The sequence below is a fragment of the Sus scrofa genome, chromosome 9, assembly GCF_000003025.6.
Source record: "Sus scrofa isolate TJ Tabasco breed Duroc chromosome 9, Sscrofa11.1, whole genome shotgun sequence".
Taxonomy (NCBI): Eukaryota; Metazoa; Chordata; class Mammalia; order Artiodactyla; family Suidae; genus Sus; species Sus scrofa.
The window spans coordinates 5,341,037-5,413,125 of NC_010451.4; the positions used below are offsets into that span (position 1 = coordinate 5,341,037).

The following is a 72,089-nucleotide window of genomic DNA, read 5'->3' on the forward strand; positions in this document are numbered from 1 at the left end:
AGTTTGCCTCTATGTCTTTCTTGGCTATTGTAGATAGTGTTGCTATGAACATGCAGGTACATGTATCTTTTTGAGTCATGGTTTTCTTTTTTTGTATTTTTAGGACTGTACCCATGGCATATGGAAGTTCCCAGCTTACAGGCTGAATTGGAGCTGTAGCTGCCAGCCTATGCCACAGCCACAGCAATGCCAGATCCAAGATACATCTTCAACCTACAGTGTAGCTCATGGCAACACCAGATCCTTAACCCACTAAGCAAGGCCAGGGATCAAACCCACATCCTCATGGATACTAGTTGGGGTTGTGACCACTGAGCCATGACAGAAACTCCCTTGAGTCATGGTTTTCTTCAGATAGATGCCCAGGAGTGAGATTGCTCAATCATATGGTAATTCTGTTTTTAGTTTTTTGAGGAATCTCCATACTGTTTTCCGTAGTGGTTGCACCAATTTACATTCTCACCAACAGTGTAAGAGAGTTCCTTTTTTTTTTCATCCCCTCCAGCATTTATTGTTTATAGACATTTTGATGATGGCCATTCTGGCTGGTGTAAAGTGGTACCTCATTGTAGTTTTGATTTGCATTTCTCTAATAATTAGTGATATTGAACATATTTTCATTTTTTTTGACCATCTGTATGTCTTCTTTGGAGAAATGTCAGTTTAGATCTTCTTCTCATTTTTGATGGGGCTGTTATTTTTTTTTTATATTGAGCTGCAGATGGTGTTTATATAGTTTGGAAATTAATCCCTCATCAGTCACATTATGTGCAAACATTTTTCCCATTCTGTGCATTGTCTTTGCATTTTGTTTATAGTTTCCTCTGCTGTGCAAAAAATTTTAAGTTTAATTAGGTCCCATTTTGTTATTTTCATTTTTATCTTCATTATTCTAGGAGGTGGATCCGAGAAGATATTGCTGCAGTTTATGTAAGAGAGAGTTTGGCCTATGTTTTCCTCTAAGAGTGTTATAGTATCCAGTCTTACACTGAGGTCTTCAGTTTATTTTGGGGTATAGTGTTAGAGTGTTCTAATTTTATTCTTTTGCATGTAGCTTTCCAGTTTCCCAGGAAAACTTATTCAGGAGACTATCTTTCTTCCACTGTGTGTTCTTGCCTCCTTTGTCATACATTAGTTGACCATAGTTGTGTGGGTTTATTTCTGGGCTTTCTATCGTTTTGCATATCAGTGATGCACATAGATCCAAAATACTCAACAAAATACTATCAAACCAAATCCAGAAATACATAAAGAGGATCATACACCATGATCAAGTGGGATTTATCCCAGGCATGCAAGGTTTTTTCAATATCCACAAATCAATCAGGGTGATATACCACATTAACAAACTGAAGAATAAAAATCATATGATAATCTCAATAGATGAAGGAAAAGCTTTTGACAAAATCCAATACTCATTTCTGATAAAAACCCTCCAGACAGTGGGCCTAGAGGGAACCTACCTCAACATAATAAAGACCGTATGTAACAAACTCACAGCGAACATCGTTCTCAATGGTGAAAAGCTGAAAGAATTCCCACTAAGATCAGGGACAAGACAAGGAGGTCCTCTTGCCACTTCTATTAAGCATAATTTTGAAAGTCCTAGCCATGGCAGAAATGGAAAAAAAGAAAACAAATTGGAAAAAAGAAGTAAAACTATCACTGTTTGCAGATAACACGATACTATACATAGAAAACCCTAAATATGCCACCAGAAAACAGCTCACCAATGAATTTGGTAAAGTGGAAGGACACAAATTAAGACACAGAAATATACTGCATTCATATAAAGTAACAATGAAAGATCAGAAAGAAAAATTAGGGGAAAAAAATCCCATTTACCATTTCATCAAAAATAGTAAAATATCCAGGAATAAAACTACCTAAAGAGACATAAGACCTGTACTCTGAAAACTGGAAGACAATGATGAAAGAAATCAAAGATGACACAAACAGATGGAAAGATATACCATGCTCTTGGATTGGAAGAATCAATATTGTCAGAATAAGTATACTATCCAAGACAACTGACAGATTCAATATAATGCCAACCAAATTACCAATGGCATTTTTCACACAACTAGACCAAAAAGCTTTGTTATTTTATATGGAAATACAAAAGACCCCAAACAGGAATCCTAAGAAAGAGAATCACAGCTGGAGGAATCAGGCTCCCTGATTTGAGACTATACTACAAAGTTATAGTAATAAAAAGAGTATGGTACTGGTCCAACTGTGTTCTGAATGGTGGCTCTGTAGCCGATTCTGCCAAATGACGAAAGCAGTAACGATGAGGGGAATGAGGTGACTGATACACGTTTGGGCACATACACAGACACTATTCTCTTCTCTACCAATTATCTATCAGGGCACTCATAGAAAATGTGGCAAATGAATTGGACAGATAATGCCACTGCTGGTACATTCTGTGTGGCTGAGCCTCTGCCTTCTAGAAACCACTCCCCCTACTTAAATTTAAATTGCGCCCTTTGTAACATGTCAAAACTCCAGCAACTGAACCTTAGATTTTGCCAAATACCAAAGACCATACCCTGCAGAGGAAGCTCCATGTCTGAAGCATGTCTCTGTATAGTCTGTTCTACTCAGAAATAAGTATCTGTTATCACAATTGTTCTGAGAAAGCAGAGGGAGTGAAGACAACTGAGAAAGGATAGGATCATAGTGCCTCTTCTTCAGGAACTGACTGGTCTTCAGTGTGCCTGAGAAGTGTTCTAGGAGTAGAACTGGATGTCCAGCTCTCCTTAGACTGTGACATGGACTGCGTCTTCTGCTTTTAGAGGCAGCATGATAACCAAGAAAAACACAGAATTAGAATCAATGGACCTACATCCAAATTCTGCTTCTTTCTTAAGCAAGACCTTTAAAGTTCTAGTCCTTTAATTATTTCATTTCAAAATTGGAATTATAAGTACCCATTTTGAAGAGCTGTGGGTCAAGCTAAATAAAGGTATGAACTTAAAAGAGCTTTTTAAATGTAGAACTTGAGCATAGTGAGTGTTCAGTAAGCATTGCTCTTGCTGTTGTTTTTATTGGTAGAGAAGAAACATGGCTCAATGTGGGGAAGAAAAGCAGCAGAAAAAACAACTAAATCAAGCTGATCCTAGCAGAGAAATCAACTTTTAAAGAGGGGAAAGGAAAGTTCACCTCTAAAAGTGAGGTCATTAAATTCAGGAAGAGCCGCCTCCATCAAACCCCTTTCAATACTGTTTGGAATAGCTTGAGGATGGCCTTGCGGATTTGGTCAGCATATATGATGGGGTGGCACAGGGCACCAGGGAAATGGAAGCTGGACATCCGTGGGTAGACAGATGGTGAATGCTTGTGGAAAAACCTGTGGGCAATTAGAGGAATGTCAGGGAATGTAAAAGACTACAATTGCCCCAGCGTGGGACACCTGTGCTAGAGGCTTTGTTCACTCCCCACGAGGAAGTCTGTTGAGTACAGAGCAGATACAGAGATGCACATGAACCTTGTGATCAGAATGAGAGCGGCTATGCCTCCTTAACTGTTCATCCAAGAGTCAGAACATGCTCCCTGAAGCACATCAGAGTGGAAGCAATACGAATGGAATGGGACACTGACTTTGCAAGTTGAAAGCCTCTTAATGAGAAAGAGAGGTCGATAGAGGCTGATCTACATTCTAAGGACCATCACTCCACCAATCTTTTGAATCATAAAGTCTGATAGAATGGTGAATTATTAGGGGCAACAAATCCACCCAAAGACAAGACTCTGAGTACTGAGGATTCTGTAAAGAGCTGCAGAGGAAGAAGAGCTGGATGATGCATGCAACAAGGGTGATTTTAAGGGCATTGAAGCAGAGGACACTGAGGCATTGTGGAAGGAGACAACCCCAGTCCAATGGATGGACACCACGGGGAGGAAATCGTGTAAGGGCACATGGAGGCGTGGCTCCAGAATCACCACCAATAGGAGTACACTGTGCCTGGAAGGAAGATGGGCATTAACATCCATGTGTGGAAGGCCTCTTGTCCAGGAACACCTGTTAGGAAGCATCTTGCAAACTCTGGTGTAATGTTGCCGAAACAAGACATGATGTGCTGGGAAAGAAACACCCACTTTCCTTGTGTGCGTTTGTACATACATGCTTCTCAGAGGAAACCAAACTTCAAATCTATCTGTGCCTGAGAGGTTGCTAAGCAGGTTCTCCTCGTCTGTAGAGCCAGGCAGAGAGGAAAAAACACAAGAGCCTCACTGATTTGGCTTCTAAATTACTTTTCACACTCATATTACTGCCTCATCTGTTTCACAACAGTTTTGAATCAGTAGGTTTTGCCACCTTGCATTGATGGGGAAACTGAGAGGGGACAGAGATTGAGATAATGCAATCCTGCTTGAGGATCCCTTGAACTCCTCAAGTTCAGCTCACTGAATTTTCATCAGTTACGAAAGTTAGAGGCAGGAACCAGGCAAGATCCCCAAGATTTTTGAAGGAAGATTGGCATTAAATTCTGAACTGCCCAAACAGCCATCCCTCCTCCTGGAATCAGATCCAGAATGCCAGCAGAATGGCCATCTGCTTTTCTCTTTTCTGAGCCTCGACTGTCATCTTTCCGGAAGCTTGGATGCACAGCTCTGACCTTACCTGCTCTAGAGATCAGCACGGCCTGCGCCTCCACACACACCCAGGCCTGGAGGAGTAATGCAAGTGATTCTCACGCTCGGCCTTTATGTTGAGTCCCAAGGAGCCTTATTTCATTCTCGCGGGTTCGTGAAAACTGAGGAGAGCTTTGAGAAAAGTAATTAAAGCACTTTATTGCCATGTAACAGGAGGTTGTCATTCTTAGGAAAATCTTCCTAGTCAGTCCTTAGAATCTCCCTATTGAGATGGAGCCTCTGATCAAGAGACCTGTCCTTGAACACATCTTTTAGAAGGTAAAGGATATTAAACCATTGAGGAAACAAATCCCAAGGAAGCAGAAAATGAATTTGCAATTTTTAGTGAAATTCACAGAACTCTATTTTGTACTAATGGTGGTTATCTTCTATTTCATCTCCCGCTTCATGAGAGTCTTTGTTTAAAGTTACATTCTGTGTGCAGAATTTGGAAGGAAATATTTAATAAAAGGATTGCAGGGACTGAATACTTTATTCATAGTCATTACTGATTTATAATAATAATTATCAAAGTGATGATGAAATAATGTAATCTGGCTGATAGGACCTACAACTGGAAATTTTAAAAGTTGTGTAGGTGAAGTATTATCAAGAAGAAGGAAAAGTTAATCAGAACCACACACTAAGTCAAAAGGATGGTACAAATATTGCTGATTTTCCTACTGAGTCATCTTTTGGCTCATGAGGCCAAATGAATTTTGAAGCATACCTTTCTGCTCTAGTTTCTTTTCTTCCTCAATATTTCACCCAATCCCACCAGCCCAAGTTCTCAATGTTTTCTACCTGATTTGGTGCTTAGAGAGATGAGTAGTAGGTCCTTATAGTGAATCAATTGTTAAACCCCTCTTATTAGTGAAGGAATATCGACAGGACGAACAAACCTTTTCTTACTCATTCTGACATTTTCTCAAACTGAAGAGGTATGCATTTTACAGTGTTTAAAAGTCAGCCTCTACTAGGAGAGGACAATAAAAGAATGAGGTAAAGGAACAAGAAAACTCAGCTGTTGTTTTCAAATTAGCAATAAGAATAATTAACTTGGAATTCCCGTTGTGGCACAGTGGTTAATAAAACCGACTAGCATCCATGAGGATGTGGGTTTGATCCCTGGCCTCACTCAGTAGGGTAAGGATCCAGCATTGCAGAGAGGCGTGGTGTAGGTCGCAGATGCGGCTCAGATCCTGAGTTGCTATGGCTCTGAGGTAGGCCGGTGGCTACAGTTCCTATTGGACCTTAGCCTGGAAACCTCCATAGGCTGTGGGTGCGGCCCTAAAAGACAACAACAACAGAAAAAGAATAATTAACTTTTTTTTAAGTATTACCATGTATCAGATCATACTAAACTCTTCATAAATAAATATATATATAGTATATTATTCTATTTAATCCACAACTAGAATTTTTTTAATCCACTGAGCAAGGCCAGGGATCAAGCCCACATCCTCATGGATACTAGTCAGACTCTTTTCCACTGAGCCGTGATGGGAATGCCCTAGAATATTTTGAATAGTCCAAGCATAGTTATAAAAATACCGGTTTTTACCAAGCTCTCTCCAGATAAGCCCCCCATTCATTGAGGATTATCCATGTGACAGGCACCGTCTTTAATTTTGTACAAACTTTGTTTTGAGTAGTCTTTACGATGGTATTAAATTATTACCCACATTTTACCAGTGAGATAAGTAACATGCCCAGTGTCACAAAACTAGTGATGACCAAGTTCAGATTTAAATATCCATCTGTCCGATTCCAAAATGGTTGTGTTTTCAGTATGAACTCATGAAAACAGTGATCGCAAAAAGCAGAATTGTATTATTTTTATTTATTACTATTCCATTGGTGTAAACATGATGAAGAGCAGTGACTAAGTGGAAAAACATTTCTGGTTAAGTTTAAGCAGCATAACTTGCCAGCTCCATAAATTCGAACAAATCGCTTTAATACACGTAAAGTTTCCTCATCTGTTAAATCAGAATGAAAATTGTAAACAAATTGTATAGGATTATTGTGTGGATTAAATGATATAACTAGGTATGAAATATCCCTTCTAAACTGTATAACTATTAACAATGTTACATTTTTAAATAACATTTAATCCATTCTTTCTTGGCATTTCAGCCTGATCTCCAATTAGTATCTTCCAGGTTTGGGAAAAGATGGTAATGAAAGGAGACATCAGGGAGTTCCCATCATGGCTCAACTAGTATCCATGACGATGGAACTGAATCCAACTAGTATCCATGACGATGGAACTGAATCCAACTAGTACCCATGGGGATGCAGGTTTGATCCCTGGCCTCACTAGCGGGTTAAGGATCCAGTGTTGCATGAGCTGTGGTGTAGGTCTCAGATGTGACTCAGATCTGGCGTTGCTGTGGCTGTGGTGTAGGCTGGCAGATATACCTCTGATTCGACCCCTAGCCTGGGAACTTCCATATATCACAATTGTGGGCCTTAAAAAATAAATAAATACATAAAGGAAGAAAAAAAGAAAAGAAAGAAAGAGAAAGGGGACGACCGAGTTTTAGATGCTTGAAGCAGCATAGTTGTTTCCCAACAGCAGAAAGGGGGCACCCTTAAAGTAACCAAGAGGTGCCACACAAGAGTGAGGGCAGAGATGTTTTTCAGTTATCTACTGCCAGAACGCAAGGCTTTTCAAAACCCAAGGGCTAAAAAATATTATGTTATTTCCAGTGATTCTTTGGGTCAAGAAGTCAGGCAGTGGTCAGTGGGGGTGACTCTGGCCTCAGCTGGGATAATTCATTCTCCTTTACTCTGCCGGAAACTGCGGTGGGTTGAAAAGTCCACAGCCTAGAAGACATGCCTGCAACCTTACACCGGCTATGGGTGGCTTCTGCATGAGTGTCCCCTTACTGCCTAGCAAATTACCATAAATCAGTATAAATTCAGTGGCTTAAAACCGCACAAATGTATTGTCTTACCGTTTTGGAGGTCAAGGTCTAAAATTCAGTGTTTCTGCAGAGTTGTGTTCCTTCTGGAGGCTCTAGGGGAAAACCTGCTGCTTTGCCTTTAGCAGTTTCTGGAAGTCGTCAGCATTCATTACCAAGTCCCCTTCCTTGCAGGTTTTCAACCTCTCCTTCTGTCATCTTATGTCCTCCTCCAACCCTGAGCCTCCTGCCTTCCTCCTTTAAGACCTCTTGTGATTACTTGGGTCCACACGGACAATCCAGGCTAATCTCCCCATCTCAAAACCCTTAACTGAATCAAAAATAGATTAAGTAAATGTACTATATGTGTTTTCCTCATTATTAGACCTCACAGTCAGAACAGGGCCATACCCAGCAAGTATCCACCGTAATGATTACATTAAAATAAATTTGTCAATGAAAACAGCTGCAAATGGATGAATTCATCAGGCCGTAAAATATAGCACATAGTAGTTGCTCAAAAATGATAGTTACCATTATTTCAGAAAATGCCAAAAAGTACTGTGCATTGAGGACTTGTTTTCATGGTTTCTTTTGGTCTTTTTTCGTTCCTTTTTCCCCTTCTTTAATTGAGTGAAAAAAATATTTACGAAGTGCTTATTTCCTTCAATTAATGATTCTTTCTTTAAATGTAGAATGAAACGAATAAGCTGCTCGAGTCAGATGGTCAGATTATATATGTACAGAATTCCCCGGTGTGCAGTCCTGTGTGAGATAACTGAGCAGTTACTTTGTTTCCTTCCCTTCCCCTTCCGAGGGTGTCACCTGAGCTGCAAAGATTTGGTTAATGTCTGCAGAAGAAATTACTTTCAGGAGGTTTTCCTTAAGTGTGTCAATTGCCTGAGGAAATCCGTGCATGTTCTCTGGGGTGGCTTAGGAAGCCCCTCTGGGACCAGGGATTCTGCTCTTGATAAGTGTATCATCTGGGAAAAGCCATTTAAATGGATCTTTGCTCCTGCTGGAAAAGGCTGAAGCTGGAGATTCTCCCCAGCCAAGTGTCTCAGGAAGCACTTCCATTAGCTCAGGAGTTCCTACTTCTCCTCTCTCTGATAGGGTCCAAAGGAACTTCTTCTTCAGTGAGGAGCAGGTGAGGAGATGCAGACGAGGGGAGAAGATGTTGGGGAGAAGCACCAAAGGCAGAGAAGTGGGGATAGTTGGAGCAGAAATTTGAGAGAAAGAAGTATCTCTTTCCTGCCTTTCTAGGTTTGTGAAGTGGTGGGGAAGGTGATGGACATGGGAGTGAGTGGGGAAAAGAAATCCTCCAGCAACTCTCTAGAAGGTTAAAATGCAAGTGAGGGAGTTCCCGTCGTGATGCAGTGGTTGACAAAGCCGACTAGGAACCATGAGATTGCCGTTTTGATCCCCGGCCTTGCTCAGTGGGTTAAGGGTCCAGTGTTGCCGTGAGCTGTGGTGTAGGTCGCAGACACAGCTTGGGTCCTGCATTGCTGTGGCTGTGGCTATGGCCCGTGGCTACAGCTCCAATTGGACCCCTAGCCTGGGAACCTCCATATGCCATGGGTGTGGCCCTAGAAAAGACAAAAAAAAAAAGTGCATGTGAGTATTAGAGTTTTCCTCTGAAACCAGAATAATGAAAATTCTTGGCCTTATTCATGACGGGATGGGGAGATATATCAAGAATAGCAACTGCTAAGGGCCAAGACTTCAGGAAGGGGAATGAAAAATTTCGGAGGACACCAAGTAATTCAGTAGGAGTTCCCACTGTGGTGCAGCAGAAAGGAATCTGACTAGTATCCATGACAATGTGGGTTCAATCCTGGTTTTGCTCGGTGGGCTGGCGATCTGGTGTTGTCGTGAGCTATGGTATAGGTCACAAATGCATCTCAGATCCTGTGTTGCTGTGGCTGTGGTGTAGGTGAGTAGCTGTAGGTTCAATTCGACCCCTAGCCTGGGAATTTCCATATGCCACAGGTGCAGCCCTAAAAAGCAAAAAAAAAAAAAAAAAAAGTCAATAATCAAAATAAATCATATTTTAATGCAATATTTAATCTAGTTTTAATCCATGATTCATTTATTATTTTTAAACAAAAACTAGTGTCATGCCAAACCATATTACAGCCTAAGGCAAAAGAAAAAATGTGAAGTCTTAGGTTTGATGGAAACAAACTTATCAGTAATATATTTTTAAATCTACTTTCTTTACTTATCCTGTTTTCAATTGATAAAATTGCCATACTGGAGATATATGAGAATACTAGGTAAATTTTAATTAGCTGAAATAAGATTATAATTCTATTATCATATACATTATGGTGTGAGATTTAATACAACTGTTTTTCATTTTTTTGACATTTTTCAAGATATGTTAGTATTCTGGAAACTATTAAGTATTAAAAAATACATGAAAATGTGTAGGGGTGCACATTTTTTATTTTGCCTTAAACTCCAGTGTGGCTTGGCACAGTCCTCTTCTTTGTTCAGAATTTTGTTCTATTTGTCATAGATTTTTTGCATTGGTTTTGAGTTTTTAGAATATTTCATAAGAGTGTTATTTATCCAGCTGCTGAATTTTTATTTGTGTGGTTGGTTGGTTGGTTTTTGGCTGTGCCAACAGCATATGGAAATGCCCTGGCAGGGGATGGAACCTGCAGCCCAGCAGGAACCCAGCCACTGCAGTGACAACAGTGGACCCTTAACCCACTGTGCCACAAGACAACTCTCCAGTTGCTGAGTTTCTTTAGCACCTTCCTTATATTTATATCCAAGGCAAATGTCTCATTGCCTCACCCTAGTTCCAGCCCGCTGTTCATAGCATGTGCTAAGCATGATAGAGTACGGAGATGGAGAGCTTTGAGTGAGAAGACTTGTCTTTTACCTGTGTTTAATGAATTAATGTAACCTAGATGAAACTTATCTGTAAGTGCTTGGGATAAATAGATACAAAATGTTGCCTTGGGATAAATAGATACAAAATGTTGCCTTCGGGATGGATTAGCAGTGGCGTAGCCCTGGGAACTCTGTCTCGTCACTTATGATGGAACATGTAATGTGAGAAAAAACATGTAATGTGAGAAAAAACATGTAATGTGAGAAAAAATGATGTATACATTTATGTATAACTGGGTCACCATGCTGTACAGTAGAAAAAAATATATATTTATATAAATTATATATAATAAATATATAATGTATAATATATAATGTAATATATAGTGTATAATATATATAAATATATTTCTATAAATGATATATAATAAATATATAATGATTTATATATTTATATAAATGATAAAAACAAAACGCTACCTCTAACTCTGTAGGGACTACATGATGTATAATAATGAACAATTATCACAGCATCTGAGAGAGAGTAGTTTTGACTCAGTGAAATGTGTCATTGCAGGACTTACTGAAGGGGCAAGCTGCTTCATTCAGGCCACCATGCTGTCCGTTGGTAATTCCACTCCTCCAAGTTTCTTCCTGACTGGAGTGCCAGGGCTGGAAGCTTTTCACATCTGGCTTTCCATCCCATTTTGCTGCCTCTGTGTGATCGCCCTCTTGGGGAACAGCACCATTCTATATGCGGTGATCACAGACTCCAGCCTCCACGAGCCCATGTACTACTTCCTCTCCTTGCTCTCCACCACAGACATAGGCATCACTGCTTCCTCTCTCCCCACCACGCTGGGTGTCCTCTGGTTCAATGCCAGGATCATCAGCCTGGATGCCTGCATTGTGCAGATGTTCTTTCTGCATGGATTCACCCTCATGGAATCCTCTGTGCTTTTGGCCATGGCTTTTGACTGCTTTGTTGCCATCTGCAACCCCCTAAGGTACGCTGTGATTCTCACCAGCTCTAGAATCATCAAAGCTGCCGTGGTGATTTTTGTGCGAATGCTGGTCAACTTGATGCCCTTGCTCCTGCTGCTTAAGAGGCTGTCCTTCTGTGGTTCTAACATGCTTTCTCACTCCTATTGCTACCACCCTGATGTGATTAAGTGTTCTTGCTCAAGTATCAAGGTCAACAGCATCTGTGGCTTAGTTGCTCTCATTCTGACATCAGGTATAGATATTCCGTGTATTTTCCTCTCTTATGTGCTGATCATCAAGTCTATCCTCAGCATAGCCTCCCCAGAGGAGAGGAAAAGGGCTTTTGGCACCTGCATCTCACACCTGGGTGCTGTTGCTATCTTCTACGTCCCCTGGGTCATCTTGGCTTTGGTCCATCGCTTTGGGCATAATGCTCCTCCGTACGTCCACACCCTGATGTCAAATCTCCATTTCTTATTCCCCCCAGTGCTGAACCCCATTATATATAGTGTGAAGACCAAACAAATCCGTAAAGCTTTCCGCAAGTTCTTTCCAAACACTGGGTAGCCAGTATGACCACGCAATGACCTAGAGATAGTCTTGCTTCCTTCCTCTCTTCCCTCAACATTTTATTGAGTAACAGTGGAATTTGTCTGAGTGGTGGTAATACAAGGTTACATAAGGGACCGTCCTTGTCCTTTCAGATAGTTTGTGCGGTCTAGTGGCAGGGACATAAAATTAAAACTGTAATGACAACAGGGAATGAGAAGTGTGATCACAGAATTATATCCAAGAGACTATATGGCACTGAAGAAAATATCGAGATCATACTGGAGATTAAAAAATTGTCAGGGGAGATAACTACTTAAACAAAAAAAGTGATGCAATACATAAAAATATAAGGGCCTTCCAGACCTAGGGCACAGGGCTGTGAAGTGGGTATGTGAGACAGCCTGACACACCAAGGAAATTTATGCAGTTAGTATGGCTGGAGTAAGGGGTGTGTGTGATATTGAAAAGGGTAAGAAAGGCTATAAAATAACCTTTGTGTGGAGTTCCTGCTGTGGCCCAGTGGCTTAAGGATCTGGTGTTGTCTCTGCAGCAGTTCGGGTCACTGATAAGGTGCTGGTTTGATCCCTGACCAAGCACAGTGGATTAAGGATCCAGCATTGCCATAGCTGTGGTGTAGGTCACAGCTGAGGCTCAGATTTGATCCCTGGCCCAGGAACTTGCATATACTGAGGGTGTGGCCAAAAAATAAATGAATAAAAAAGCTTTGTGCTAGGCAAAGTTAAAGTATGAAGCTTAAAAATGGAGAACAATCAACTGGAATTGGGAAGTTTTATTAGATTCCCCTTTAAGGAATGTCCATTGTGGCCTGAAGAAAAGCATTCTCCCTTAATTCTGACTTGAGGCAGTCTTTAAGAAATCTTATAGTCTTCTGTTAGTTTGAATGACCCTGGAATAATCTTCACTCCCTTACTGCCATGTAAGTTTCTCATTTGTCCTGGTTTATAGAGAGGAATTCTGTAGTTCTGAAATATGAGCTATTCATGCTGGACTTGAAATGGATTCTAAGATTTTTAGTACAACTCGAATCCGTAAGTCCTCAAAGATGGGTAATGAAGATCACAAGATCCCACGAGCTCGAAGAAAACAGAAACGGCAGTAAAATGTAGTGACTTCCTATCTCTCCTGACAATACTCAGTTTCCAAATATGCTCTTCTTTACCCCCCATGAAAATCGTCTGACATAAGATATCAGACCTATGAAGAGGGGGCGGGGAATTAGGGCAAGCGTGTGAAATAATGCACTGAAAGAAAGATATTTGTGGTGCCTTACGTTATGCATTGTCGAAAAATTTACATTTTTAAAATGAAATTTAAAAAATTTTAAACGTTTAGGATGATGTGTATGTAGCTCATTGGATTTAAGGGCTTAATGGCATTTCTGAGCTTATTGTAAACAGCATTAATTTTTCCTTTGTGAAATTTCCCCAAAAGAGTAAAATTGAACAATGCGAGATAGGAAATGATGAATTAGTAGAATTGTAATAGTAACTATGCATCTACAGGTGTGCCTCTGATTACCACCTAACAGGTTCTGTTACACGTGGCCTCACTTCCACCCTCCGTAAATGAAGTCTCATCCTTTTACATACTTCCTTTTAAGTCTTTATGTATTTCCTCTCCTTGCCATCTCTTTTCCAACAAATAATAAATCTGGAGATAAAACTAAAACCGAGCTTAGAAGATTTTAGCCGAAAATGCCTATAAGAGGAAATAAAATCTGAAAACAAGTTATTATATAGCTACCTCCACGATTTAGAAAAAGAAAAGTAAATAACTCCCCTCAAAAAGAAAGAAAATTGGATAATTAAAATAATAAATGTAAACATTTATTTTAAACTATCAAACGATAAATAAGATTAAGAATACAAAAGTTTCACTAGAGAGACTAATAAACTTGACTGGCAAGAGTGATCAGTTACAATTCAGGAAAGCATACAAATCAAGATTAGTAATGAAGAAGTTACACCATTACTCATCCCGCACACACTTTTGAAGATGTAAAAGAAAATAATTTTTAAAACTTGGATGCCAATTTTTGAAAATTTAGATAAAATGTACAAATGTCGAAAAAGCACAACTTAGAACACTAATTCGAGAAAAAAGCTCAATGGTCCCATATGTATTAAATCTATTATATTCATATTTATAGACTGATCTAAAGACAGAAAAGTAGGAAGGAAGAAAAAGGAAAAGGAAAAAGAAAAAATAAAGGAGTGAAAATGAGAAAGAGAGGAGAGAGGAAGGCAGGAAAGGAAGGAAGGCAGGCAGAAACGTAACCACTGACGTTAACCTCCAACCTTCAGGCTCCAGCTGTATACAAACTCTTTGAAAGAATGGAAAAATAAGGAGCACTCGCTCCCAAATGGGTTTTACAAAACCAATCTTATTAAATATTGCAAAGAAGGACCCATCCAATGCAATCGCTCACACAAAGGAAAATAACACACATATAAACAGAAAGGAGAAAAGAAATATCAATACTATTATTTACAGAAAACTTGATAGATTCTGTGGAATAGCAAAACCAATAAAAAGACTTTTATATTGATGAATAGATTTAGCAAGATTTCTGATACATTACCCCTCAAAAGCACTTTTCATATTTTCACTAACAAACACTTAGAAGAGTAGATTTAAAGGGTTACCATTGAAAATATACAAAAAACCAAACATGTGCGACTAAATTTCACAAAGGTATAAAACATCTCTACTTTGAAAAGTATAAAACAGCGTTGAAACGAAAGAAATTCTGAGTAGTGAGCCATGTTCATGGATTGGATGATTCGGTTCTTTAAAGTATTGTGAAATTCCCCAAGTTGTTTCAATGCAACCCTCAGAATTTCTGTGTAGATTGATATGTGTGTGTGTATGTGTATTTACTATTTATTCTAAAGTTCATAATGAAATATGTAAAGTTCTAAGTCTCACTCTAGTCAATATCATAACGCTTAGAAAGCTACAATAATTATGGCAATGTGGTTGTTGCCCACAATTTGACAAATGGAGTGTTAAAGCAGAACAGAGTCCGAAACAGACTCGCTACATATTTGGACACTATTTATAACAAATGTGGAACCATATAGCAGTGGAAAAAAAATAGTCTCTTCAGTGAAAATTGCTGGATTGGTTGTATATTCATATACAGAAAATGTGGAGCGCCCTCTATGGCTCAGTGGGATCAGCAGCATCTCTGGAGCACTGGGATGCAGGTTCCATCCCTGGCCTGGCACCATGGGTTAGGGATCCAGCTTCAGCTGCGGTGTGGATGACAACTGTGGCTCAGATCTGATCCCTGGCCTGGGAACTCCATATGCCGCGGGGTGTCCAAAAAAAGAGAGAAAATAAATTCAACTTCCACCTCATACCATAAACAAAAATCTGTTCCAAATAAATTATAGATGCAAACCATAAAATATTAAGTTCCTATAGCTAACACTGGACAATATATTTAAGTTGTTGGAGTATACAACTATTTATTTAACATAACAGATCAGTCACTAAATATAAAGAAAATACAGCTTGCTCTAAATTAAAACAGGAAATTCTGTCCATCAAAAGACACGTTTAAGAAAGTGAATATTAAAAAGAGAATTTGTGGAGTTCCCGTCGTGGCGCAGTGGTTAACGAATCCGACTAGGAACCATGAGGTCGCGGGTTCGGTCCCTGCCCTTGCTCAGTGGGTTAACGATCCGGCGTTGCCATGAGCTGTGGTGTAGGTTGCAGACGCGGCTCGGATCCCGCGTTGCTGTGGCTCTGGCGTAGGCCGGTGGCTACAGCTCCGATTCGACCCCTAGCCTGGGAACCTCCATATGCCGCGGAAGCGGCCCAAGAGATAGCAACAACAACAACAACAAACAACAACAACAAAAGACAAAAGACAAAAAGACAAAAAAAAAAAAAAAGAGAATTTGTGTTGTGTACCCATAAGGAACTATATAAAATTAATAAGAGAAATCAAACAGGCCAATAGAAAAATGGAGAAAAGCTTGGAATGGACACTTCATCAGAAACTAGATACAAAATGCTTTTAAACACATGAAAAAATATTTGACATCATTAGTCAGGAAAATGAAAACTGATACCAAAATCTGATAGACTACCAACCTACAGGAATTGCTATCATTAAATAAAACTGATAATATCAAATATTGGTAAAGATATGAATCAACAGAAACTCTCACATGCTGCTGGTGTGGATGTGAATTGGTACAGACTTTTTAAAGACCTATTTGGTAGAATCTCAAAGTTGACCCAGCATTTTTACTCACAGACTATAACCAACAGACATGCATGTATGTGTGCCTGAGAGACCCAAGAACTTCAGAGTAGCATCATTGTTTATAACCAAAACCTGAACACAGTGGAAGTGTCAAGAAAACACAAATTGATCATTTTGATGTGTTCTTACAGTTGCAAAAATTAAAAAGAATAAAGCAATTCCAACACTCAACATTGATAAATCTCATAATGCTAATGTGAAATGAGTCAGAAACAAAAGCACACAGGCCGTATTATTCAATGTGTATGTTTATATTCCATTATATTGTAGATGAAAATTACGAGCAAAACTAATCTAGGATGTAGGAGGGCAGGAGAGTAGTTAGTTTTGGTGTAGGAGAGGAGCTAGTTAACGGGATGGGGTGGGTATGGGAGAATATCTGGTAAGGCTGAATGTCAGCATTGGCAAAATATGGCCTGTGGGCCAAATCTGACTGCCCTCTCTTTGTAAATGAAGTTTAGTTTGGACCATCCCAAATCAGAATAGTGTATGACTGTATCATGCTACATCAAAATTAAGTAGTAAGACAGACAACTGTATGGCCAGAAAAAGCCTAAAATATTTGCTATCTAGTCTTTATAGAAAAGAAAAGAAAAGAAAACTCGCTGGCCTCTATCTATATCACTGACTGGGTGGCAGTTACATGTCATAAATCGCATGGTAGGTGGTTGGCTGGAGACAGTGGGCTGGTCTGTGCCACATGGGCCTGCCCAGCATGGCGGCTTGTTTCATTAAAGCCACATCTTATGTAACATAAGTACAGAAGGAGTGTCCTGTCATCTTTGCCACAGTCTACAGTTAAAAGCCAGCAGAGGTCCTACTCGCACTCAAGATCAAAGGACTACGCGAGGGCTCCAGAAAGCAGAGGTAATCAGGGGCTATTTTACTAGTTTATAATCTGTCGGTAACAGAAGGATGTGGCTGGAAACCCTCTTGCTCGAAGTTCATGTTGGTTGTTGAAGTATCAGCCCAGACACTTGGGGGAGAGGGGAAGGTTTCCAGGGAGAATTATAGTGCTTGAACTGAACCCTCACACACATTCTGCCATTTCTCATACAAGGACACATAGGAAGAGTAGACAAATACTCATTAAAGAAAAATAGCTAAATGAGGAACACATTACTGGATTTATTGCTATCTAGACAAACACACGACTCCCTCTGCCAACGTGGAACTTCTCTATAAAGGAGACACATAATGTTTGGGTGTGGATTTTCACCTTTCTACTAGTCTAGAATTGCTCGGTGTGTACAGTAGTCTGCATCCATCACTTAGCTGGCCACAATGACAGAGACGGCCAAATCCCCGCCGAGAGTCTAGATCCTTAAACTTTTTTTTCAATGTTTCTCTTTTTGAAAATTTATTTATTTATCTGTATTATTAAAGTACTGTTGATTTGTGATGATTCATCAAGTTCCATTGTACAACAAAGTGACCCAATCACACACATTTCCCTGTGCTGTACAGTAGGGCCCCATTGTCCATCCATTCCAAATATAATAGTTTGTATCCCCCAAATCCCCAACATAGATCCTTAAACTTTTTTAGCACAGAAAACAGCAAGTAAGAGAGCAAGAAAATGAACACACAGTAACTCAGCATTTACCCCTAGTGACCTCAGCCACTAGCGAAATCGGGCCCAATGAATAATAATAGATCAGGAGCTGACCCATTTCCTGGAGAAAGGCAAGAGAGCAGCTAGAGAGAGATGGGCTTGGAAGTGGACGGTATCATCCTCACTCTGCATCAACGTGGTGGTGAAAAAATAGGACTTGGAGGCTAGAGTGCATGGTGTCTCCTCTCTTCGTTGCCTCCGTAATTATTCCAGTGAACACCGGCTTGCTTTCCTGTCTTCCTAGCATACTGATAATCTAGTGACAGAGGCATGCACCTCTCTGTTCTCCAGGGTCTAGACAATGTCTGAACCTTCCATTTAAATGGTTTCTTTTGCTCGGTATTATTGTCCCTGTGGACCACTGGTCCCTTGAGCTAGTAGCTAAAACCCTTCTGAGATGACACAGCACTGCCCTGTATTAATAAACAGAGAGAGGGGCATTTTGGTTTTTGGTTTTTCTCCATTTGCAGCCTCAGTGAGATTCACATTTTACTGATGGCCCCACAGTTCCATTCCACTTTACTATAAAGTCAGTGGCTCCAGAGTTATAACTCACTCTGTCTGCTGGTGGAGACAGAGAAGGCTCCTTTTTCCACGTGAAGCTGGTAAGAAGCTAGAGAAAGCTGTTCGTTGTGCTGATTTGGGGCTTTGTTATCTATTCATAAACATTCACATGAGCTTACATAAAAGTCAGGTAACAAGGTTTTACCCTGTTCTCAAGGATCCATTGAACACACACATATCTGAGCCCTTCTAGTTTATAGTTAAACATTACAGAGGTTTTTATCCGGTTGAAATGAAATCCTGAGAGCTGAAAATGAAAAGAGAACTATAGGAAAGCAGCCTCAAGGGGATGATAAAGTGTGTAGTCACTACAGAGAATTTACTCTCTGGGAGTAAACTTCAGTGTATTAAATGCTTGATTGAAAAATATTAAAGTTATAATAACTAATATTGCTATTATTTTAAGCCTATCTAGAATTGATTTTAACAATGTAAATGTATTACTTTCAGAGTGTTATTTTTAAAATTTTATTTGAGCAAGACTTTATAACATTTATCACATTTCTCTGTGTATTGAGTCAGCTACCTCTTCTAGTACCTGCAATGTCTGCTGAGAACTTTTGTCTTATCCTCAGACCAGCATCCATCATTTCATACACTTGAACAGCAATAAATTTCCCCCAATATTTCATAAAGAAGAAATTACGCACTGGTTTAAAAGGAAGCAAATTCTAACATGTGCTGTGACACGGATGACTCTTAAGGACATTAAGTGAAATAAGCCAGTCACAAACGGATAAATATTGTATGATTCCACTTGAATGCGATGCTTAAAGTAGTCAGGATCACAGAGACAGAAAGCAAAGTGGTGGTTGCCAGGGGCTGGAAAAGGGGAGTTATTGTTTACTGGGTGTAGAGTTGCAGTTTTATAAGATGAAAAGAGTTATGGAGATGGATGGTCGTGATGGTAGCCCAACATTATGAGTGTGTTTAAACCCACTGAACTGTACCCTGAAGAACGGTTACGACAGTGAATTCTATGTTAGATGTACTTGACCACCACTTTAAAGGCTGTAAAAAGCAAAACCAAAAAACAAGTAGCCCTGGGTGAGAGATAATTCCCTCACAGAACTTTCCACCAGCATAGGCACATGCATCTTTGCATTTTTTGCATGTTTAAAAAGTACATTTTTTGATTTACAGTGTTGTGCCAATTTCTGCTCTACAGCGGAGTGACCCAGTCACACATATGTGTACATTCCCTTTCTTGTATTATCTTCCATCCTGGTCGGTCCCAAGAGATTGGATACAGTTCCCTGTGCTCTACAGTAGGAGCTCATTGCTGATCAATTCTAAACTCAGTAATTGCTCTTCATCTTTATCTTCGGCTTTTTGAGGGACAAGTACTATCAGGCCCCAGAGTTAATCACCGACTATTTTCTTATGGCATTTTCTATACCAATTAACCCCTGTTGTTCTACATTTTAATTTCTCACTATGTAACGTATTTTTCACCTCGGTTTATAAATACGTATGCTTCTCCAAGTATTTCCAATCTTGCCAGAATCCTCCATCCACATCACGGTCACCTTTGGGCATAGCTGATTTTTCTCCCTGCCTTCCCTGACAAGTAAAAATAATATACACTGGGCCTCCAATGTGTATTTTTCTATTCGTTCCTTAAGCCATTGTAACAGGTTCTCAGTTTTCATCACTGGACTTCAACCATGGTTTTTGTTTGTTTGTTAGTTTGTTTTTAGGTCGCTAATATGAAATTAATTTGAAATTTTCAATCCGTGGAACACCTGACCATTCAAGCAATTTCACACTGTCATTCATGTAACACCCAGTCATGGCACCAGGCTCTCTTGGTGTTAGTGATTCCTGGAAAGCTTTCTAGTCTCACCTTGCTTTAGTGTATATAGTTCTTTCCAATAACTTCTACAGAATTCCACCCTTACTGGTTTTTCTCTCATAAAACCCAACTCTCTGAAGGTTGTCACCCACACTGTTGGATTAAAATGACACTTTTACAATGATAACTTCCAGATATGTTATCAACAAAAACCTAGAGCTCTTTGCCTAGATTCACACCCACGGGGACACTGCAGGATCATCAATATCTTTAGGTGACTTTCTCTTGGTCATTTTTCACACAGCGTATTCAAAATTAATTACATGGACTTTTTTCTTAACAATTCTGTATGCATTTAATCTTATAATCTAAGGGAGCTTAAAATTCTGTCAATATAGGAAATAACTATCAAAATGTATATAAAGTCACATGGACATATTTCCTTGGATTTAAGAGTGAAGATGTTATTATATACAGACAGTAGAGTTTGATTTACTTGAGTTACGGTGATAGAGTACTTATCCATGACCTTAGACAATTCTCCTAACAGAAAGAAGCTTTACCTAGAAATTTCTGTGCAAGAACGTAACTTATTATTTCTATAGGAAGTGAGTATTACGAGGAGAAATGCTACAGATTCAGGACAACAGGGAGATCTTAGGTAATTCGACATCTGAAGCTCCAATGTTCTTGTTGACTGGCATCCCTGGCCTAGAGTCCGTCCATCCCTGGATCTCCGTTCCCTTCTGCTGTCTCTACACCGCCGCCCTCTCTGGGAACGGCATGATCCTGTTTGTCGTCATTACCCAGCAGAGTCTCCACGAGCCCATGTACTGTTTCCTCTCCATGCTCTCAGCCGCTGACCTGGGCTTGACCGTTTCAACAATGTCAACAACATTGGGTGTCTTCTGGTTCGATGCAACTGAAATAAGCCTGGACGCCTGCATCCTCCAGATGTTTTTTCTTCATGGGTTTACCGTCGCAGAATCGGGGGTGCTGGTGGCTATGGCCTTTGACCGCTGCGTGGCCATCTGTGACCCTCTGAGGTACACCGCCATTCTCACCCATGACAGAATCATCCAGGTGGGCTTCTTAATGACTCTACGCTCTGCGGTAGTAATAGTACCACTGCTTTTGCTCCTTAAGCCCCTCAGCTTTTGTGGAGGAAATGTCCTTTCCCACTCCTACTGCTATCATCCAGATGTGATTAAATTAGCATGTTCAGATACTCGGGCCAACAGCGCCTGTGGATTAGCGGCTCTCCTCCTGACCTCAGGAGTAGATACGCCGTGCATTGTCCTGTCGTATATCTTGATCCTTCGCTCTGTCCTCCGTATCGCCTCTCCTCAAGAACGACACAAGGTCTTTAGCACGTGTGTCTCCCACATCGGAGCAGTTGCTGTTTTCTACATCCCCATGATAAGCTTGTCCTTGGGGCATCGCTTTGGCCAAGCCACACCTAAAGTGGTCCATTCTCTGATGGCCGATGTATACCTGCTTTTGCCCCCTGTGCTCAACCCCATCATCTATAGTGTAAAAACACAGCAGATTCGAAAGGCTGTACTCAGTCTTCTCCTTACAAAATAGACAGATGATTAACTTTGAGAAAGTCATTATACAAGTGTCTTTCACTGTATAAAAGCAATCCTGGTAGGTAACTGCATATCAGATATTTTTTTTCTCATCTTTTCATTTATTCAACAAAGATGTAGTAAGCATTTTTGTGTTTTCAGTCATAAAATATATATACAACATAGCAATGTAACTGAAGGATTTTACAGTCCAATAATGGAAACAGGAAAATAATAATAATGAAATAATGCAAATAATACCCATAGTAACTAATATCTGTTAACTGTTCATTTTATAGTAGGTGTTTCTACTAACTGCTATAAATATATACTATTTTTTCGTAAAAACAGCCCACTAAAAATATTTATTGTATTTTAGAGATGGAGAAAATGAGGCTTAGAGACATTTAGACCATCAAAGGCAAGACATCTAATAATAGAGCAGGGTTGAAATCCGAATCAGGCTTTCTGTATCTTAGATCCTGCCTTCTTCACGAGTGTACTGCATACTCTGCCAAAAGCAACTATCACGGGATCAAAAGTAAGGACTGGGTCTTCCTGTCCATGTAGCATGCCTTTAAAAAGTTGCAGTGGCCTCTTCTAGCATAATTTGGCTTTTATTCTTCATTCGTAATTAATAATACAAACAGTAGAAATAGGCGTGTCATTGCATGTAAGCCATAAATCATTATCTGCTACTGGACAGTCAGTAGACAAAGCTTCAAGGATTGGGGCATTGGCTGGTTCCCTGCTGCCATTTGGAGAACTGGAAACGATCATGAAGCAGAATGTAAGGAGTTTGGAGTAGAAATTATTAACCTTCGTCTGTGCGGAAGTTCCAAAATCCACCAACCTTTCTTCAGAGAAAAATCACATACAAAAGCACTAATTATTGTCCATAAAATGTCGGAGGTTTCACAAAATGTCTGGAAGGGCGCACATGGCTCTCTCAGTGAAAGAACCAAGGTAAAGAATTCATGATTTTCAGCCTATATACAGTCATACATGGCTAAACCTAGAGCATGCGGTTCCTGAAAAGAAGACTCTTGGTAACTATATAAATTTAAGAGGCAAGAAGGACCTTACAACTCAGTTGCATAAGATGGTAGGAAAATTCAGAGGAAAATGGAGATGGAAACCCAATGGAAGTCACACCAGTTTCACTGCAGCTGGAAAAGTGGTCGTAGGTACGGGGAACGGGTCGCGGGTGCTACAGACCATAGGTCTGTGGGCAGTGCTGCCGCCAGCTCACGCCAGCTTGCAAGAAGCCAGAGCGGGCGTCTCTTCTCAACCTGTCAACAACGTCAAAGCGGCAGCCTGAAATCAGCATTCATACCAGGAGAACTGGTAAACATGACCAACGAGGAGCTTTGTCTCTCTTTTTTTTTAAAGAGCTTTAGTTTATCAGCACCTCTGATACAGCTTTTGCGACTGGGGGTGTATCTGTTTGGCCTTGTAAGAAGCAATAGAAATTATAAAATCAGTAAAATGTAATTGCCTGCACTCAAGAAGCTGAAATCTAAGCTGCGACGTGGTGATGTAGACCAAAACTAATGGATGAAGTGTTGGGGTAATTGACAATACAAAATGATACCCCTTCTTTATGGTGCTGTTGGGGGTGAAGATGTTTCCAAGGGCACATGGAGGAGAAGCGTATCTGGGAAGCGACTCCGGGAAAGATGTAAGAAGGGTTGTGTTACTATTGTACTCCTCATGGAGGGATGGTCTTCTGAATTTTAAATTCATAGGTCCCATCTGGACATAGCATCATGTAAGGTAGTTGGGAGCTTTTATAAAGTGCAAGCAAAATCGTGGGTAAGTTTATTTCGCTTGAGTGTATGGTTGGTCTACAAAATGTGTAGGGTGCTACGGATTCATGCTACTTTGTTTAAGTCATTAAAGGGACTAGGCTAGTACACACGTAGTATGTAGAGTGGTCTTGAAATAAATTTATTCAATTAACATTTTAATCATTTTCAGTTGCTCAAGAGGGCACCATTAAAAAGATACTCTGGGAGAGTCTTGAACTATGTACCTTATCCCACTGGGCACAGGCAGAAGTAAAAGAGAGTGACAAGAAAGAGAAACACCTGTGTGAATGGGCAGGCGTGGCCTTGTTTTCACTAGGTTATCCCATACACTATGCATGCCCTGGTTTTTTCATTTGCAATCTGTTGTGGTCTCTGTCTTTTCTCTCTCTTCGATTGACGCATCGGACCAACTTATGAAAAAATTAATCAGACTCTTTCCTTCAGAAGGATGGATCTGGTTGACATCTCTCAGCTTTGAAATAAGATGCTTGCTTATTGACATCATTAGCCAGGTTTCCAAATAGGCCTGTATTCTCACCATTCCTCTGGTGCTCTGCAGCTAACTCCATCCTGAATCATGCTGCTTCCCATTCTGAAATACTCTATCCATTCCTATTCGGTTTTGAATCCACACTGTATTCAAGTTCCACCTCTTTTATGAAACATTCTTCAGCCAAAAGAATAACGTGACTGAGGAAAGAGAGCAAGCTGGGATGGAGAGATTGTGTAAGGCCAACAGACTCACCCTTGAGTGTGTCCCAGGAGAAGGCCCCAAGGGCATGCCACTCGTGCAGGCTATTAGGAATGAACCTCTGGAAATGACCTCAGCATCAAGAAGAAGCTGAGAAGTGGCTGTCCTCTGCTGACTGGGGATGACCATAGGAGACGCTGTCACCGAGCCAGGCTCATTAACATCCATGCATATGGTGAGTCCTTGACATAATAGAGGCCAGAGAGCCTTGGTTAATCACCCAAAACCACAGGGGCTACTGTTATCATACAAAGCAACAAGGTCCAAAGGGCAGAAAGAAAGCTTAGCTATAGGTTCTTATGGAGATGGATAACTGAACACATCGTGGAGCAAATTAGACAAGCAGCCAGCAAGGGTCTGGCTAGGTAACATTTACAACAAACAAACAAAACAAAACAAACAAATAAAAAGAACAAAGAATGAATGAGAAGGAGGCTAGAAGCACCGATGTATTTTGCTGCAAGCTTGACTTTGCATTAAGGAGCGAAAGAAGGAAGAAAGTTTTGGTAGGAAAAAATATCTGAGACTATAATGCAGCTCTAAACAGAGTTAGTTGTGACCATGGAGTATCCTCAAGTCAAAGACACCTGTCAGAGGGGTCTTGTGCCTTCCAGAACTGGACCTGCCTTAGTCTCCCTGCTACACTCAGTCATTGGCTGGAAGCAGCTTGTGGGAAATGTGGCCTCTGCAGGCTGTGATGACGGAGCTAAGAACTCAGCAGCTAGGACTGTCATTCTCCATAGCCTCAAATAAAAAAGGCACATTTTAATAACCAACACGTCTGTCAAATTAAGAGAAAAGTATGTAGGGAGCTACAAGGAGGAGCCAAACCACTGAACCTTGAGACAAAGAGAAGCCAGAGCTGCTCAGGAGACATTGAACAGTCTGCCATGTCCCAGCTGCATGTGCCTCCCTTGAAGTTTCAAACACTCAGGAAATAGAGCAGCAGGATGGATATATGAAAATTTTAGAATGATTTTTTGCAACTTTTCTTCAAACCATAAATCCTTTTGAAACATAATGTTAAAAATTCTCATGAGAAAGCTTCTGATGGGTCCTGCTTGAGTCGGATACCAAAGTCTACATTGCTGATCAGTCAAGTTTATGTGCATAAGCCCAGCGTTTGGGGGCCGCTTTTATGTTTGAGGCTGTTATCAGAAAAGAGGAGATATTTTTGCCACAGGACTGCCCAACACCTCTCTACTACCCACGCTTTATCCAACAGAGTGCAGTAAGAAGATTCGATTAGTTACAAATGTTTTTAAGACAATGGTCATAATACTTGTGATTAGATGATTGACTTAGCAGAAGAATATGTTCAACTTTTGAGTTTCTCTTTTAGCAAAACTGCTCAAGGCGATAGAATCAAGGATTACAAAATCGCCGTTTAGATAAATAGAGCAGTTGCATAGAATTACAAAGTGTAAATATTAACGTCATATTTTTCCTGAAGGCCAGCAGAGATGGATTCAGATATTTTGAAACAAAGATTAAAAAGTAATCAAGATAAAAAACTTGCTCTGTTAGGCACAGAATAATAAAATGTCCCTTCCACATAAATTATGTCTCCATAAAATTTTCATGTTTATTATATTAAATAATTACTTATTCTGACAATTATTGTTGTATGAATTCAATTTAATACTAAATACTTTGCTACTAATAGCAAATAATTCTATACCTCATTAAAACTTTAAAGAAAGTAATAATTCTTAGTCTGGGACAATTTATGAGAATTACAGAAAATATGCCAAACCGCTATAAAATATCTGTAGTAACTTAAATCTGTGTTTCTGTACTCATTACCCTACATTGTGTTGGACAGGCAGGAAAGAAATCTGTTGTTCAAAACTAATTTTCACAAAAGTATACATTTATTTGTTCATTATGTATTCATTCAATGAATATTTATCAACACTTACCACATTTAAAAATAAATAAAACATGCTCTCAAAAGATGTACGCTCATGACATACTTGTAACCATGTCTTCCTAACAAAATAGCTCACATGCCCCTTTAATAATTCAGTTATTAAATCTAAAGCCAAATTTATTTGGTTTCTTTCAGGAACAAATCCTTTTGTTAACAAGGGAAATTATTTCTGATAGTTAAGGATTCAAGATGAAAGTTTTAAAGTTTTTAAAGTTTTTCATCTTTAAAAAAAAATGGACCAATTGAGTTCCCTGGTGGCCCAACAGTTAAAGGATCCAGCCTTGTCACTGCTGTGGCATGGGCTCAGTCCCTGGCCTGGGAGCTTCTGCATGTCACAGTGCAGCCCCAAAGTAATGAATTAATTAATTAAAACTGGACCAGTTGATCTTCTGATCTTGGCAACATGTCTTTCTATTAAAATTCTATTTGATCAAAACCAAAAGTTTTACCTCCCTTTGTGATCCCACCCAACCAGCCAGGCCTGATTTATCAGTGTCACACTTGGCATTTCCCCCAGTTTTTAACATTGAAACCGTTACCATATGACATAAATGAAACTTAATAGGCTCTCTCATTTCTGACTCTACTATCTGTGTCTCTCTTTACGATAGGCACAAATTCTATCAGGTGGTCCTACCTTCAATCTCTCATCATTCTGATTTGTCCTCTATGCTAAGGTCATTCTAACCTCATAATAGAATCACCTCATTGCTTAAAATAACCTTTAATAATGTCTCTTGTGGCGTTCCCATCATGGCTCAGTGGTTAACGAACCCGACGCAGGTTTGATCCCTGGCCTTGCTGGGTGGGTTGGGGATCCGGTGTTGCCTTGAGCTGTGGTGTGGGTCGCAGACGCAGCTTGGATCCCCGGTTGCTGTGGCTGTGGCTGTGGCGTAGGCCACAGCTGCAGCTCCAATTGGACCCCTAGCCTGGGAATTTCCATATGCCTCAGGTGAGGCCCTAAAAAGCAAATAATGATGATGATGATGATGATAGTCCCTTGCTATTCAAACCAAAACCAAAAACAAATAAACACAAACCCAAACCACTAAATCCTAATCCTGTGTACTTTTATCTAAAATGTTTGGAGATTGTCTAGTTCACCATTCTATTCTGCAGATAAAGAAACAAATGCCCTTAACGAGAGTGTCTTTTCATTGAACCACCCAGTGTGAGCAGAGAGGTTTTCTGGTTCTATGATGCAGGATTCTTGGAACTTGACTGTTTTGCTTCTCTCTGTAATGGAGATGCTTCATGTATTTGCCTGCCCTCCTTGATGAGTCTCATTTTGTTCTCTGTTTTTCCACTTTTCTAAAAATGTATAACAAAATTACACATACAAATATGTCTATACAATGAACATGCAAGTGTGCGAGTGTAGATAGCTCTTTGCCGTCCTGATTTCAATCCTCTTGGATAAATACAATCCAATCTGCATTGTAGGAATGTATTTACTCATTTCAACAAACATTTCATATGCATTAAAGGTACTATGTTCCTGGTACTATGCTATTATCTGGAGATACTGTGAAAACATTTGTTATTTCACTTAGTTGTACAAAAAAAAAAAAAAAAAAGAAAAAAAAAAAAAAGACAACTATGTGATAGATGCTTTACAAGAAACACATAGAACAAAAAGCAAGGAGAAATACTGGATCCTCATCTTAAATACGATATCCATGTTCAAAGTAATGATTCAATTTCATTTTTAACCAAACATGTCAACAGAGTTACTATGTCAATATGTTTATTTTTCTTTGGTTCTTTTGTGCTTGTCTCTGCACCTACATTTCCGGATACCAGCTAAGTAGCCAGGGAGCAGAGAGGCAAAGCACAGCAGAATGGCACAGAAATCCCCCTGGGGTGTCCAGTTGGGTAAATGACTCTACCATCCAGGTTTCTTATAAAAGCTCTCCATTCATAGAGGGGATGGGTGACCTTCACACACCCACTGCAAACAAGAGCAAGAGAAGCCTTACCTTTTATCCGAAGGCCAAGTCAAGCAATTGTTTTCAGACTAGAAACAGTACTTGGCTGTGTCGATAATGAAATACATCTGATGACTAAAGCTGCATCATGAGTAACGGAGCTTAAGCAAAAGGAAGACTTTTCTCAGAAGTAAAGATAACAATTCACCTCGCCTTCTGGCATTGCCCCGCCAACGTGTCTACATGTATGCCTTCTAATTTTCCACATTTTGAAAGGTAAGACTCTCCCCACTTACCCCTGATACCTGATCTCCTGGTTATTCTTACTTCCCTCTGTTTTATTGACTCCTATGGCTCTGATACCTGTTCAAAAATCCCAAATCCCATATGGATTTTTCGTTTCATCTGTTTAGTTAATCACGGCAAATTGTAAATATTTCCTCACACATGAAATAACCAAACCTCACTGGCATGTCCTCACTCTTGTATAACTTACATTTTTAATTGGTTTACATTTTCTGCAGCACATTTATTGCCTTTGGTCTCTTCAGCCTGCAGCAGTCTGATTTATTTCTTTTTTATTTTGGACACAGGTGAGGGTGACACAATAAAATGACCATACCCTTAGAGTCAGACAGACCAGGACTCACTCACTGGTTCCATGATGTCTATTGATGGGAAGTTTCAATAGACTCTTCACTCAGAACCCAAGCTAGTCACCTGAAAATTAGGAATGTTAGTCACAGTCTATTAATATTAGGCTGTTAAGGTGCCAACGTCTAGAGATAACTAGCAAAGAATCTGGCCCAATATTAATTTTTCTCTTCTTTAACAGTATTAAAATTACCCCTTCATCTATCTTCTAGCCTTCCACCTACTTCGTATTTCAGGTCCCAGAGTAGTGCCTCCCATCGCCATATTCATAGGATAGTTGCTGCTTTGCCTCCATGTGGGTAGTTTACTTTGTAACAGTCCTTTGTAACAGAAACTCAGAAAACTTGTAGGGCTTTTTTTTCATTGTATGAGCAAATATGGGATATATTTCCATCTGATTTAATTTAGAATAAAATGAGTTCTTTCAGTCTCCAAACACTATTTTTGGAATAGACATTTTTCTTCCAAAAGTTTTGGTTTATTTTTCCAAGGACAGTAGTTGCCTGTATATTGGCTTTTCACTTTCTGCCCTTCTCAAATATAATGTTCTTATTGTTTTCTTTTCATTATTTTTTCCCTGTGCATTATGAGAGAATTTTAAAATGTATTCTCCAAGTTAAATTACTCAATTTAAATTACCAAGTTAAATTACTCCACTTAATTCTGCTTTTGCTTATATCGAGGATTTGCTTGAATTCATCACATTTCTAGTATCTCATTATTTTGGCCTTTTTCTCCAATTTTTTTTTCTTTTATAGTGCTTGACGGTGCTATTACCTGAATTACCTTAAGATATTTTCTTCTTAGTTCTACAGGGGTTTTAGCATCTTTGATGATGATGACTGCTTCTTTATGATATAATAGGGAATGGGCTGTGGTTTACAAAATTATTTCATAGTCACATATGATTATACTTTGCATATTCCAGATGCTGTTGCCTTTTTATTTTTCTACGATATTTTAAAGATTTAATGCTAGCATTTTTTCCTTTACATACTCCCTAATGCAAAGAAAGATCTTTTCACACTTTTTTTTCCCACCTCCCATGGTATTATCTTTGACTGTTTTTCTTGAGATAAGGTGTCTACTGCAAGGAAAATGCCCTGGTCACTTTATTGTTCAGTATCTTATAAAAGAGATGCCTCTTTTTATTTTGGTGCAGACTCTGGATTCCTGAGTGTAGACTGTGATAATGGCGTTAAGTGCTGTCTTGTGTTTGACCAAATTCCTCAGTTAGAAGCAGGTGATTACCCTCAAAAAATTCTAGATGAAGGCTGTCTATCAGTTTTAACTTTAGTATTTCTTTGATCTATTTCTTTTCCCCTTTATCTTTTTTGAATTTTTTTTAAAAACTGAGAGAAACTCAATTGTTTCTCCCAATTCAAGAAAATTGGGAGAGTGTTTCAGGGAGTACTGGCTAAAATATTTTAAAATGGAAGTCTGTTTTACATCTTAGAAAAGAAAACTTTGAGAACAGTATGCAGTTCTCATTAGAAAAAGTTGCAATGTGCCTGTTGATGGTAAACAGAAGGGAGGTGAGAATACCTTCAGATTTCTGAATTAGGCAACCTGATACATTGTTACTAAAGATATATAGCAGATCTGTAGAGATATTAATAAAAATGGGAAATAGAATATACAAGTTGTGGGGGCTGTGGGAGCTAATTCAGATGTAGGCACTTTGTGCTTGAGCTGTGACTTTGAGATATTTTACTGGCAAAATCAAAGAATTAGATGGATCTAAGATTTAGGAGATTAGCCTGGGAAGAAGTGAATATATTAAAATAGGAAAACAAATGAATAAAAAACATGGAATGACTAGGGAAAGGAAAGTATGTGGAAATGGACAATGGGTTTGGAGAAAGTTCAAACTAATTTTTAACCACATCATACGTTAAGTTTTGTAGTTAATTAGATGATAAAATTTTATTACAATGGGCATACTTAATGGAAATGATCTTGAATGACTTCTAAACTAACACTAGAAATCTTAAAGAAGTTAAAAATATATTTTGAGCAATAGCTTTATTTTTGCAATAAATGTTATGTTCACTACAGATTAATATGAATTATAGCATCCAATATGGATATATTTTTTTCTCTTTTTAGGGCCACACCCATGGCATATTTGGAGGTTAACAGGCTAGGGGTCACACTGGAGCTGTACCTGCTGGCCTATGCCATAGCCACAGCAACGCCAGATCTGAGCTGCATCTGCCACCTACACCACAGTTCATGGCAATGCCAGATCCTTAACCCACTGAGTGAGGCCAGGAATCGAACCTGCATCCTCACGGATGCTAGTCAGATTCGTTTCTGCTGAGCCACGATGGAAACTCCTATAGCATCCAATATTATGCTTAATTTCCTATTTGCTAAAATTGTCATTAATTTATTTGTATAGCATAACAAATACATGCAATCCAGAAAAAAAAATTGTTCCAACTCTGAACCATAGAAAAGTTAAATAAGAGATTTGCACACAGATATCTCTAACACATGTTTGCCTTGTTTATTAATAGAGATTATATCATTGAAGTATTGCTATTATTATAATTATTATTTTAATTGGAAAGTGTAGTATAGTTTTTAATATCACAGATTCTAAAGTCTTATTTTCTGGTTCCCAGCATCATCTGTTTCACATTTTATCTTTGGTAATTGATCTTCTAAATTTCACTTTATTTTTATCTATAATAAAAATACCTCTTCCTTAGCTTTGTCAAATCATCCTTGTGAACCTGAGCTGAATCCCACCTGGTCATGGTGTATGATCTTTTTTATATGTTGTTGGATTTGGTTGGCTAAAATTTTGTTGAGAATTTTTGCATCTATATTCATCAAAGATATTGGCCTATAGTTTTCTTTTTTGGTGATATCTTTGTCTGGTTTTGGAATTAGGGTGATGGTGGCATCACAGAATGTCTTTGGGAGTGTTCCTTCAAATTTTTGAAAAAGTTTAAGGAGGATGGGTACAAGTTCCTCTTTGTATGTTTAATAGAATTCACCTGTGAAGCCATCTGGTCCTGGACTTTTATTTGTAGGGAGTGTTTTTATGACATATTCAATTTCATTTCTAGTGATCAGTCTGTTCAGTTGACCTATTTGTTCTTGATTCAGTTTGGGCAGGCAGTAAGTCTCTAGTAAGCTGTCCATTTTTTCTAGGTTGTCAAATTTGTTGGCATACAATTGTTGATAGTATTCTCTCATGGTTTTTTGTATTTCTGTAGTATCCATTGTGACTTCTCCTTTTTCATTTCTTATTGTGTTTATTTGTTTTTTTTTTTTTCTCTCCTCTTCTTGGTGAGTCTAGCCAGAGGTTTGTCAATTTTGTTTACCTTTTCAAAGAACCAGCTCTTGGTTTGATTGATTTTTTTCTATTGTTTTTTGAATCCCTATTTTATTGATTTCCTCTCTGATCTTTATGATTTCCTTCCTTCTCCTGACTTTAGGTTTTGTTCTTCTTGTTCTAATTAATTTAGGTGGTAGGCTAAGTTGTTGACTTGAGATTTTTCTTCTTTTTTGAGGAATGCCTGTATTGCTATGAATTTCCCTCTGAGCACTGCTTTTGCGGCATCCCATAGATTTTGAGTGGTTCTTCATTATCATTTGTCTCAAGGTATTTTTAAATTTTCTTCTTGATTTCCTCATTGATCCATTGGTTTTGTAATAGCATATTGTTTAGTTTCCATGTAGTAAGTTTTTTCTCATTTCTTTTCCTGTAGTTGATTTCTAGTTTCATGCCATTGTGGTCAGAGAAGATGCTTGAAATAATTTCTATACTCATAAATTTGTTGAGGTTAGCTTTGTGCCCCAACATGTAATCAATTCTTGAGAATGTTCCGTGTGCACTTGAGAAGAATGTGTATTCTGCTTTTTTGGATGTAATATCCTGAAAAGGTCAATTAAGTTTAACTTTTCTATTGTGTCCTTTAGGATCTCTGTTGCCTTATTGATTTTCTGTCTAGAGGATCTGTCATAGATGTGAGTGGGGTGTCAAAATCTCCTACTATGATTGTATTCCCATCAGTTTCTCTTTTTATGTCTATGAGTATTTGTTGGATGTATCTGGGTGCTCTTATATTAGGGTCATATATGTTGATGATTGTAATAACCTCTTCTTGAATGGATCCTTTAGCCATTAAATAGTGTCCTTCTTTGTCTTTCTTTATGGCCTTCGTTTTAAAGTCTATTTTGTATGATGTGAGTACTGCAACTCCTGCTTTCCTGTCTTGTCCCTTGGCATGAAATATCTTTTCCCATCCCCTCACTTTCAATCTATATTTGTCCTTTGCCCTAAGGTGAGTTTCTTATAGACAACAGATGGAAGGATTTTGCTTTTTTATCCAGTCTGCCACTCTGTGTCTTTTGATTGGAGCATTCAGTCCATTGACATTTAATGTGATTGCCATCAAATGAAATAATCTACATAAAATGCTTGGAACATTGTATAGAATGTGGGCTTATTATTCACATATTATATATCTGAATAATCCCATAAGGAGCAGGGTGTACATGTTACAAAAGGTTTTCCTTATTGATTTTTACCACATCAGAGGCAGGCTCCATAATGGTAATTGAGGCAGTATTTTAATGTTACAAATTAAGAATACTGGAGTTCCCATGGTGGCTCAGTGGTTAACGAATCCAACTAGGGACCATGAGGTTGAAGGTTCGATCCCTGGCCTTCCTCAGTGGGTTAAGGATCCAGCCTTGCCGTGAGCTGTGGTATAGGTCACAGATGTGGCTCAGATCTCATGTTTCTGTGGCTCCAGCATAGGCCAGCAGCTACAGCTCCAATTAGACCTCTAGCCTGGGAACCTCCATATGCCAAGGGTGTGGCCCTAAAAAGACAAAAAAAAAAAAAAAATCAAGAATACTATCAAGCTTCAGACTTATGGGATCTGAAGCATCTTCCTTTTAGTTCCCTTTAGTAAATACATGTTTTGAGGTAGGATGAACTGAAATCATCTGGGGTGGTTTTTTAGGTATACCTAGTCCCTGAAACAGAGATGTTCCCCTGCTAAGTTAAAATGAATTTTCACTTGGAATCTGAGTTTAATAATTCTAAAATTCCAAGACAAAATTAGTCAATTATTGTCTTAGGCAAAGTTCTGCTTATAGTTAGACTATTTCAGGAAGGGCAAATAAAATACAAATCGGTTAGCAAAAACATATAGAGTACTATAAGCAAAGAATTCTATGAAGCAAAGATTTGCTAAAATTAACCCCTTATTCTGATGAGTCAATATTAATAAGTTTATAATCCAGTTGAAGAACAAAAATATAATACAAATATTGGGAAGAGTACAAGATAATAAATGATAAATACCAATAGATTTAGCTAAATAAGATGAAATTAAATTGAACTTAAATATATTGATTCAGTGATGAATATCATAGACATAATACTGAGTGAGAGAAGCAAGATGCAAATAGTACACACTGCATGATTCTATTTACGCCAAGATCAAGAACAAACAAAAGTAGTTATGGTAATAGAAGTCAGAACAATGGCAACTGTAGGAGAGGACAATCATGAGGACGAGGCATTGGGAGGGTTTCTGGGTTGGTGGTAATGATGCCTCAGTTGATCTTGGAAGTGGTCACGTAAGTATACATAGATGCCAGGCTTCATTGAGCTGTATTCAATGCTTTGTGCACTCTACTGATTGCGTATTAAATGTCAACTAAAAATGATTTCAAAATTCTAAATTTAGAAAGTCAAGGTCTCACAAGAGAATTCTGCTCCTGCAGACCACAATGCCAATTTTCCATAACACCACTTTGCCCACCTTCCTCTTGACTGGAGTTCCTGGGCTTGAATGGGCCCATGCCTGGATCTCCATCCCCTTCTGCTGCCTCTATTTAACTGCCCTTTCTGGAAATACCTTAATCCTCTTCATCGTCCTCACTGAGCCAAGCCTCCATGAGCCCATGTACTATTTCCTCTCCATGTTGTCCACCACGGACATTGGCTTATGCCTCTCAACGCTGGCGACCGTACTGGGAATATTTTGGGTCAATGCCCGGGAGATCAGCTTCAATGCTTGCGTATCGCAGATGTTCTTCATTCACCTCTTCACTTTCATGGAATCTTCGGTGCTCCTGGCTATGGCCTTTGATCGTTTTGTGGCCATCTCTCACCCCCTGAGATATGCCACCGTTCTAACGCACACAAGGATTGCACAGATTGGTTTGGCAGTCGTCACCAGGGGCACAGTCATTCTGACACCACTAGTCCTGCTTCTTAAGCGTCTGTCCTTCTGCCGCAGTCGTGTGCTCCATCACTCCTACTGCTTCCACCCTGATGTGATGAAGCTCTCGTGTTCAGATACAAAGGTCAATAGCGCATTTGGACTAACTGCCATTATCTCTACTGCTGGAGTGGACTCCGTCTTTATCCTGCTTTCCTATGCCTTGATTATTCGCTCAGTTCTCAACATTGCATCCCCGGAGGAGAGGAAAAAGGCCTTTAGCACCTGCGTTTCTCATATCACTGCTGTGGCCATATTCTACATCCCCTTGATCAGCCTGTCTTTTGTCCACAGGTTTGGAAAACAAGCTCCATCCTATGTGCCTACACTCATTGCTAACATGTACTTGCTCATTCCTCCTGTGATGAATCCCATCATCTATAGTGTGAAAACAAAGCAGATTCAAAAAGCTATGCTCAAACTTGTGTGTTCCAAGAGAACTCATATCTAACACTCCCGCCCCCCAAAGACCTATTTCCAAGTCAGTGAAAATTGACCACAAATTAGAGTTGGAGACCAATGCAGTTTTACAGTTGGATGTAACTAGGTACTATCCAATTCAAACATCTCCAAATCAAGTTAATCCCACCTAAGACAAGCTTATCTTTTCTACCACCAAAATATAATTCATAGTCTCACTCTCTGTCACTTATCCTATTCCTACAGATGACTAATGAAACTCCTGTCTCGATGCTATTTCTTCCCAACACCTCCTATCATTCACTTTGAATTACTTTTCCAAATAGCCAGCTCAAATAAAAATTTAAAACAAACCAACAGACCTCTCTTTCATGGGTATTATTCCTCATACACCACCTAAATGAAGCAAAAACTCCTGTCTATGATGAAGTCCTTCGCAATTCAGGTTCAATTTTCCTTTAAAGTTTAATCTACCCCTTTCTCTCTTTCCATGTTCTACAAGTATGAGAAAATCAGTCTGCTAACTCTTCTACTGTGTACATGCAACTTCTCTAACTGGGTGCTTTACTACGAATTCCACTTCAACCCTGACATCCATCGTTCCAATTTGAAACTCTACTTATGTGTCAAGGCTCGTCTTTAAATACCTTCATTAAATTTCTCATGATTACAACAATGACATCTGATCTTTCTATAATTCGATTTTCCCAATGCTTTGTCTGTATCTTTTGAATACAGCCAAAGAAGTATTTTTGGCTCTACATTTGTATATAACTATTGTAACTTCCACAAGGCTGTAGCATAACATAAGAAATTTCTCTTATAACTGATGCTAGTTTTCCTTCCTGTGTTATCTAGTAATTGATCATAGTTCTGATTTTCCAAATCATATAGGGAAAGAGCTATTTTGGAACCTGAGATTGTAGTCTTAGCAATTTATCCCAGTTGGCATCAGGCACAATTTGACTAAGAAAAATTTAAGTCATTTCTCTTCTGGAACAGGAAGGTTTCCTAGAACTACTGCTATTTTGTAAGTTTTTTTCTTAATTTATGAATGCAGAAGACAAAAACTTATAAACTGTCTTCAAATGTTCACTCAGCTTTTGCTCCTTCATGCAGTAAATCTGTATTTCTTATCTATTATAACACCAAATATCTCTTCATATCCATCTATAATACTAAAAGTCTTTTCAACTAAATCATGATTTCCTTATAGGTTTCTAGGTGTCCAATGCTTTCTCTCCTTTCTGTTTTTCATCAAATGATCAGAAAAAAAAAGATTAAAAGGATTTTGAATTAAATTTAATTGTATAAGAAATATTAGATACCTTCTCACTAACAAAAGACTTTATAGAAATAGCCAAAGTCCTCCTTGATATATTCCTTCAAGTCTAGTCTTTCCACCTTCTGTGTGAACCTGATTTTTATTTTTACTTTTTAATGAATTTCTATTCATAGATATGAATAAAATAAAAATTAAAGCAAATATCTTTATCATTTGTATTTCAGACAGAAATGCAATTTTCTAGGGACATTTGACTTTTATTTCGAGAACTACATGAAACAAAGTAGAGAAACCTGCTCATTGCTCAGAATTCCTACCTATCTCTCTCTTCCTTCAGCTCTTTTATTCAACACCTTCCTGGGTATTAGCCCCAACTGGTTTCAAACCCCATTGTCTATTCCTCTACAAATCTTTGATCTCTATGTGGTACGCTAGCTTTGGATCGCTAATTTTATAGACATAGAAATGCTTTGAAACACTCTTAACATTTACTTACCTAGGCTCAACTCACACCTACCATAGTGTCAAAATACTCTGCCACAATTATTCTAGCTCATTGCCACCCCAGCGCCCTAGATTTAGCCTGATTTGTCCCGCCTGACTTCACACACTCACTTCTTCACAGAAGATGATAAGACAGTGGCACATTGCACCATATGAGGCAGCATCAGCTCTGAGTCCTACAGACTTGAAAATAAAAAGGATAAAACCAGGGCCATGACCATCCCAAATTATACCCTTATTATTTTTTCAACAACAACATGTATCTAGTACCTATAATGAAACAGGTTTTAGGGCTGATATTGAGACTATAAATATCAACAAGATCAGCTTCTTGCTGTAAGTGAGCCTATTGCTTAGTAAGGAATATAATGCAAAAATGTACTTGCATTAAAATGTTTATTACAGATGTACCCACTTTCAAGAAAACTTAGTAAAGGGCACTAATGTTGAATAGTTCAAATTGCAAAGAACTTATAATGGTAATTCTGCTTTATTACAACAATGGTATGAAGTCACAAATCACCTGACATAGAAATAGATACAAAGAGGCAAAGCCAAACTGATAAGAGCAAGTTAAAAATGAGAAATAAGGATTTCTCTTGTGGAACAGTGGGTTAAGGATCCAGCATTTCCCTGCAGTGGCTTGGGTTACTGCTGTGGCATGGCTTTTATCACTGGCCCTGGAATTTCTACATGCCACAGAGAAAGCCAAAAAAAAAAATAAAAATAAAAGTAAGTAAAAGTGGTATATTATTTGAATTAATAATGCAAGTCAATGACAATGTAGTGTCCACTATATACAGCTTAACTGATATTAAAATTTACAAAAAGCTACCTCTGTCTGTAATGTATTTTCCAAAGGCCAGTCCATAAAATTACAACACAGGGCCAGATACATAATAACTGATGGGGCTTTTGTTAAACATCAGATTCTTGGAGTTCCCATTGTCACTCAGCAGGTTAAGAACCCAAGCAGTATCCATGAGGATGTGGGTTGGATGCCTGGCCTCACTCAGTGGGTTAAGGATCCAGCATTGCTGCAAGCTGCAGTGCAGATGGCAGACATGGCTCAGATCTGGTGTTGCTGTGGTTGTGGTACAGGCCAGCAGCTGCAGCTCTAATTCAACCCCTAGCCTGGGAACTTCCATATGCTGCAGGTGTGGCCCTAAAAGGAAAGAAAAAAAAGCACATATTTCTAGTACATTAATACAATGGATTCTAAAATGAGCTATCAAGCCACAAAAAGATATTGAGAAATAAATGGATATTATTAAGTGAAATAATCAATCTGAAAAGGCTACATAGTTTATGATTCCAACTATATGACATTGTGGGAAACATAAAAACATGGGGACAGGAGTTGGGGCCAGGGAAGGATGTATAGGTGAAATGGGATTTTCAGGGTAGCCAAACTATTCTATATGATACTATGATGGTGAAACAAGTCATTATGCATTTGTCAAAATCCACAGAATGCACCATACCAAGAGCAAACCCTAATGCAAACTATGGACACTGTGTGATAATGATGTTCAGTGTTGGCTTAGTGATTGTAACAAATATATCACTTTGGTGGGGGAATGTTGGTGGTGGAGGAAGCTGCTCATGTGCTGGAGTGGGGAGTGTATGGGAACCGTGTAATTTCCACTAAATTTTGTTATAAACCTAAAACTGAAAAATAAAATCTACAAAAAAATTCAGTTCCTCAACCCCACTTCAAAATATTTTATTTTATTAGTTCTTGCTTAAGAATCTGTATTTATAACAATTTGGAGAGCCACTGAGCTATAACAAAGCACACCAGGCATTGTACCATCTCTGTTGTTTCTTCTTTTTTAATTTGCATTCGTTTATTTTCTTATACGTTTTCCTTTTTTACATATAATGATTTTTATTTTTTCCATTATAGCTTTATCAGCAAACTAAAATTTATTTGTTTTGATCTCTGCCTATGGGGCAGGGGGAATCATCTTTAAGGCTTTCTGTCTGTGGAACAACTGAATCTAATATCCTGGTACAGGAGGGTGATTCTTTTTTCCCAAAGCAGGTGTGGAAACTACATTCATACCCTTTTCATGTTTGTTCAATATTTACATTTTCCTGGCATATGATTCCAATATCAATTATGGCAAGTCAAAAAGAAAACCACTTTGGCAATTGCAGTGCAGTAAACCACATGGGAGTGCAAGCAGCATTAGTGTGACTCTGAAGCACAAAGCCAACACAAGCAAGTACAATTGGCCACGAGATCCCTTAGGAATAGGTTTTCTGGTGGTAAATGACTCTCCTGTGAGTGAGTTCTTCGTAGAGAACCTCCACTCTGGGAGCTGAAGGGGACCTCACAGCCCTGTCTCTTCCTCATCCTCCTCTCTTGATGTAAGTACAGAGCATGAGAGAGACAATGGGTATGCATCCATGTTAGAAGGGTTTTGTGCACTCATTTTGCAGCAAGAGATTTGGCTTCATCAGAGGAAGTATTTCTAAGAGGAAATTATAACAGCCATGCAAACACAAGATGTGGAATTGCCTTTGATTTAAAAATGTACAGCAGGGAAGGTCCTAGCATTTTACTGTCTTCAGCACAGCTTAGAAATGAGGAACGGAGATTCTCTCCAATGCCCTGAATCTCCATTCTGAAAAAATTTATAAACAGTGAAATTCTGAAATCCAGGTTTCCAGGTTATGTGGCCAATCTGAAATCTGACTATGAGTCCCTAGATAAAATAAAATATCTAAAGTTTATTATTCATGGTGCTAGACATGGAGAATCCAAATAGCCCCAAAATTCACTTTGAGTAATGAATGTATAATTCTGCCATAAAAAGCAAGATTTGATTTCTTTAAGTGAAGCACAGACTATGAGCTTTCTAGGGTTGTATGCTCAAATCTCCCTTGAATGTTGACAAGGAAATAAGTTTTAAATAGAGCAGTAAAAATCAAAACATGGAGTTCCCGTTGTGGCTCAGCAGAAATGAGTCCAACTAGTATCCGTGAGGACGCAGCTTCGACCCCTGGCTTCGCTCAGTGGGTTAAGAATCCAGCGTTGCTGTGGCTGAGGTGTAGGCTAGCGGTTATAGCTCCGATTAGAGCCCTAGACTGGGAATGTCCATACGCTGTGGTGCAGCTCTAAAAAGAGGAAAAAAAAAATCAGAACATGAAAAGCAAATCTTTCAAAACACCAGGTGCTTTAAACACTAGTGCCTGTGCATTTATATGACTGTTAGAGACAGGAAAGATAATAGCGTATGGCTGTTAAACACACACACACACACACACGAATACTTGATATTTTAGTAACGTGCAAGTATATATTAACATAAAAGTTTATTTTTTTATATGTCCTTCTACCAATTTACCACTATTGAGAAACATTGATATGTACCATGGTGGAACATTAGCAGATTTTAAATTTATAAAAATGGTATTCAAAGCCTCGCTTTTCCACTCTGTGAAATACTGCAAAGTTCCTCCCTCTAGTTTTTACTTTCCTGGATGAAAAACCTGAATCTTACATACAAGATGATTTTTAAATTAAATAATTCCCTTAAAGCACAGAGTATCACTGTGGGATTCTTTAAATGATAGGTCTTAACTTCTTTCAAAGTAACTATAGTTATTATCATTCTCCAATTCACCAATGAGAAAAAGTTATCAAAAATAATCTGTCCTCTGATTTTAAAACTTTTTGCATATTAATTTTTGAATGATGCCAGGAAACTGAGAAATTGATTTAATTATTTGTTATTGATTCAATTTAAATTAATTTGATTTTATTCCATTGATTTCACTTAATATGTTTTTAAGTCAAATAAGTATAAAGTCAAGAGAACATGAATCACCTTATGATCAGCCTAGTAACTATTCCATAGTCACTAAAATGTGCACTTGAAACTTTGTTCATCGGAGTCCCTCGCATAATCTCTCATACAGCTAAGATATTAAGCAGTGCCCATACACATGTTTCTGTGATGTCTTTTTAAATGGCAATTACATAGAATAAGAAAACAATAATGTAAATTGTTCATTCAGTCACCTTAATACTAATATTAAATGACAAGACCAAAGGCATGTGGCTATTCTGAATCCAAAGTGAGCAGCCTCAGATGTAAGGTATGTTAGGATCTCTGTAGCCTGTAAGAACAGGAATAAAATTTGCAACTGGACAGCAATAATAGCTGAGGATTAAAAATAAAAGTAGTCAGCAACACAACACATAGTGACAAGAAGTGTCCCAAACTAAGATTTGGAGCCTGAGTATTTTACTAACACAGCTGCAGGAGTATATTCGCCAAACCAAGTGGTTGGAGCATCGTAGTTGAATGTTCATGAGTGGTCAGTGGGATTCCAACCAATGCCTGGGCCAATGAAGACATCGTCCAGTCTCCCAGAGGCCAAAGAGAAGAAAATTAAGAACAGAACACCACCATATTGGCTTAGCGAGGATCTTAGCAAGACTTTCCAGCACACAAAGGACTAGATCAAGGGGTTGAGTCAATATGAGAAAGGAAAAAGGAACGAGGAGAAGACGTATCCAGGACCTCGCCTACATAACTGTAAGTCTCATTTCAGATACTACCCACTGGTGGAGCTGGACACTCAGGTGTGTTGTTTACCTTGATGAATCTTGTTCTGAGGCTGTGGCAAGTAAACAGTGGACAATGATTGCAACAACACCAGGCTGGAGAGCGAAGCATCTAAAATCAGGTCTCCACACACCCAGGTCCCTGTTAGCCCTGGAACGTGATACAGTTGCTTCTGAAAGGAGTACTTGCTGAAGGTGACATTACAGAGAATTTTCTTTAACATGTATCAATACAACTACAGTGACAACAGATGAGAAAAGAAAAAAAAAATCAAGATCAGAAACAAACCAACAAACAAAAAGATCAGAAACAGCCCTAGCAAATCAGGAGTGAGATTCATTGACCAAGAAATAGTTAATAGGATATTTCAATGGTATAAAATTATTTCTTTAAATAGAATTACTTCCTGAAAAGGCTACATATTTTTAAATATATTATAAAATTCCACAATAATGCAATAGTGTTAACACAATTTTCTAGCATATGCATATTTTTAGTTAAATAATGAATCTTATCTTTAAAACCTAATATTATTTTGAGGTCTCCATTAAATTAAATTCTTGGTATTTTCAGATTATCTTAATCTGATTCTCCCTCAGTGTGGGGATTGCAAAGAAAGACAATGCTTAGGGTCAAAGTGGAAGATGACAAAACGAATCCTAAGATTAAAAAAAAAAAAAAGCCCTTTTCTCTATTGTAAATCAGGAAACAAGAATCATGGGGGATAAGTTCAATACAGGAAAAAAAAAAAGAAAAATTGGGGAGGAAAAAAAGAGAGGCTAAAGTCATAAGGATAATCTCCAGTTTGATTTCTCTAACTGTTGTTAATAGGAGTCACAATGAAATTACTGAATAGTGTTGTCATCTCTCATTCTAGGACATTTTGTTGCAACCCCACTATTCTTCCATAGTAATTATGTCACCTTCTCCTACATCACTTCCTCTCCTCTGATCTTTTTCCTGACGGGCGTTCCAGGTCTGGGAGCTGCCCGTGGCTGGATCTCCATCCTCTTCTGCTGTTTGTACATAACTTCCCTCTCTGGAAATAGTTTAATCCTATTTGTCACCATCACTGAGTCCAGTCTCCATGAACCTACGTACTATTTCCTCGCCATGCTCTCAACCACCGACCTGGGACTGTGTATTTCTACGCTGGTCACTACGCTGGGCATATTCTGGTTCGACACAAGACAGATCAGCTCCCATGCCTGTGTTGCCCAGACATTCTTCATTCAACTCTTCATGGTCATGGAGTCTTCAGTGCTCCTGGCAATGGCCTTCGACTACTTCGTTGCTATTTGTAACCCACTGAGATATGCTACCATTTTGACTGAGTCCAGAATCGTCAACGTGTGGTTTGCCATCCTTGCCAGGGGGACAGTGATCCTAATGCCTCTGGCCCTACTTCTTAAACATCTGTCATTCTGCAAAAGCCACGTGCTCCATCATTCTTTCTGTCTCCATCCGGATATAATCCAACGCTCCTGTTCAGACAACAAGATCAACAGTGTCTCAGGACTCACTGCCCTCCTCGTGACTGCAGGGTGGACTCTGCCTTTATTCCCCTCTCCTATGTCCTGGTCTTAGGACCATCCTAAGCATCGCTTCCCCAGAGGAGCGACGTAAGGCCTTTAGCACTTGTACCTCCCACCTCGGTGCCGTGGCTGTCTTCTGCATCCCTCTTATTAGCTTGTGCTTTGTCCACAGGTTTGGGAAAAGGGCCCCTCCTTATGTACACACTCTTATGGCCAATGCGTATTTGCCCATTCCGCCAGTGATGAACCCCATTATCTATAGTGTAAAAACCAAGCAGATCCGTAGAGCCGTTAAAAAAGCCCTCTTTCCCAAGCGATCTGAGGTGTGACTTTCACAGCTCTGCAGTAAAATCTGCACCTTAGTTATGACTTCTAAGACCTATAGTGTCTTCGGTCTGTCACTCAAAATAAAAAAAAGAAAAGAAGTAGAAGGTTGGGTGGGCTGGGGGATACGGTTTGGTAGAAAATTATTTTTTTACTTTTAAAAATTTTATTTATTTTTCATTGAATGGCAGTTGATGTACAATATAGTGATTCACAATATTTATTTATTTACTTACTTTGCTTTTTAGGGCTGCACCCACAGCATATGAAGGTTCCCAGGCTAGAGGTCGAATCAGAGCTAGAGCTGCCGGCCTACACCGCAGCCACAGCAACCGGGGATCTGAGCTGCGTCTGTGACCTACACCACAGCTCAGGGCAACGCCAGATCCTTAACCCACTGAGCGAGACCAGGAATCGAATCCACAACTTCATGGTTCCTAGTTGGGAGTCATTTCCACTGCGCCACGACGGGAACTCCAATTGACAATTTTTAAAGGTTATACTTTATTTAAAGTTATTAAAAAATATGGGCTGTATTCCCTGTGTGGTACAATATATCCGTGTTGCTTATTTATATGTCATACTTTGTACCTTTTAATCCACCTTCCCCATATTGCCTCTCCCCCCCGGTAACTACCAGTTTGTTCTCTATATCTGTGAGTGCATTTCTTTTCTATTATATTTACTATGTTGTATTTTTTAGATTCTACATATGGATGGTATCATGCATATTTATCTTTCTCCATCAACTTAGTTCACTTAGCATAATACCCTCCAAGTTATCCATGTTACCGCATATAATCTGAATTTTTGTATAGAAGAGGCTAAGTAATATATTTTATAATTTTTTGATGACTCGATGAATATTATTACACTTATAGTTGTACAAAAATCATCACGAATAAATATATTTTATAATTATTAAAACTAATAAATGACCTCTGCAAAGTTGCCAAAAATCAGGGAGTTCCTGTTGTGGCAATGCAGAAATGAATCCAGCTAGTATCCATGAGGATGCAGGTTCAATCCCTGGACTTGTTCAGTCAGTTAAGGATCTGGCACTGCCGTGAGCTGTGGTGTAGGTCACAGATGCTGTTTGGATGCGGCCTTGCTATGGCTGTGGTGTAGGCTGGCAGCTGTAGCTCGGATTTAACTCCTGGCCTGGGAACTTCCATATGCCATGGGTGCAGACCTAAAAAGCAAAAATAAAAAAAAAAAAAAAAGTTGCTGAAAATCAGATCAATAAATTGAAAATATATTGTATTTGTATACACTAGCAAAGAACAAACCAAAGCAGAAATTAGGGGGGAAAATTCCATTTACAATAGCATCTAAAAGAACAATACTACTTGGAAATACATTTAGCTAAGGAGGTGCAAACCTGCACGCCAAGCACGTTGTGCACAAAAACACTGCTCGAAGAAATTAAAGAAGTCATAAACAGATGAAAAGATATGTCATGTTCGTGCATTTTAAGACTTAATGTGGTTAGTATGGCTATACTTCCCACACTGGTTCTTAGGTATGATGAAATCCCAATCGAAATTCAGGTTTGTTTCTTTAAATAAATTGACAAGCTGATTTCTAAATACACACGAAGTTTTAAGGCACCCAGAATAGCAAAGATCATCCTGAAGAATCAGCAAAATTAGAAGATTCATACTTAATTTCAAAATGTACTACACAACTGCAGTCATACAGACAGTGTCATACTGGCATGCGATAGTCATTTAGTTCAATGAATTGAGAGTAAAGAAGTAAAACCTCCCATTTCTGGTCAATTGGTTTTTGACACAGGTATCATGAAAGTTCATTTTCCACAAATGGTGCTGTCACCCAAATGTCCATCAACTAAAAAATGTCCACACAGCATGACGGATTCCTACAATGGAACATTAGTTGCAAGTGAAGAAGAGTGAAGTGTTTACATGGACCACAAAATGGATGAACCTTGGAAAGATTATGCTAAGTGAAAAAAGCCAGTAACTAAAGGCTGAATCCTATGGGATTCAGTTTATATGAAATGTCCCAAATAGGCACATCCACAGAGACACAAAGTAGATTAGAGGTTCCCCAGGGCTGGGGGAGAGGGAAGGGACTGAGACGTGGCTGCTCCTGGGTAGGGTGTTCCATAACAAATATCCCAGAGTGAACTGTAGTGATCGTTGCACGGCTCTGTGAATATTCTAAAAGCATTAAACTTTTCCATATTAAGTAGGTAACTTGTATGGTATGTGAATTGTATCACAAAACGGCCACAATGAAAAAAGAGGACTGGAAATACATAAGGAAGGTGGAGAGAGGATACATGTCTGAACTGCTTCCACCATAGAAAAAGGAGAAAATGTGTTTGAAATAAAAGTTAAATTAATCGTGGCACCAGAATATAAATACAAGTACAATCTGTGATCTGTACATGTGGGGGATCCATGAAAGATAGAATAAAAATAAAAAACATTGATAGATAAAACTGTAAATAGTTCAGGAGCATGTCGAAAAGAAGGTTTAGACTGCCCGAGGGGATGGCCCGGGTTCTGAGTTGCTGGACTCCATCAGAATAATCAGCGACTTTACTTCTAACCCTAACCTGACCCTCTTTATGCCATATTTTAGGCTTCAGAGAACTTTGCTTAATGGTGGGAAAAAAATGAATACGAATTGTCCCGCCCCAGAGGCAAGTCTGCACTTGAACTCTGGCAATATCAAGGGACAGTGAACCTGTAGGACCAGATGAAGACCGAATAGCGTGTGTCCCTCCCCATGGCAGGATATCTCATCCTCCCCCACAATACCGAAGGCAGTAAGTCAATAGAGAATGGAAACACTACCCTTGAAAATATCAGTGGAAACTCATAAATACTTAGATCACACACTGACATGTTCCTAAATACAGCATATCAGGCAGCTACAAATTGACAGGAAATAGCTACACGTATGTGCAGAGCACTCACTTTAACATTTGAATTAAGTCATAGAATATTAAGTCTGAATATTTTGAAAGTGTCCCCATATCATACATGTAGCATCTCCAAGAGCACCTTCACGTACACCCCAGAAGCATAAATGTGAGGGGAGATGGTGGGGGGAGCAGAGCTGCTGTCGCCTGTCTTCGCATGTTAGGGCATGACCTGACCAGAGTCTGATTTTTTTACCATAGTCTTGTGAACAAGTAGACCTTTCACCTTCACTCAGAAGTACCCAGATAAACTAACTCTAATGGGAAATGTATACACATGTCAAACACTCTCCGGGTATTCCAGAAAATTTCAATGTCAGCCAGGTGCACACCTGCCAGTGTGCAGGGAGAGATGGGGAGAGATGGAAGAGGGTATGCCTCCAGAACCCAAAGGGGCCTGCTAAGCATTGGGTATCTTTCTTGCTTTGGAAAGCAAAATACAATGTTTTTCCTTTACTATGCAAGAGATATCCTAGCATACTCTAGAACACTGGGTCATTCAAAGTTTCACTGATGTGTCAGACCTCTATATTTCCAGGCTGATTTCCCTCTGGAGTGCATGTGTTGCTAGCTACTTCTTGTCCATCCCACATGTTTATGGTTTCATCATTTCATCAATACAGTGGGCAAGTGTCATACTTTGGGGGATGTCCTACTGCTCCAGATCTCTTAGAACTGCATTATGACAGAGTTGCAGAAAGACAGCATAGCCCTGGGTCAAGACTATGAATGTGAACAAAAGGGTGGAATAGGAGTTTGCTACCATGTGCTTTTCAAAGAGCCCTGAACTTTGATAACCACCCACAGACAAGAGTACCTGTGGTAGAGTCTCTGAGTTCAGTAGAGGAATTCCAGCAAAAAAATCCAAGAATAGATGCATTGAAGAAGAGAACAGTTGCATTTTTCTTGCATCACACTACCCCGGAGCAGCCCGGCTCAGCGCCAGGAGAGACCCCCTCTTCCACAGGGGAAAGTGAGAGGGTAGCGAGGGAACACCCGGCTGCCCCATCTACACAGGATGCTGCCAAGGAGGCCCGTGTCTTTCTCACCTCCCCCAGGATACTGAAGTGATCCGCACGACTGAGACACAGGGAGAGGTGGGAGCACAGCATCCCAGGCTTGGAACTCACAGAAGGCATGCAGATCCTATTATCTACTTTGCAGAATCCACTAGGAAGCCTGCCCACAAACCACTGGAGATGCCTCACTTCAGACCCCCTATCTGACCTATGGTACTTCCCAGTGGTCCGTGTGCCTTACCGTACACCCTCCATAGCCAGCTCCCTGTGTGCGTCCCCACAGGCAGAGGGTGTGAGCTTTTGCAGGTGGCCAGTGCGCACACGCGGAAAGCTGGCTGGACTCTGCAGGACTGAGAGAAAGCACACAGAGTTGAACTATCAACACCACCCTAGGGAAATTAAGTGGGAGGCTAGCAAAAGTCAGCCTGGCTCTGTAGAATGGAGAGAAGACATGCAATCTGAAGATTCGTCCCACCACCACTACCCCCAAGGGGAAATAAGGTGTGTGAGCAGTCGCATCCATCCAAAAGATCTGTGAAAACCTTAGGATCCCCAAGCAGGTCTGACAGGTAATTCTGTTGAGGCTTGTTGGGTGACCTGTCCTGGAGAATGTTCTTTGCATGCTTAAGAAGAATATATATCCTGCCTGCCTCTGTTGAGTAGAATGTTCTGCTTATGTCATTTAGGCTCATTTAGTCTGAAGAGTAGTTCAAGTACAGCGTTTCCTGGGAATTACCGATTAGCAGCATTCCAGAAGATTATATGTAGAAATATTTGGTGAACTGTGGAAGTACTTATTTGCCTATAGTTACTAGTTCCTGTTATTATCGGCAGTCCAGATTAGAGCAACTAAGAGGACTCCTGTAAGGGCCGTATCAAGCTTGATTGTGTTATGTGCACCTGACCCCACTGTGCCAGTGGTGACGATATTGTGTCTCGGCAAAACCACCATTCTCTATGCTCTGCTGCTGTCAAGAAGACAGAGAACCATGAACCACAATCATTGTTTTCCAGCAGGGTTCCCTGATATATGCTGTTAATCGGAGGATGCTAGAGGGAGGCAACTGCAAGGACAAGCATCTCCACCGTTGCCTTGCTCCTCCTGTCAGTGCCAAGACAGCAGCAGTTCTTTGCTGACTGGTATGGAATCCAGTTTCCAGTTTCAATGTTTTGACATTCCCAGCACAAATCTCATCATACTCCCTAGAGAGAAACAGAACCAGACACAGTGGACCCCTTTTTAGGAATCTGAGTCCCAGTTCTATGAGCGGTCCTGCTATGAGTGACATCCTACAGTTCTTATCTCCATACTGTGTTTGTGTTCCCTTTGTGTCATTTCAGTCATCTAATACCTGTGTATCCAGATCTTTGGATTAAATACTCCCAGGCTTAAACACTGGCATAATCTGTGTTTTCCTATCTAGAGCGTGGCTAACAAACCCACATGAACTGTCCTTGAGGAGAGGGTCCAGATATAGCAACACAAATCCAACCGAATTAAATTCTGTCCATATTAGGTACATGTTAAACTTGGGAATTCAAGAAAAATTACTGTATTTCCAGATGATATTTGCTAAAACCAAGAACAGATTTATTAAGCGTCAAGAATAACAGTACTTCTGAAGAAACTATACAGATTGGAGTTAAATTAAGCAGAGTTATTTTCTCAGAAAAATTGTGCTAGAAATCTTTCATAAAGAGGTAGGGGAAAGGAATAATATTTGACAAACAGTTTAGATTACTGTCAAAGCAGTAAAATGTGTATTGATGATGACACCAGCTATTATGCTAAAAGTCAGGGATGTAAGAGACGGAAAAGTAAAAATATTTGGAATAATTCCATAATTATGGACAATGTCAGTTATATGTGCCAGATTTATATGCTAAAATTCAGTAATTTACAATTGTTAATACACACTGTATTCCCATCCTTGTCTCAAAAAAAAAAAAAAACCCAAAATAATTCCACATTTGAAACTGAAGCTGGGTCATAGGTTATCTTGGTCATTATAAATTTTTCATCTTGATGAGGAAATATTAAATCATTGTGGTTATCTGAGGAAAATAGTAAAAGAGAATTCCCAGCCTAAATTTATCTCTTTTAGCCCGGAATCGTCTCCCTTAAAGCTTAGTGGCTTTCTGGGATGCTTTAATTCCAAGCATGAGTCTCAATATGTTGCCTTCTAGATGGCATTTTACTCATCTATACAATGCCAGAATTAGGGAAAAATAAAACTGAAAACCCATTTAATTCTTTGCTGCACCAGGATGGAGAACTTCTATCACAGCTCTGCGTATCTGTTTCGTCTTCACACTGTAGATGATGGGGTTCATTACAGGAGGGATCAGCAGGTAGGTGTTAGCAATCAGAGTATGTACATAGGCTGGGGCTCGCTTCCCAAATCTGTGAACAAAGGACAGGCTGATCAATGGAATACAGGAAAGAGCAGCATCCTCAATGTGGGAGAAACATGTGCCGAAGGCTTTCTTCCTCTCTTCCGGGGGTGCGATGCTGAGGATAGTCTTAATGATCAAAACGTAAAAGAGGATAATGAGGACTGAGTCCACTCCAGCAGGGGTGATCAGGGCAGTCAGCCCAGCTGCATTGTTGACTGTGGTGTCTGTGCACGAGAGCTTCATCACGTCAGGGTGGAAGCAGGAGGAGTGGTGGAGCACGAGGCTGCAGCAGAAGGACAGTTGTTCAAGCAGCACCACCATAGGAGTCAGTGCTAGCATCCCCTGGTGATGATGGCCCCTCCAATCTGTGCCATTTTAAGATCAGTTAAGATAAAGGCACATCTAAGAGGATTAGAGATGGCCACAAATCGATCGAAGGCCATGGCCAACAGCACGGACGATTCCGTGGCAGTGCAGAGTTGAATAAAGAACATCTGTGACAAGCAGGCATTAAAGGCGATCTCCCTGGCATTGAACCAGAATATGCCCATCGTGGTGACCAGGGTGGAAACGGACAAGCCTGGGTCAGTGGTGGACAGCATGCAGAGGAAGTAGTACATGGGTGCGTGAAGGCTCGACTGGGTGACAATGACCAAGAGAATCAGGCTGTTTCCTGAGAGAGCAGTCACACAGAGAAAGCAGAAGGCAGTGGGGATCCAGGTGTGGAAGGCTCCCAGCCCAGGAGCACCAGTCAGCAGGGAAGTGATGGAAGAGGATGTGGTATGTTTAAAACTGACACATTGAACTCAAACTGATAAATTATATGTAATGATAAATTATATGCAATTTTTATGTATTCAACATGAAATTATTTTACCAAGTAACTATTTATAAGGGAACAACATCTATATTATATTAAGCATTCATGAAGATTCACACACAAAAAACTACACATCTAATAAAGGAGCAAAAAACAATAAATGAACAAGTGTGGGAGGACATAGACATTGTTTACAAACAAATGTCGTAACAACCAGTCTTATTTAAATTCATGTCTGTTGAGTGAGATTTTATCCATCACTTCCTGACTTCATGTGGTAGACAGCCATTAAATATTTGTTGAAGTCTGTCTATAGAGTTGAATGAAATTTTAAATGAATAGCAAACAGTATATGCAATGATTCTGACATAGTAAATAAAGTAAGTTAGCTTCTGGTGGCCCAAAAAAAGGAATCCACGCTTTATCTCCTGGATACTTTCTTTCAAGCAGGTTGAATATCTTCAATCTTAATAAGTAACTAACATTTGTTCAGCCCCTACTAGTGGTTGTTATGTTATCTTATATAAACATACAGTCTATTTGCAATATCATAACTTGAACTGTATCTAATTAAATTTAATACCACAAAATGAGTAAAAGCAATCAAGACAGTTACAAACAGAACAATTTGTGTATAGAAGATCTCAAAAGTAAATATTATGGATATTTTGAAATGTTCATTTTTTGGCGTATCAAATCAATATTTTAGGGTTGCATATTCTAAACTTTAATATGTTCAAACATGGACAAAATGTGTTTATTGGCTGAGTTATCCACATGACAAGTTACTGTGTGTGCCTGAATTACTCCATCTCTATGTAATACTGATATGCTTAACCCAAAGGATGATTGTAAAGATTAAATTAGTTAATGCATGTGAAAAGTTCTGAAGGGTACTTATCTATGATACAAAATTCACCAAAATGAAACAAACTAACAAACTAACTTATTTACAAGACAGAAACAGACTCACACTTACATAGAAAACAGTCTTATGGTTACCAAAGGGTGAGTGGGGAGGGATAAATAGGAGTTTGGGATTACCACATATATGCTATTGCATATAAAACAGATAACCAACAAGGACCAGTATAGCACAGGGAACTATGTTCAATATCTTGTAATAACCTATAATATAAAAGAATCTGAAAAAGAATATATATAATATACATATAACACTTTCCTGTATACCTGAAATTAGCACAACATTGTAAATCAACCATACTTCAATAATTTTTAAAAGTTCACTACATATTGGCTATTACAACTTAAAGTTAAAATATTATATAATCGTTTAGCTCCCTTTCTTTTTTTAATTTTTGTTAAATTTTATATTGATTTTTTTCATTATATCAGGCTTATAGTGCTCTGTCGATTTTCTGCTGCACAGCAAGGGGACCCAGTCACACATACATGTATACATTCTATTTTCTCACATTATCATGTTCCATCATAAGTGACTAGATATAGTTCCCAGTGCTATACAGCAGGATCTCATTGCTAATCTGTTCCAAAGGCAATAGTTTGCATCTATTAATCCCAAATTCCCAATCCATCCCACTCCCTCCCCCTCCCCCTTGGCAATCACAAGTCTGTTCTCCATGTCCATGATTTTCTTATCTGTGAAAAGGTTCATTTGTGCCATATATTAGATTTCAGATATAAGTGATATCATATGGTATTTGTCTTTCTCTTTCTGACTTACTTCACTCAGTAGGAGAGTTTCTAGTTCCATCCATGTTGCTGCAAATGGCCTTATTTTGTTCTTTTTTATGGCTGAGTAGTAGTCCATTGTGTATATATACCCCTCTTCCTAATCCAGTCATTTGTCAATGGACATTTAGGTTGTTCCCATATCTTGGCTATTGTGAATAGAGCTGCAATGAACATGCGGATGCATGTGTCTTTTTCAAGAAAAGTTTTGTCCAGATATATGCTCAGGAGTGGGATTGCTGGGTCATATGGTAGTTCTATGTATAGTTTTCTAAGGTACTTCCACACTGTTTTCCATAGTGGTTGTACCAGCTTACATTCCCACCAACAGTACATGAGGGTTCCCTTTTCTCCACACCCTCTCCAGCATTTGTTATTTGTGGACTTCTTAATGATGGCCATTCTGACTGGTGTAAGTCGTACCTCACAGTAGTTTTGATTTGCATTTTTCTAATAATCAGTGATGTTGAGCATCTTTTTCCTGTGCATGCTGGCCATGTGTATATCTTCCTTGGAGAAATGTCTATCCAGCTCTTTTGCCCATTTTTCCATTGGGGTGTTGGCTTTTTTGTTGTATAAGTTGTTTGAATATTTTAGAGATTAAGCCCTTATCAGTTGCATTTTTTTGAAACTATCTTCTCCTATTCTATAAGTTGTCTTTTTTTATGGTTTCCTTTGCTGTGCAAAAGCTTGTCATTTTTAGTACGTCCCATTGGTTTATTTTTGCTTTTATTTCTGTTGCTTTGGGAGACTGACCTGAGAAAACATTTGTAAGGTTGATGTCACTATCTCCCTGTCTTTACCACTTCTCTCTACATATCCTCCTCACTTATCCACGTATCTTATTATCTCATAGCTGACAAAAGAGATGGAAGTATTATCTTTCTCACTTATATATTAGAAACTCCTGTGGGGGAAGGGTTAAAAGAAAGGGAACTTCCTTGAGAACAAGAAGATTACTTGTGCAGAAGCCAAAGTAAAAATCACCATGAAAAAAAGTCTAAGGATTGTTTAAAGTTACACAGTTTCAGATATTTTCAAAATGCCACTGAAGTATGAGATGTAGAGTGTTAAAAGGTAATACTCAAAGGTAACCAGGATCCAGTATGGAATAATTTTATCACCATTCAAAGGGTTAAAATGTGGGTTTTTTTAAACAATAAGCAAAGAAAGAATATACCTCTTTTTGTACTGTGAAGTAATCCCAACAATTTTTCCTTCTTTTTTTGAAAAAAAAATTTGTATTCTCTTTCTTTTGTAGCATTACCACAGTCTGTAAACATTCTAATTTCTTCCTCAACCAAAACAATTTGTTAGAATGAAGGAAGGAAGGGACTGATTTCTTATTAACCCTGTCTTCCTGTTGCATGCTTCTCCTTCTCTTCATGAACAACTTATTAAATGTCCCCACTTCTTAAACTTAAAGGGTTTACAGCTCTTTAATGGTTCACATCTAGAGTTGAAGTCTGTTTTGTTCTTGGACTGAGACATACTCATGAGCTTCCACCAGTACTGTGTTCATCTCTGGAGCTCAGGGCCCTCCTCCAGACTCATTCAGGTTCTTGGCAGAGGTAGTTCCTTGTGGGATAGAGTTCCAGTCTCCACTTTCTTACTGCCTGGGGACTGGAGTTGCTCTTACCTCCCAGAGACTCCTCTCATTCTCAACCATGTGGACCTCACAACATCCCATCTTGCCTCTTCTAATCCAGAAGAAGAATCTCTCCACTTTTTTTCTGTTTTTATTTTTCTTTTTGTCTCTTTTAAAGGCACACCTAACTAGGTTAGGCCCACCTAGTATAATCTTGCTTTTTATTAATTCAAAGTCAAGTAACCATGGATCTTATTAATATCTGTAAACTCCCTTTGCCATATATTATAACACAAGAAGAGAAGTAATATCCTGTGACATTGATAGGTCCATTCAGACTCAAAGGTGGGTTTTGTACTGAACAAGTGTGTAAGAGGCAGGCACATCGGGGGCCCTTTTGGAATTCTGCCTACCATAACCGTCTAGGCCATCTAATCTTTAGACGTTCGTAGATTCAGCTTCTGCAGTACTCTTTTTTTTTTTTTTTAATTTTCCCACTGTATAGCAAGGGGGTCAGGTTATCCTTACATGTATACATTGCAATTACATTTTTTTCCCCACCCTTTGTTCTGTTGCAACATGAGTATCTAGACATAGTTCTCAATGCTATTCAGCAGGATCTCCTTGTAAATCTATTCTAGGTTGTGTCTGATAAGCCCAAGCTCCCGATCCCTCCCACTCCCTCCCCCTCCCATCAGGCAGCCACAAGTCTCTTCTCCAAGTCCATGATTTTCTTTTCTGAGGAGATGTTCATTTGTGCTGGATATTAGATTCCAGTTATAAGTGATAGCATATGGTATTTGCCTTTGTCTTTCTGGCTCATTTCAGTACTCTTTGATTGACCATCCTCATCTTCCAGTTCCATCGTCAATACCTTACATAATTAACACTCTCACCAGTTTTTCAGGTAATTAGCAATATTTTCATAAGCAATTTACCTTCCCTGAGTTTCAAGTGTTTACAAACTTTCTCTGTATTGATGCAAAGTGGTCTCTCAAAAATACATATTCACATCACTCCTTATCCAGAGCTCTTCATTGCCTTCAACATGAAGTCAGAACTCTGTCTCTTTATTGCAGAAGTCAAGGATATCCCAAATCTACTTTAACCACCCCCAGTCCTCTCCCTAACCCAGGAACCTTTTGATACAGTCAACGTGGGCTTTTTCTACTTCACCAAACTACCAAATACAAATTCTCTCACATTGCAATGCTTTACTTAATTCGTCTCCATCTCACGCCTCTTGAATTAGCCTATATTCTTTAGACCCTTTAGTTACTCCACTGAACTCTTTCTAAATTCAACATTTCATTTATTTCTTTTTTTTGTAATTTTATTTTTATTTTTTTTACAGAATAAAATACATATAAACACAATTATTCACACAGATTTTTTTAGTCTGAAATTTCATTTTTATTTTTTACAGAATAAAATACATACATTTAAACACAATTGCATTCACACAGATTATTATAACATGGATCTTAAGAAAGAGATTAAGTGACTCCCTCTGGAGAAGTGGAATGGAAAATATGCTGAGACAAATAGGAAATTTATTCTATACTTTATCTTATTTTGTATGGCTTTCATCCTTACTATTTAGTATTATCTATTACATTTCAATTTTTCTTTAAAATTAGCATTATATTAAAATTGTTATATTATGCAACTAAAATTTATAAAGAAAGCCTTATATACCATTAAATATTTTATATAGTATAATAAAAAGAATAACTTAATAATACACCCTCTGAAAATAAGTAAAATATAAAATGCATAAATTGGTTAAAAAACAATGTAATTATATAAATATGTCCTCACAATTTGTTACATCTTATTGATTCATCAATATAGGCATTACACCATTCTAGGTGATGTGATAAACAAGACATTATAGACCTTACATTGTACCATGGAGAGAAATGGTTATTAATAATACAATTGCAGAACTGTATTATTTAATTGTACAGTTGCATTATTTAATTATAATTATCATAAATTCTTTGATGGAGAGGAAATCAGAATGAGATCTAAGAAGACTTCAGCATTCCAAGAATGATGTCAAATGACCCCCCCTTCATGGTGGATTATGCACTTATTTACTATGAGATATATTTCTTCTCCAGAGATTCCTTGTTTGTATATCAATTGTATTTTTGGTTTGCAGTTATTCTGAAGTTTTGATATAAGAGTCTATATGTATATGAGATTATTTTAAGTTGTTCTCTTAATTGCAAGTTCATCTCCAGTGTCCTGCATTTGTACCCACCTCTTCTCATGATTTCTGATTTTGATGGTATAATTGTGCATGGATGATTTCGTATCTTTACTGTATATATATCTTTACTGGTGAGGCTTGTCATTTGTGGAATTTTTGTTTCCTGTTGCTGTCTTGTCTTTTCTGCCTAGAGAAGATCCTTTAGTATTTGTTGTAAGGCCGGTTTAGTGTCACTGAATTCTCTCAATTTTTGCTTATCTGTGAAGGTTTTGATTTCTCCTTCAAATCTGAATGAGAGCCTGCTGGGTAGAGTAATCTTGGTTGGAGGTTTTTTCCTTTCATCACATTAAGTATATCATGCCACTCCCTTCTAGCCCGCAGAGTTTCTGTTGAAAAATCTGCCAATAGCCTTATTGGGGTTCCCTTGTATGTTACTTGTTTCTTTTCCCTAGCTGCTTTCAAGATTTTCTCTTTGTCTTTCATTTTGGTCAGTTTGATTATTATGTGTCTCCGTGTGTTCCTCCTTGGGTTTATTTTATATGGTACTCGTTGTGCTTCCTGGATTTGAGTGAGTGGTTCATTTCCCATGTGAGGGAAGTTTTGGGCTATTATCTCTTGGAATATTTTTTCTGTCCCCTTCTCTCTCTCTTCTCCTTCTGGCACCCCTATAATACAGATGTTGGTGCGTTTCACATTGTCCCAGAGTTCCCTGAGACTCTCTTCATTTTTTTTCAATCTTTTTTCTCTTTTCTGTTCTGCACCTGTAATTTCTTCTAATCTGTCCTCCACCTCACTTATTCATTCTTCTGCCTCCTGTATTCTGCTGTTGGCTGCTTCTAGTGAGTTTTTTATTTCAGTTATTGTATTTTGCATCTCTTCTTAAGTTTGATATCTTGTATCTCTTTGCTCAGTGTTTCCTGTAAGTGATCCATTTTTGCCTCCAGTTTATTTCCAATGTCTTGCATCTTCTTCAGCATCAACAGTCTAAAGTCTTTTTCCTGGAGGCTGAGAATCTCCTGATCACTTAGCTGTTTTTCTAGGTTTTTTCCTTTCTCCCTCATCTGAGTTATAGTTCTCTGTCTTTTCATTTTTATAGGTTTTTGGTGTGGTGACCTTTGTACAGATAATAGAGTTGTAGCCTCTCTTACTTCTGATGTCTGCCCCCCTTGTGGCTGAAGTCAGTATGGGGGCTTGGTGTAGGCTTCCTGATGGGAAGGAGTGGTGCCTGCCCCTGGTAGGTGGAGCAATTCCTATCCCTCTGGTGGGTGGGGCTTAGTCTCTGGATGGGATTAGAGGTAGCTGTGTGGCTGAGGGGTCTTTAGGTACCCTGTTTTCTGAAGGGTGGGGCTGTGATGCCACCTGGATTGTTGTTTGCCCTGGGGCTTCTCAGGCTGACTGACGGGTGGGGCCAAATTTTCCCCACATGGCCCCCTCCAGAGAAAGGCAGCTGCTGAATATTCCCAAGAGCTTTGCCTTCAATGTCCTTCCCTCACAACAAACCACATTCACCCCTTTTTCCCAGGATGTCCTCCAAGAACTGCAGTCAGGTTTGAACCAGATTCCTATGAAGACCTCACTCTGCCCTGGGACTCAGTGCACGTGAAAGTCTGTGTGCACCTTTTAAGAATGTGGTCTCAGTTTCCCCCAGTCCCGTGGAGCTCCTGCACCCAAGCCCCACTGGCCTTCAATGCCAGATGCTCCAGGGGCTCTTTCTCCCAGTGCCAGGTCCCCACACATGAGGGTTTGATGTGGGGCTCAGAACTCTCACTCCTGTATGTGAGTCTCTGTGAACCAGTTAGTTTCCAGTCTGTGGAGCTTCCCACCCGGGAGGTATGGGGTTGTTTATATCACGAAATCAGCCCTCCTACCTCTTGATGTGGCCTCCTCTTTTTCTTCTGGAGTAGGGTATCTTTTGTAAGCTTTACAGTTCATTTGGGTGGAGATTGCTCAGTCTTTAGTTGTGAAAAATTCAACATTTCATTTATTTCTATGTAAGCATTACATGTAAACATTAAGTAGTGACATTAAGAAATATCAGGTGGCATCACCTTCACCAAGTCAAGTCAGAAGAAATTACTTCTTCTAGAGTCACAACCTTTTTTCATTTAAACATCCAAAACAGTGGTTATTCCACTGTGTGTTCTTTGAAAATATGTCTCTCCAACTAAATAAGCTACTGGCAGATGGATCATTCTTCATCATTATAGCTCCTGTATTTTGTACTATGTTGGGCAGTGTGGGAAGAAAATATGTACTTCTTGATGGAAATTAAATCCTAGAGTTGGAAACTGAGAAAGGAATCTCACTTAAGCCCCCTTCATTCCCACAAGAGTGTGTGTGTGTATGTGTGTGTGTGTGTGTGCGCGCACACGCTGCGCACGTATATTGGTTTTTTTGTTTTGTTTTGTTTTGTTTGCTTTGCTTTTAGACAGAAGACTTCCTAGTACTGCAGGGTAAACTCTTTTGTGCATCCTTCCATTTGTTGATGGTAATTCTCCCCTTATATGAAGACTGTAGCCCAGTCCCACTGTAAGAGCTACAAGTTCTGTGCTGGTCTCCCTTGACTTATATCTCTCCTCTGATCACAGAGAGATTTTAACATGGCCGTTGGGTCAGGAAAACCTAGGTTCAAATGCTCACTCTACAAAACCCAGGTGAGGTCCTCCATATGAGCATATGACATTGGTGTCTTCTGTGCAGTTAGAGTTTACCAATGGCATTCGTTTGTCAGGATTAAATAGGATCACTTTTATAAAGCACTGAACCTGTTAACGAGTTCTTGGGAGACATTTAATAATGGTAAATGAGGGTGAGGATGATGCTGGTGGTGACTGGTAGTAGTCGTGCCGGCTGGCTTTAGACATGGTTTTGAAATGTGGCACAACGAACCAGGACTCACCGCTAGTCAGAGAACTTGCATGCTAACAAACTCTTCTGAATAGCAAGACATGTGATCTGTAGGCCAATGGAACTTCATCATTTACAATATCCCATCCCCAGGAATACAGGTGGCAGGAAAGAGCTTTCCACCACTTTCTTTAGGCATCATGAAAGCTTTTTGCAGTTGATAAAATCTCCTTCATTCTGAAAGAAATGAGACTTCTGCGTAAAGTCTTATATTTTCTCTGAATATAGCAATTTTATTTACAAAGTATGGAGGTGTGTTCTTTCCTGCCCTGCTTGCCTGAGGAGCTGGAGAGGTTAAGGGCTCAGGGAAAGGCAACTTATACAAGGAGCTAAGATGCAGGTTGTGTGACATCTCTTAATAAGAAAACTCCTGATGGATTTTTTTCTTGTGTGTGTGTGTGTGTGTGTGGCTCCTAGAGTCTGAAGCTGTCCAGGGGTTCGTTCTACCTCGGGTTGCCTTCTCCTACTTCATTGCACTTATTTTTGTCATTTCTCTGTGGGGACTGGTATGGTAGTCCGTTGACCTGTATCCTGGTAAATGTTTGTTAAAATACACTTGTGAGTAAAAATTCCAAGACAAACCCCCTACTCTATGCATGAGTTCACTCCTTATCCCCACACCCAGCTGACAAATATATCAGCCTCCAACATCACGTGGGAGAATTTTGTACATTCCTAAGAAAACTTCACATTTCTTTAAAAAAAATCATTGATTCCTTCATAAAATATTTTAAGTATCTATCACATTCCAGAATTTTGCACTGGTAACACAGGGAATAGAACAGAGACACTTCCCTCTAAATGCTCAAAGCCCAATGAAGAAATAAACACAAAACTTGATGATTACAACAGGGCATATTTATGGTGAGAACATCGAAGGCCTGTACTTATCTTGCGGGAGGCCAGCACCAAGTTTGTCAGGAGAAAAGGGAGAACCGAGTAAGGGAAGCACAAAAGTGACTGATAACATATTCAGAATGCCTGGAGTCCTGGGTGCAAGTGGGAGAGCTGGTAGCAAGTGAAACTAAACAGGGAGGCAGGATCCATGCTGCGAAAGTTCTTATGGGCATTCTAAAGCATTTGAATCTAAATCACAGAATAAGCAATGCTTAGTATGAAACTGAATCAATCCCCAAAGTAATAGTGCCTGTTTTCAACAAGTTTCAAATCAGGTGTGTCCAAGACGCAGGCGAGGGAGACCCTGAGTTCACTCCCTACCCCCCCCATCTGCTCCCCTCAATGCACACCAACTTTACTATTTACAGGGTAACTATTAGTGAGAAATACCTGGAGACTAGCAGAAAAGATATCCTACAACTAGAGATACAAGGAAGGAACCACAAGCATGTAGGAGGGGTGGAGACGTGGTGTAGCCAAGACCATACCCCAGGTAGGTGACCCACAGACAAGGGGATAATTACAACTTCAGAGATTCTCCCCAAGGAGCAAGGGGTCTGAGCCCCACATCAGGCTCCCCAGACCAAGGGTCTTGCACTGGGAAGACAAATTCCCCAGAATATTTAGATTTGAAGGTCAGTGGGGCTTTCTTGAAGTCCCAGAGGGCTGAGGAAATAGACTGCACTCTTAAAAGGTGCACACAAAACCTCACATGATACAAGACCCAAGGCAGAAGCAGTAGTTTGAAAGGAGCCTAGGTCAGACTCTCTTAGAGAACCTCCCAGAAAGAGGGAGGCAATTGGAACTCACACTGGAGACATAGACCCTGGCAGCAGCCATTTAGGGGAGCTCACCCCACCATGAGGACACTGTCTCTGGCAAGCACTATTTGGGGATCCTCCCTCTAGCTTATTAATGCCAGGACCAGCTCTGGTCACCAGCTGGTCAGCTCTAGACCTGGGACACCCCAGATCAAGCAGCCAGTTAGGCAAGTAAACGGCCCCAACAACTAGCAGGCCCAAGAAGCCCAGGACCCAGCCCCACACACCAGATGGCAGACATCAACTCCAGGTTGAGAAAGATGAACAAAACTGGAGGCACCACACTTTCTGGTCTCAAACTATACTGAAAAGCTATAGTAATCAAAACAGTATAGTATGGTACAAAATAGACACACAGTTTAATGAAACAGAATAGAGAGCCCATAAATGAACCCACACTTATATGGGCCATTAATCTACGATAAAGAATGAAAGAATATATAACAAGGAAAAGACAATATTTTAAATAAGTGGTGCTGAGAGAACTGGACAGCTAACATGCAAAAAATCAAACTGGACTAATTTCCATTTTTTATATAAAAATAAATTCACGATGAATTAAAGACTTCAGTATAAGACCTGAAACCATTAAATTTCTATGCAAATCATAAGTTGTCCAATCTTTGGCATAGGTCTCAGCAATATTTTTTGGGCTATGGCTGCTCAAGCAAGAGAAATATAAGCAAAAATAAATAATCTGTAGCCTGTCAAACTAAAAGCTTTTGCACAGTGAAGAAAACTACCAGTACAAAAAGGCCTCCTACTGAATGTAGAAGATATTTGCAAACAAAATATTTGACAAGGAATTAATATCCAAAACATACATAGAATTTGTACAACTCAACTTCAAAAATAAACAAACAACCCAATTTAAAAATGGGCTGAGGTCCCATATAGACATTTGTCCAAAGAAGACACCTAGGCCAACAGGCATGTGAAAAAATGTTCACTATCTCAGATTATCAGGGAAAAGCAAACCAAAACCACAATGAGATACCACTTCACACTTGTCAGAATGGCTATTATCAAAAAGACAACACATAACAAGTGCTGAGAAGATGTGGAGAAAAGGAATCCTTATGTCTTGTTGGTGGAATGTAAATTGGTGCAGCCATGACAGAAAACAGCATAGAGATTAATTTTTAAAAATTAAAAACAGAACTACCATATGATTCAGCAATTTCACTCCTGGGTATTCATCCAAAGAAAACAAAAACAATAATTTGAAAAGATATATGCACCCCTATGTTCACTGCAACATTAATAATAATAGCCAAGATATGGAGGCAGCCTAAGTGCCTGTCAGTATTTGAGTGGTTAAAGATGTGATAATGTGTAATTGATATTACTAAGCCATAAAATTTTTTTTATAATCTTGCCATTTGCTGCACATGGACAGACCCAGAGAGTATTATGCTAAGTGAAATAAGTCAGACAGAAAAAGACAAATATAGTACGATTTCCTTTATATGTGGAATCTAAAAAAACAAAACAAAGGAACAAACATAATGAAGCAGAAACAGATTCATAGATACAGGGGACTACATGTGGCTGCCAGAGGGTTTGAGGGAGGAGAGAAATAGACGAGGGAGATGAAGAAATAGGTGAGGGGGATTTCAGACATAAAATAAATGAGTCACAGGAATGAAAAATACAGTAAGGGGAGTACAGTCAATAATTATGTAATATCTTTGTATGGTGACAGATGGTAACTAGACTTATCGTGGTGATGACTTTGAAATTTATGGAAATATCAAATCACCAGGCTGTGTAACAGGAACTAACCTAGTGTTATAGGTCAATTATACTTCAAAACAAACAATCTCATAGAACAAGAAATCATATTGTGGGGGTGGGGGGGCAGTGGAGGGAGGCAGTCACAGTACAGACTCCCAGTTCCACGATGAGTGCTAGGGATGCAACGTACAACCTGACAAACACAAGCAGTGCTGCTGGGTGTTACCTCTGAAAGCTGTTAAGAGAGGCAGTTCGGAGTTCTCATCAGAAGGGAACGTTTTCTTCCTCCTTCTTTCGTGTTTTTCTATATCGGAGGATGACGTTCACTAAACTCATTGTGGGAACCATTTCATGATGTCTGTAAGTTATTACGATGTCAACTTTAAGCTCACACAGCGTTGTGCACCAATTATTCCCCAGTAACACTGGAAGAAAAAATAAAATCGCTTCAAATCAGTCCGGGAAGAGAGGTCTGACTGCCTATAACAAAAAGATACACGAATGACACTGGAAGAAGGAAAAAGTGCAGTAAAACGATAAAATAAAAATATTTTTTATTTTTTGAAATATGTGAAAGCAGGTGGATATTTCCGTTAGAGAGAGCAAAATGGTTGAAAGTTGTGGACAAGAGATTCGTGGCGTCATTCCAAAGTGAAAACAGCTCACGGGAGTATTACTCTAATACGCACGATAACCTATAGGTAGCTTGTTAAAATGCAAATTCTTGTGCTCCACCTGAAGAGTCTCTGATTATGTAGTTCTTGGGTGGAGTTGAGGGATCTGCCCTTTAAAAACCAACTTCAAGTGCTTTCGATGCCCTGGTGCTGGATCACACTGAGATCAGTGAAGGATGCAAATGGAAAGTGGATGTCCCATTATAAATTCATCCGGTGGGTGGGATGAAGACAGACTCTGAGGACCCATGGGAATGAAACTGGACAAATTGTGTGTTTTAGGTAGTTGTTAAATGGAAATTGATTATTTTATTATCTGAAGTTAAAAAACAGCAACAACAAAAATGTCATCATGGAGCATTTTTAAAGTATAAGAAAGTTATAAAAAAGTATAACTAAACATTATTTAATGATCCAAAGATAAGTACTTTTGACATTTGGAACGTGTTATGGACAAAACAAGGTCTCCACTCAACAGTGCAGAATAGAAATGTGGAGACAGAGTTTGCGGTGAAGTAGAAAAGAATAGCTCTATTGCTTTGCCAGGCGAAGGGGCCTGCAGCAGGCTAGACCCATCAAAACTGTGTCCCACCCTGGAGGGGGTAGCGAGGAGTCTTATGCTGTTCAAGGAACAGAGCTTGACTGGCTCCCAGACATTCTTCTCATTGGTCGGTGGTGAAGTGAGTGGGAGCCAGCATCATCAATCTTCTGGTTCAAACTGGTCTGGGCTCTGTACTTATACTTAACTTCTTCCACCTGGCAGGGGTTTCAGTATCTGCAAAATAGCTCAAAAGTAATGGCTCAGAATATTATCTGCAGCCCCTATGGAAGAACTTAAGGTCCCCTACTTTGCTAAGTAGCTAAACTATTATTTTATCTTGCTTAACTGTTTTCTTTTCTCTCTGCAATTTCTCACTTTTCTGAATAAGTTTATTTTTGATGAAAGTTTTTCTACAGGCAAAAGGCAGGCAGAAGACATGGCTGGGGTCTACTCTGGGGAGGCTCAGGGTCCAGGACCCTGCTTGGTCAGTCTTTCCATACCTTTAAAACGACTATGTTATATGCACGAATATGTACACGTGTGTGTGTGTTCACATGAAATTTATACACAGCAGTGATAAATACAATGTATACTAATCTATCTTTTCTCTGAATGTATTATTTGTATCTATATCATTATTTAGCATGTTGTATGAGAGTTCATATTTTACCAATATTCCTAAGTAAATGTTTCCAAATTAGCATCACAATAGGTAATATAAGTTGACTATCACAACACCTCATTGCATTCTTGCCCACTTTCCCCCATTACACACACGTTTAGAAGATGAATCATTAGACATTAGATACTTAAAACATCTACCGAGAGTTCTGAAGGACTTTTTTCAAAATTGGAAAAGTACCCTTTTAATTCACATTTTCTCTCTCTCTCTCCCCCCTTTCCTTTTTTGGCCATCTCACAGGATATGAAATTTCCAGGCCAGGGATCAGATCAAGCCATAGTTGTGACCTATGCTGCAGCTGTAGCAATGCCAGATCTGTAACCCACTGTACCTGGCCGGGGATTGAACCTGTGTCCCAGGACGCCAGAGATGCCACCAATCCCATTGCACCACAGCAGGAATGGTACATTTCTTCTTGTTAGTGTGCTTAGTCATGATCCTCAGCTATGAGTAATCTATTCTGGGGAACATTAATCACTACCAATAATTGTAATTATTTCTAAACTCTAGACTTTCCTACTGAACTAAATTATATCAGACATATATTGGTAGCTGCATATCTTACAAGTGATGAGACTATTTGGACCCCAAGTTATGACTTAATTTGTCCATTTTGCAAACATATCTTAATTCTGGTTCTATTCTGTGCCAGGTGCAATATGTGCGATATGGTTACAGGTATATAATACACAGTCCCTGTTCTCAAAGAATTCAGTGAAGGAGTCTATAAATAATAAGTCACTGGATCTTCAGAAGAATGAGAGCATATATAAACAAATTTTTTGATGTATAGTGGTAACTAACATTTAGTGACTGATCAAACATCAATCATAAAAGATAATATTAGGAAAGAATACACGGAAAATGTCCTAAATTAGCTTAGGAAGGAATATTCTGAGCATAGCCTTGCGAATTTGCTTTGTCTTCACGCTGTAGATTATGGGATTCATGACGGGAGGGATAAGCAGATAAATATTGGCAATGAGAGTATGCGCAAGGGGAGGGGCATGCCTCCCAAATCTGTGCACTAGTGACAGGCTGATCATGGGGATGTAGAAGATGGCAACGGCACTCAGGTGTGATACGCAGGTACCAAAGGCCTTTTCCCGCTCCTCTGGGGAGGCAATGCTGAGCACAGAGTGGATGATGAGGACATAGGAGAGGAGGATCAAGACCAAGTCCAGGGCAGCAGTAGCGATGACAATGGCAAGACCAAATGCACTGTTGATCTTGGTGTCTGTGCATGAAAGCTTCATCACATCAGGGTGGAAACAGTACGAATGGTGCAGAACACGACTTCGGCAGAAGGACAGACGCTTAAGGAGCAGGAGCAAAGGCACTAGAGCTGTTGTCCCCCTAATAAGGATTGCAAAGCCTGCTTTGATGATCCTCGAATTGGTTAAGATTGCGGCGTATCTCAGTGGGTTACAGATGGCAATGAAGCGGTCAAAAGCCATTGCCAGGAGTACTGATGACTCCATGAGCGTGAAACCATGAATAAAGAACATTTGGCCGATGCAGGCATCCAAGCTGATTTCTCGAGCATTAAACCAGAAAATACCTACCATTGTGACCAGTGTGGAAAGGCACAGCCCTAGGTCCGTGAAAGAGAGCATGGAGAGGAAATAGTACATGGGTTCATGAAGGCTTGGCTCAGTGGTGATGACAAACAAGATCATGCTATTCCCTGAGATGGCAATGGCATAGAGACAACAGAATGGGATGGAGATCCAGGCATGGTAAGTTTCAAAACCAGGGATGCCAGTTAGAAAGAAGACGGCAGGCTGGAAAATGCTCTGGTTGAAGGATGGCATGATGAGTGAAGGAGAAAAATATTTTCACTCTCTTCTACATTTCATGCAATTTAGGGTCACTAGTGAATCTTGCCCTGATCTTCATTGGAAGTGCATTGCTCGTTATTCCTGTCTTAGACTTGGAGTTGACCTTGGGTGGACTAGAGCTAGAGGAAGAGACAGAGCACTAAACTGTATGAGGACACTTGGGTTTTAGTAAGACTCCCACTCAGCCACTAGGCTTCAGTATATATCCATATACACATATAAGAGAAGTCAGATTAGATGATGGTAAGATATTTCCCACTTCTATGATTCTATGATCATAGACAGATAGGGCATTGCTGCACAAATCTAGGAAAACACAAAAGGCAATTCGCCCTGCTTCTTCACTTCTCACTTTCCAAGGCAAAAATCCTTAAGAGGTCCATTAAAATTTACATCTCTGAATACCCAATTAAAATGGTATAATTAAGAGACCATTAAATATTTTATAGAAAAATACTCCTATTTGAATACATACACAAGAGCTATTGATAAAAATGTGATGCTAGGAAAGAACCAATTCAATCTGTGCAAACAGACTAGTGATTGTCAGTAAAGTGTTTATTCTAGTAGCTGTGAACCTGATATTGTTTACGGGAAGTTCTCCCTGAAGAAATCAGGCTTAAGTTAACCTTACCAAGAACAAAGGAATCCATCGCAAGTTAACAGATAATAACTGGAGCCATATAATTTGAGCCAGATTCTTAATATTCCATTATTTCAAAAAGACGCTGAAAAGGAATTGAGGATTTGGAGGTGGGCATGTTCCCTTACAAAGCCTCACCGAGGCTGGGTGCATCTCCATCCAGAGGGCGGATGATGACTCCGAACCATCTTCTCTCAGGACATGAGCTCAGCTCAGACCAAGAAGTCTCAACCCAGATCAAGACACCTCTAGGATCAAAAATGCTCCTCTAAATTAGTTTTTGTCCTAAGTTTTCTGACATCCTATTTTTATCTGTAGAAAGAAGGCTAGGTTTTTTTTAAGAATGTGTGTATCCTCTGTCTCTCACTCAGGCATGCATTCTTTCCACAAATATGTAAATAACAGACAAAATGCCAGTGTGCAATGAACAGAATTAGAATTAGACCCAGTATTCAAAGAAGATCTGTACATGGCTCAGGCAGAAAAAATCTGAGCATAAGTTAATTTGATGAGTTTCATTCCAGCTCCTGAATGAATAGGGAGTGGCTTCATCTTGAGTGGGAATAATTGATTATAGGACATGTGATTGCCACCTGGAGATTGGCACTGACCATCTACCTCTCTAAGGATTAAATCATGCAGCTGCTGACCTTCCACGCCCCGTGAAAGGAGCTCAGGGTGGAGATCAGGAATGAGGCGCTCTGTGCTCTGGGAAAACTGGCAGAACAGGTCTTCAGAGAGGGAGATGTTTTCAGGAGAAGGTTTTATGAGCCCAATTCTTGCATCTCCTTGTATATGGAAAAGCATTCAAATCCTTCCTGGTAATGTCTGCGCCTCATGACTGGAAGTTCCCTTCTCGAGACTAGCAGCAGTCTTCTCTACAGGATGTGTGCTTGATGGCATATGCCTCCCTGTCCACCAAAATCACATAACCTTTGACATTTCCCCCCACACCCCTCTATGGAGTGGTTTTTCAGAGCTTTCTGAAATGCTGCCTCCCAGGCTATAGTCTTAACTTAAAACCTAACTTCCAGCTCTCACATTGTGCATTTTTCCCCCTCTACATGATAAAGAGGGAATTTGAGGAGAAGAAAAGAGAAAAATGTTCAATATAGGAAGCCTCAAGAGGAATCACTAAAAAAAGTGATAATGGCTGGAAGATTTGAATTGAAGCCATGCATAACAAACTAAACTCCACGGGTTTTAATTCAGCCCTCAGACTTCAGTTGGAAGACAAACCTCACTTTTTCATTTTGACTTTCATGAATTGGAATATGTCTTTACCTCTGCATTCCCAACAAAGGGACTCTGGCCCTGACAGTAAGGCTTGAGAATTTCTGGGTTGAAGTTACAGGAAAGGTTAAAAAAGTTATCTTAGAGTAATAAAAATCTAAGGGGAAGGAGGTCTGAATAAAAGGCCGTGAGGAATAGCGGTATTTAAGAAAAAGAGTAGCACCTACTAATGAGACTGCAGAGGCACAGCCACTGAGGTACAAATGACCCCCAGGGAAATAAGAATTTCATCAGTTTTTCTCAGACCTTTGATCTCAGAGGCAGGAAAAATGCCCGGCACAAAAGTGTCTAAGAGCATCTGTTGAATAAATGAATGAATGAATTCCACCCGATAATAGTGACAGACTGTAGACATTTCGTATCAGGCCTCTGTAGTGATTCCTGATATATAGCCCTTCACTTTATTCTCTTAACTCTATGTATGTATGTATGTATGTATTTTGCTTTTTAGGGCTGCACCTGTGGAATATGGAAGTTCCCAGGCTAGGGGTCAAATTGGAGCTACAGCTGCCGGCCTACGCCACAGCCACAGCAACATGGGATCTGAGCTGGGTCTGCAACCTGCACCACAGCTCACGGCAACGCTGGATCCTTAACCCACGGAGTGAAGCCAAGGATCAAACCCACATCCTTATGGATCCTAGTCGGATTCGTTTCCACCGCACCACAATGGAAACTCACACTTCTTATTTTTAAAAGAACCTAATTTTAAAGAAAAATGTGGAAGGGAGGAACACATGCTAATGACTCCAGTCTCATAACTATTTTGAACAATACAGCAATTATCTTTCAATTAATAGAAGAATATACTATATAAATCTGTTGAATATGTACTACTGAGTTTACCAATTTCCTCTGAACTGTTTGTTTTATAAACTACCTGAAGATTATACATTCTCTGATGTATTCAGAAAAGACTTCCATGCACTGAAACACTGACCTCTTGCAGAGAAGACTTCTTGGGTCTGGAAAGGAGATCACTTGATCCTGCCCCTACTCTTCAAAATCATCCCAGGCAGCGGCAGAAGCTCTTTAGAGAGAGAGAAAGACAAAGATAATGAGAAAGAATGACCTCAAGCGCACACGTTTACAGGCAGAAGAGTCTTCTGTCCTAAGGCTGAAGAAACGCATCAACCTCTGATCATTGCTGCCCCTTAAACCATCTCAAAGAAATTCTCTCTTGTCAGCAGACCCCAAGGCCGTTTCCAGGAATGAGACAGCTCTCAGATTTGAAAAGGAAAGACTTTATAAGGAGCCCAGGAGCCACTTGGTGAGAGCCGTTTACCCAGAAGAAAAACAATTCCTAGGAGAAAACTCTGCACGGCTGTGTCTGGCTAACCCTTTGTGCCCTAGACAACCAACTCTGGAGGACAGTTTCCTTTCAGTATAGCTTATCTTCCTTCCCCAAAGGAGAATCCTGGAGGTTGATTGTTACTGTAGTTCTCATTCAAGAGCAAGTTTACGCCTGTCCAACTTAAAAGACAGCGACTCAGCAAAAGCAAGCCTATGGAAACCTGCTCCCCACGTCCCGTGTCATCAGGGAAATGCCATCAGGACGTGATACCACCACACACCCGTGAGAAACGCCAAAGTTCTTAAGACTGACATCAAATCCTGGTGAGAATTTGGAGCAACAGGAACTCCCATTCACTGTAGAAGACCGTTTGCTGGTTTCTCACAAAACTAAACACGCTCCTACCGTACGATCCAGCAGTTGTAGTCCTTGGTATATACGCATGAATGGTGAAAGCTTCTATTGACACAAAGGTTACATGTGGATATTTACAGCAGCTTTATTCATAAGAGCCAAAACTTGGGAACAGTCAAAATGCCCTTCAGTAGATAAATGGATAAATAAACTGATTTATCTGAACATTAGAATATTTTCAATGCTAAAAAGAAATTAGCTGCTAAACCATGAAAAAACATGAAGGAAACCTGAGTGCATATTTACTTAGTGAAAGAGGTTTGTCAGAAAGGCTATAAGCATATAATTCCACACGTATGACTTTCTGGAAAAGGCAAACTTTTGGAGATAAGAAAAAGAATCAGTGATCACCAGGATTTGGGGGAAGGGAAGAATTAATAGGTGGAGCCTTGAGCATTTTTAAGATGGTGAAAATACTCTGCATGCTACTCTAACCTTGACTATGTGTCATTACACATTGGTCCATGACGACAGGCTGCACAGCACCGAGAGGGCACCCTAACGTAAGCTACAGACTTGAGTGATAGTGATGTGTTGGTGTAGCTTCACCAGTTGTAACAAATTAAGTGCCGTAGTGAAGGGAGTGGTTGCTAGTAAGGGAGAGGATGTATACGTGTATGGGGCAGGGCAAATATGGGAACTCTGCACCTTTCACTCAATTGCTGTGACCCTAACAGTTCTCTGAAGAATAAAATCTATTTAAGAAGACATCAGCAGGGGTTCTCATTGTGGCTCAGTGGGTTAAGAATCCGCTAGTATCCATGAGGATGCGGGTTTGATCCCTGGCCTCACTCGGTGTGTTAAGGATCCAGCATTGCTATGAGCTGTGGTTCAGGTCGCAGACGTGGCTTGGATCTGATGGTGCTGTGACTGTGGCGTCGGCTGGCCACTGTAGCTCCGATTCCACCCCTAGTCTGGGAACTTACATATGCCCCAGGTGTGGCCCTAAAAAGAGGGAAAAAAAAAAAAAGACATCAACAACATCTAAAGAAGATGGCAAAATTTTGTGAGTCCCTTTTGTGTCCCTTGCTAGCTTACAGATGTACCAGGTTGTTCTGATAACTGGCCTAAAGCTGACACCAGAATGTTTATCTCTGTGGTGCAGGTATTAATCATGTTTGACCCGCTTCCCTTGAAACTGTGGAAGCACTCAAGTGGCTTTCAGCCTTTGTCCACTTAATGTAGCCTTTGCGGACTTCTGGGGAACTGAGAGGGCTGATAAGTTTCAAGAACAACAATTAATTAAACATGCTTCTTGGCACATGCTCTTGTGCCAAGAGGACATTTCCTGGCAAAGTTCTGTTATTTGGAAGAAGAGGATGAGGTAACTCTTTTCATTAGAATTACTGCAGAGCAGAGACCTTACTTAGCTTGTTTTTTTTTTTCCCCTTCTGTCACAAGATTCTAGATCCCTGGGGAAGTCTAGAAAGGCACACTTCTTTCCAAGAATTCAACAAGAACCTGATAAAATATGTCATCATTTTTTTGATATCTTCTGAACTAATAGAAGCATCATCTCCCCCCTGGGAAGCAATTCAACAGATGAGGAAGATATTTTTACAGCCAGAAACTCAGTGCTGGGGTGGGGGGAAGCACAAGTCAAATAGAAGCTTCCAAGATGTAGAAGCAAAGGAGATGCCCAGGCTGTCGCCGGGATATAAATGGGAGCCCCTGCCCACCATCCTGAGGGTTCCGTTCTGGGGAGGGTTGGATCAGGAGCAAGAGGGTTACGCAGTGAGCCTCTCTTTCCCGACATAAACTCAGGGGATTTAAAAGGTTGAGCAGCCCAGCTCTAATTATCAGTGGATGCACAGACCAAAACCCTCACGACCAGTTTCTTCTGAGGCGGACAGTGTGTTTCTAATGGACTTGTC

The 72,089-nt window shown here is 39.5% G+C and overlaps 6 protein-coding genes across 6 annotated transcripts; 4 read left to right on the forward strand and 2 right to left on the reverse strand.

The window, feature by feature from the left end:
* On the forward strand, positions 10,777–12,548 carry LOC100514307 (olfactory receptor 51F1-like). Its single transcript, XM_003129570.2, has one exon. It carries the CDS (start codon positions 10,896–10,898, stop codon positions 11,943–11,945), a length of 1,050 nt encoding a protein of 349 aa, XP_003129618.2. The 5' UTR covers positions 10,777–10,895; the 3' UTR covers positions 11,946–12,548.
* LOC100511705 (olfactory receptor 51F1-like) lies at positions 15,820–27,082 on the forward strand. Its single transcript, XM_021062406.1, has one exon. It carries the CDS (start codon positions 20,832–20,834, stop codon positions 21,789–21,791), a length of 960 nt encoding a protein of 319 aa, XP_020918065.1. The 5' UTR covers positions 15,820–20,831; the 3' UTR covers positions 21,792–27,082.
* On the forward strand, positions 33,679–37,939 carry LOC102165149 (olfactory receptor 51F2-like). The gene has a single exon (XM_021062407.1). The coding sequence runs from the start codon at positions 34,616–34,618 to the stop codon at positions 35,558–35,560; it is 945 nt and encodes a 314-aa protein (XP_020918066.1). The 5' UTR covers positions 33,679–34,615; the 3' UTR covers positions 35,561–37,939.
* LOC102165268 (olfactory receptor 51F2-like) lies at positions 41,977–43,945 on the forward strand. Its single transcript, XM_021062237.1, is given in 4 exon segments — positions 41,977–42,082; positions 42,758–43,444; positions 43,447–43,485; positions 43,488–43,945. Coding segments are annotated over 4 exon segments (1,110 nt in total). The 3' UTR covers positions 43,766–43,945.
* Positions 44,909–54,187, reverse strand: LOC100514670 (olfactory receptor 51F2-like). The gene is given in 3 exon segments (XM_021062238.1): positions 44,909–50,473; positions 50,476–50,924; positions 54,159–54,187. Coding segments are annotated over 3 exon segments (969 nt in total). The 3' UTR covers positions 44,909–49,982.
* On the reverse strand, positions 65,587–68,954 carry LOC100625873 (olfactory receptor 51F2-like). The gene has a single exon (XM_021062408.1). The coding sequence runs from the start codon at positions 66,542–66,544 to the stop codon at positions 65,600–65,602; it is 945 nt and encodes a 314-aa protein (XP_020918067.1). The 5' UTR covers positions 66,545–68,954; the 3' UTR covers positions 65,587–65,599.

What these genes read in the sequence shown, in the direction of transcription:
- LOC102165149 (XM_021062407.1), top strand. Translation starts at nt 34,616, where the DNA reads ATGCCAATTTTCCATAACACCACTTTGCCCACCTTCCTCTTGACTGGA.
- LOC100625873 (XM_021062408.1), bottom strand. Translation starts at nt 66,544, where the DNA reads ATGCCATCCTTCAACCAGAGCATTTTCCAGCCTGCCGTCTTCTTTCTA.
- LOC100511705 (XM_021062406.1), top strand. Translation starts at nt 20,832, where the DNA reads ATGCTACAGATTCAGGACAACAGGGAGATCTTAGGTAATTCGACATCT.
- LOC100514307 (XM_003129570.2), top strand. Translation starts at nt 10,896, where the DNA reads ATGATGTATAATAATGAACAATTATCACAGCATCTGAGAGAGAGTAGT.